The sequence below is a fragment of the Quercus suber genome, unplaced genomic scaffold, assembly GCF_002906115.3.
Source record: "Quercus suber isolate HL8 unplaced genomic scaffold, Cork oak 2.0 scaffold_605, whole genome shotgun sequence".
In the NCBI taxonomy this organism is placed as follows: domain Eukaryota; kingdom Viridiplantae; phylum Streptophyta; class Magnoliopsida; order Fagales; family Fagaceae; genus Quercus; species Quercus suber.
The window spans coordinates 318,402-381,990 of record NW_027070048.1 but is presented as its reverse complement, the minus strand read 5'-3'; the positions used below and the strand labels follow the sequence as shown (position 1 = coordinate 381,990).

At 38.5% G+C, this 63,589-nt stretch overlaps 3 protein-coding genes and 1 long non-coding RNA gene across 7 annotated transcripts; 3 read left to right on the top strand and 1 right to left on the bottom strand.

Annotated features, from left to right (window-relative positions):
- Nucleotides 1-6: 6 nt before the first annotated feature.
- Nucleotides 7-2,043, top strand: LOC112039015 (uncharacterized). Of its 2 annotated transcripts, none has more exons than XR_010625626.1 (2): nt 7-1,091; nt 1,324-2,043. It is a non-coding gene; the product is annotated as an uncharacterized LOC112039015 (long non-coding RNA). The 2 variants fall into 2 exon arrangements; XR_010625627.1 differs by having other exon boundaries at nt 1,314-2,043.
- Nucleotides 2,044-3,463: 1,420 nt separating this feature from the next.
- Nucleotides 3,464-17,043, top strand: LOC111993428 (disease resistance protein RUN1). The gene is made up of 7 exons (XM_065765062.1): nt 3,464-3,469; nt 4,880-5,214; nt 8,840-8,983; nt 9,082-9,258; nt 14,248-15,349; nt 15,464-15,655; nt 15,859-17,043. The coding sequence occupies exons 1-7, from the start codon at nt 3,464-3,466 to the stop codon at nt 17,041-17,043; spliced, it is 3,141 nt and encodes a 1,046-aa protein (XP_065621134.1).
- Nucleotides 17,044-17,053: 10 nt separating this feature from the next.
- On the top strand, nt 17,054-26,438 carry LOC112040876 (uncharacterized). 3 transcript variants are annotated; one of them, XM_065765065.1, is made up of 6 exons: nt 17,054-17,877; nt 18,024-18,156; nt 18,949-19,330; nt 22,636-22,829; nt 23,281-23,450; nt 25,527-26,438. In XM_065765065.1, exons 4-6 carry the CDS (start codon nt 22,652-22,654, stop codon nt 25,587-25,589), a joined length of 411 nt encoding a protein of 136 aa, XP_065621137.1. In that variant the 5' UTR covers nt 17,054-17,877; nt 18,024-18,156; nt 18,949-19,330; nt 22,636-22,651; the 3' UTR covers nt 25,590-26,438. The 3 variants fall into 3 exon arrangements, 1 of the variants encoding a protein (XP_065621137.1); XR_010625634.1 differs by having other exon boundaries at nt 17,072-17,877; nt 18,024-18,121; XR_010625633.1 differs by having other exon boundaries at nt 17,073-17,877; nt 22,641-22,829.
- Nucleotides 26,439-32,393: 5,955 nt separating this feature from the next.
- On the bottom strand, nt 32,394-34,286 carry LOC136063986 (uncharacterized). The gene is made up of 3 exons (XM_065765061.1): nt 34,281-34,286; nt 33,315-34,116; nt 32,394-32,818 (listed from the first exon to the last, which is right to left on the bottom strand). The coding sequence occupies exons 1-3, from the start codon at nt 34,284-34,286 to the stop codon at nt 32,394-32,396; spliced, it is 1,233 nt and encodes a 410-aa protein (XP_065621133.1).
- Between the last annotated feature and the right edge of the window lie 29,303 nt (nt 34,287-63,589).

Genomic DNA, 63,589 nt, shown 5'->3' with positions numbered 1-63,589 from the left:
TCATGCTACCATGCTACCAGAAAATTCTTGTGGCTCAATATACCCATAATGGAAGGACAACTGAGGTTCAAGTTGCTACCCCAAAGGAAATTTCTGTTCCTAGCTTAAAAGAATGCTTTTCTTCACATGGATTACTCTCTTTTTGGTACCTCCTGTAATGTGTTCCAAATCTTTGGTTTTACAGCTTTCTGTTCTCAAAGTCATGTGATTAAAATTTGAAGTTGCTTGCATTTCAGGATCCAGTGACAAAAGCACCACTGAATTGGATTTGTAATGTATGAAGTGCAGGAAGTGCAGCTTGGCTCTTAAAGCTTTTGTATTCTGGTTTTCTTCAAGGGAATTTTTAGAACATGTTATTTTAATCGAGAGATTTAAAACTACAAGTATAATGTTTGAGGTGTTGCTTGGAAGATTGACAATTGAAAAGCTTCATCCTTTGTCGTATACTATATTGTGTGTGTCTGCACACAAATTGGTCTTCTATTAACGTCAGTATTGCCTAGTCTGTTTTCAGATTCAGTAGACTGGCTTGTGTCTGGAACATATGAACTTAAGTGTTCTACAGTTGCTGCAGACTTAGCAACTCCAAAGAATGTATAGTTTAATTTAATTCTTGTATTGAAAATTGAATCAAGTCCCTGTTAAGGTAATCATAGACCTTTACCCCACAAAAAAAAAAAGGTGATGGTAGACCTGCATGTTCCACTTGCAATAATTTGTGTATGCATATATTGGCAGTAGCTGCTATATGTTGGTAGTGGTTGTTAGCATTTCCATGGCTTTAAGAAGTTATTTGGATGCAGAATTGCTAAAGTTTTAAATTTCAGAAGAAGCAGATTGTAATTGCCTTTTGCAGCCAAAATTTAACTATTTGTTCTATCAGGAGCGGGAATCTACTGCCACTGCTGCAATGGCCATAGCCCATGACTACAACAGAAGACTGATTTTACTATGAATACCATGACATCTGCTGCCAACCTGTTTTGTCCTGTTATGAACATTGGCTACCAACATGATACAGAATCAACAAGCAACAAGGCAGATCCTGAAAAATAGGACCTCGACATGGCAAGAGCCAAAGATCAAACAAGGTCAATGATTGCATTTTTATTCTTACAAAATTATCTGTAAATTAAAGGCACACACTTATGGCAAAGATGTAGAAATACTACATGAATCAATATAAAAAAAGAAAAAAAAATTGCGGCACTTCATATTTCATACTCAAAGAGTAGCCTATATCTCCCTTTGTTCCATTGAAAAAAAAGGGTCTTTCACAACTATTAAAACACGGCTTTGTTTGATCTCAAAAGTTAAATGCAGTTGGATGGAATTGTTTTGAATGGGCTATCACTCATCTCAAAGGCAATAGCTTTAAAGCTGCTATTTGAAAATTGGCTTGGTGGGCTGCTGTGTATTATCTATGTCAGAAGAGCTGTCATCCACTCAAGGAAGATAAACATAGGAGCAGATGGTTAAGGATATTTAGAGGGATGTCAAAGGCAGAGTGGAGAGCAAAAGTAGAGCAATCGACTCAGTGCCTATGTTGTAAATGGGGCATTAACCCTGCTTTTCTGTGTAAAAGGCCATGTTAGGCTGTCTGTGTTTGCTGCTGTGTATTAGTCTTGGTACCCTGTTGGCGTTAGGGTGCTGTGATGCTCCGTGTTTACCGTGTTGTGGCTTAGATTATCGTAGTACCTTGGGGCCTTGTGTAATCTTGAAGATTGTACTGCTGTGCTTCTTTCTGTATCTGGTGTTACAAAGGCTTGCTCATTCGCAAGCTGTTTAGTGCCCTTTGGGGCCTTGTGTAACACTGTTTGTTTTGAAATAATATCTTTTCTGATAAAAAAAAAAAAAAAAAAAAAAAAAAAAAAAAAAAAAAACCTATTAGGCATAGCTTGGGTATATGCTGCATTTCGAGTTATCAATGTCGGACAACATAAGTTGTCTCCATGCTTTGTGACTGGTTTCTGATACCACCCCTTTTCTTTTGTACAAAGTTGTCGTCATATTGGCTATCAAGAAAAAAAAAAGTTCTTGTCATATCATCTACTAACAGTGCTGCTGCCTCCATGATCATTGAGACCGACTCACATATTGGCATTGCATCTAGTCAATTGCCATTACCATGTCTTTATTAGTGGTCAGGTGAAAATAACCATTTTAAATAGGAAAACCACCAAGCTGGCGATCTGAAATGGTTTCAAAGAAGAAGGGAGAGAGTGGATAATGAATCCTACGTGTCACACAGCAGCAAGCAATCTTGGTCCGTTTGGATTGAAGGAGAGGGAGAGAGAGTAAAGTAGAGTAGATTTAGTACAAAATTAGTTTATCTTTAACCACCACTACCCTACTCTCCTCCACTCCCTCTCCTTTTTTTCTTCCATTCAAACAGGCCATTAATTACTATTCAAGGCCTCCAATTTTATATTTTTGTATATATTTTGAGATTAAGACTTTATTGTTGTTGTGGTATAGTAGTTGTATATATTTGAGTCTTCCTTACTCCAATCCCTCTTTAAGATAATTTCTAACAGTAGAATCAATCTTTTAAGAAATAGTAGCTGGTGGGGTAGGGTCACTTGCATACGTATAATCTATGCACATGCGAAGAATTCCATATGCTAGTTCCGATTAACAACTAATATTTAGTTTTATGTAGTTGTCAGACACTCAAACCGTGTAATAGTAGGGCCGCTACTTGCACACCAACTCTATTAAAAAAAAATTCTTAATTTGTGAAGGCCGGACCCTCTGTTTCATAGTGATAGTGCCTATTCGCAATACACCTGCAATTTACCAAGAGCATTCACATTATGTGAATGACATGCCAAGGAAAAATTTAGCATAAAAGCTCAAAACCCCTCACACCTCCGGAGTTGTAAAAATCAATTATTGCAAAAAAATTTGCAATAGTGTTATAGTGCAATTCACTGTAGCTCATTTTTTTAAAAAAAAAAAACTAATATTTTATTCACTTATTTTATCAATTCTTCTCTCTCTCACCGGGTTTTGGGTTTTTGTTTTTATTTGGGTTTTGAGATGTATTATTTTATTGTGTAAAAATATTATTTTAATGTGTTGTATTGTAAAATAAAGTTGGGATGCTGAGAATATTGTAAAATGGTATGGTATAATTGATAAAGTAATTTTTTGAAATGGTAAAATAAAATGAGATAGAATTTTGGGATGTGAAATGTTCCTATATTTCCAATTGCTTCCATACCACACAAACACAAACAGTCTCTTCTTTTTCTTGACCAATGCACATGCAAAGACTTTCATATGATGCTAGTTCCCATTAACATTTAACAACCAATATATATATATATATATATATATATATATTGTTTAATTTAGTAGTTGTTGGATAGGAAGATACCCGGAGGATGAGGCTACGTTAGTTAGGGGGGTGCATGGGCGGGTTGGGTCAGGTTGAGAGGATTTTTTGACCCAACCCACCATGGTGGTAAAAAAAAATTCGACCCAACCCAACCAATCACAAAATCCAACCCAATCCACATGGTCGGGTTGAACCCATGGGTTTGATTTTTATTTATTATTATTAAATTGTAGAAAAAATATAAATATTAATATATTAAAAAAACCAAAGATTAGTATCAATGTAACTCTTAAAGGCAAATAACACTAATACTAAACAACAATAGTAATTTACTAGAGTTTTGTGAACTAATTGACTTTTATATAGGATAGGAAAAACTGGTTATTTAAAAAATTTATTAATTATATAATATATATATATATATATATATATATATATATATATATATATAGTATTAGTAGATGAGAATTGAGAAAGTGCTGCTTTACAGCTGGTTTTTTTTTTTTTTTTTTTTAAATTATTAAATATATAATATATATTTAAATATATATATAATATATATAAGTGCCCACAGCTGGTTTAAAAAAAATTATTAAATATATAATATATTTAAATATATATTAAATATGGGTGGGTCGAGTTTAGCGGGTTTGTAATTTTATGATCCAAACCTAACCTGAGGCTATAAAAATTTTTTTGTAACCCAACCCACAAAACCGACCCAACTTGACAGGTCGAATTTGACGAATCGGTAGTTTTTCTGCAAACTCCTACATTAGTTTCTTACCTAACTTCAGTCTTCAGCAATGAGCCAACATTACTCCACGCGGAATTTATTCTAATAAATTTGTATGCAGGACTTCCTAGTCTTTTTCTTACTTCATTGCTACAATGTTTCCTTGTTGATGCATGCGTGGTGTGGACACGCACTATATTTACATATACGCTGCTTTGACTCACAAGGGAAATTTAATTTTAATAAAGTCCTTTTTAATCCGGAAGATGGTGCCTGAGGCCACTTGCAAATTGAATACTCTGCGTCTCTCTTTTCTGCTTTGCTTAATTCTTTTTTTCCTCTCTCTTCCTCTCTTCGCACTGAATTTTCTTCCTCTCTCTCTCTGTCTCTCTCTCTCTCCCTATCAACCCGGTTCTACTCCTTTACAGACAACCCAAATCAACTGTGCCAACGTACTCTACCGTGGTCAACGTCAAATAGAGAGAGCTCCGATCTGTGAGCTTTGATCTCCGACAGAAATTTTCTCCTATCTCTGAGCACGAAAATTGCAAGTAGACGGCACCAGTGCTCTGTCTGCCACTTACAAACACTCCATCCAGTGCTCTGATTTCTTCTTCCCCAATTTATTTTCCTTTCATGTGTTAATTCTTACTAGTTGAATAATTTTCTTAATACATATCTTTAGTATTTTTCCGATAGCGAATCGATGGGCACAGAAAACGCCTTCTCCTCATGTTTTCCTTCTTCTTCTACTTCTACGCCTAGATGGACATACGAATACAATGTCTTTCTCAGTTTAGAGGCTCGACACCCGCAAAAAATTTACAAGCCATCTGTACGAAGCATTGAAACGGAATGGCATAACCATTTTTAGGGACGATGAAAGTCTCGATCGAGGAGCATTCATTAAACCAGAACTCTTGAAAGCAATAGAAGAATCAAAGATTGCGGTCGTTATTTTTTCTAAAGACTATGCTTCATCAAGTTGGTGCTTGACTGAACTAGCAAAGATCGTTGAATGCATGGACAAGAAGAAGCTGACAGTTCTGCCTGTTTTCCATGATGTGGATCCTAGTGATGTGCGCAAACTGAGGGGGACTTTTGAGGATGCCTTTGCAAAACATCTCATTGATAAACACTGAGAATGTGCAAACTTGGAAAGATGCTGTGTCAGATGTTGCTGGTATCTCTGGTTGGGGATTTGCGGGATGAGTAAGAAATTTGTTTTTGTTTATTTGTTTTTACTATTTTTCCTGATACTATTTTTCGCTACTTTCTTTATTTGGCCACATGACAACCTTCGTTGTCTATTACAAACCTAGGAAAAAATTATAAGCTCGAATTGTACTTTGGTTGAAAAACATTGCATGCATAATTTGTGCACATATATGTTAATCCACTTTTAGAGTTACCCTTTTGCTACTTAACAAAGCTAAGATTTTACTTTTGCTGAATGTTTAATCCCTAAATTAATGTATCTAGCTATGCCTTATCAGATTCTCAAAAAAAAAAAAAAAAAAAAAAAAAAGCTCTGCCTTATCAAAAGTACTTTTTTGCTATATATTTTGTTGCAGTAAATGTGTGGTTTGTCAAGTCAGCAAAGCAGACTTCCTTTTTTTTTTTTTCGGTAAACCATGATATAAATCACAAGTTTATTACAACGCAAACTAGCCTTATCAAAGGCCAATAGAGCCTCCACCACAGGCGGTGGGTTACAAAAAGTAGCAAAACTATACAAAGACTGCGCTCTTAATTTAGCCAATACATCAGCATATTAGTTTGCTTCCCGAAAAGCATGGATCACGCGCTTGTTTGGGAATTCTTTGAGAAGGTTCCTGCAATCAGTTAAGAGAGGCTCCATTAAAAAGTTTTCCGATTCATTATTCATAAGCATAACTACGCTCAAAGCATCCAATTCAATTATTAATTGCTGAATTCCCATCTCCTTGGCTAGCATTAACCCATCTCTTAGCGCCCACAGCTCAGCCAAGGCACTATTAGTGAACCCGAGCCCTCTAGCAAAACCTTTCAGCCAAGTTCCATCGCCCTCTAGCAAAACCTTTCAGCCAAGTTCCATCATGGTCTCTGATCAACCCCCCTCCACCAGCTCTCTCAGGATGCCTCATAGCCGATCCATCAGAATTGAGTAAGCAGACTTCCTTTCCATTAAATTACCATTTACATCATTTAAAAAAAAAATATATATATATATATATATATATATATATCATTTACATACTTTTTTTCTTTTGTTAAAACCATTTACATACTTAAAGTTTAGTCACTTATTATTTATCCCTTAATTTTTAAATACTTAAATTGGACTCATAAGTCATAACATTATGTAGCGTTTTATTCATACTTTATTCCCATGAAGAAAAAAAAAATAGTCAACATTAGTATTATTATTGAGGCAAATAGTATTATTATTGAGGCAAATGATCGTTCTTTAGTTCTTTATTTATTGGAGGAACTCAAGAGACAACATTAATCCGCACTCACATGCACAATAGACTTAGACATAGTTAATCTTTCTCATATGGGATGCAACTACATATGTCCTTTAAAAGTTTAAGAAAAATTCCTTGAAAATCTTAACGCACATATACGGTGGCTCTTATAATAATTTGCCTAGTATTGATGGCCTTGTTTTATTGATGACTTTCTCATGAACAAGATTTGATTGTTTGATGTGGCATGTTAGAAGCAATTTTCCTAGACTAACTGAGCAATTTCTTGGAAGATAATGGTTAAAGGAGACTCTCTTGCGAACAATGTTTGATATGGCATGTCAAAAGCCATATTTATAGTCTAATTAAGTGATGACTCTCTTCTTTCTCAGTCACTTTCTCTTCTCTCTCTTCTCACTACTAAATTGTTTTTCTCCTCTTCCTTTCTCACAGTATGGAAAAGTGGTCCTGAAATGTAGGAAATTAGGAATTTGTCTACGTTTAGTTGCGGTGGATTTTGGGTTAGGAGAAGAAGAATTAGAAAGAAGTTAGAGCTATTTTAACGTACCTATTGCTCAAAACACTAAATTTTATTAATCAACTCATTCTATTCTTTGAATAAAACTGAGCACATATATATATATATATATATATAAAGACTCGTACTAGTACTAGTAGTAATAGGATTCCTACTAGATTAGAACTATAAATAAAACTTAATATATACTAACTTGGACCCAAAAGTAAATAAACCTAAGATGCTTAGAATATCTTTAGAAGATTCTAGACTCAAATAAATTACAAAATACCTTAATTTGCAAAAATTACAGATTTGCCCCTCCGTATAAAACTAGCCATAAACTAATAAAATAAATACCTAAATTAAAAACTGTTTTAACCCCAAAAACAACTCATACTTAGACCATTAAAAGGGCACGTCTTTCACTTCAATTGAACTTACACATGAGAACCCCATAAAATAATTCTTGAATAGATAAATTTGCAAAGTAATAGCATTTTAATCTTCCATGACTCCATCAGGTCCAAACAGTAACTTCCAAGCAAACAAATTTGAAAAAATTCTAGGACACACCTAATTGCACCCCCAATTTCATAATTTTTAACTCGTGCAATTATAAATGGACACCTTTACCACCACTTTTCATTGACCACTCATAATCACACAAGTCTACAAATTATGAAATTTAACGTGAGAATGTGTGTCCATTACTAGCTTCATCAAATTAGATGCAAAGAGCATACATGCTAAAGTGGAAACACAATAGCAAATGCACAAGATGCAACATTAATCTGCACTCAAATGCCAATTAAGCTAGTTAATCTTTCTCGCATAGGATGCAACTATGTTAATGCAAGAGCAAAACCAAAATTATTTTAGAATTTTACATTTTCAGATTTTTGTATTTATCTCACAGGAAATTGGATAATTGTAAAACTTTTATTCGGATAGGGATTAGATTTGAGATTAGATAGGGATTAGTATTTGAGTTCAATTAAGATTAGTTTTCATTAGATGTTATCTTTTACAATCTCTTTATTTCTTGAGAGCTCTAGCTCTATATATGAGCCTAGTTTATTTGTATTGGAAAGATAGACATGATTAATGAATTCAGATTGGATAATGCCTTAGGTGCTAATTCCAAGTGACCCTAAAGTGCCGATTCTTAGGTTTATCTTTACTTTCCTTGTTACTTTACTTTTGGCCTGCATCATATGTTCTTTGAAGTTTAGAATTCCTTGAAAAACTTAACTCGTATATAATACTCTCATAATAATTGCCTAGTGCTAATGGCCTCATTTAATGGTGACTTTCATGTGAACAAGGTTGATGTGTGGCAGGCATCAGAAGCTATATTCCTGGGTCTAAAGTGGGATACAAATTTCGAAATGGTGAATTAAAAAAAAAAAAAAAAAAAAAAAAAAAGAAGAAGGCACCAACTCCAACAATCTCTTTTGTTAATTTGTTTTCCTTCTCTCTCTCCAGCACTGCAAGTCTGCAATGTCATCATCCTCATGCTAACCTCACCTTTATCTTTATTCTTCTTTCCTTTCTTTGCAGCTCAACGCTAAGCTAACCCAATTCTCAATTTTCAATCTTCTAAGATTTTCCTGTCAACAGCTTTTCAGTTTACGCACCGAAATCTATTTCTTGTTTCTTTTTTTCAGTGACTGAAATTTTTGGTCCTTGATCCAATTTCTTCCATATCCTTCTATGTCCACTCAAACAGCTTCCTCCTCCTCTTCTTTTTCTTCCTCTTTGAAATACGATGTGTTCCTTAGTTTTTGCAGAGTTGACACCTGCAAGAATTTTACAGACCATCTCTATGTTGCTTTGAGACAAAAGGGTATTATCACCTTCAGGGATGATGATGAGATACTTGAGCAAGGAAAGTATATTTCTTCACAGCTCTTGAAAGCAATAGAAGAGTCCAAGTATGCAATCATCGTTCTCTCAACAAACTATGCTTTCTTCAAGGTGGTGCTTGATTCAACTAGCTAAAATCGTTGAATGCATAGAAGAGACCAAGTTGACAGTTTTGCCCATCTTTTACCATGTTGATCCCTCCGATGTACGGAACCAGACGGGTACTCTTGCTGAAGCCTTTGAGAAGCATGAAAAAGATCCCAAGATTAACAAAGAGGATGTGCAAGCATGGAGCTGCTTTGAAAGAAGTGGGCAATATCTCTGGATGGGATTTACATGATAGGTAACATTTGTCTTTTGCTAGAGTACTTTTGTTCACATTATCATCAATATGGTAATTTTTCTACACTAAAGCTTTGCTGACTTTCCCGTGGAATAACATGACAGATTTTATTTGCTTTTTCTAATCTGATTAACTAGAGAAATTTCTGTTTGTCCCTTGTGTGTATATTATGACTTAGGGAATTATAAGCTCAAGTTTGACTTTGGTTGAAGAGCCTTTGCATTGTATGAGGCATGGTAGTCTATTACTGAATTACTCAATATGGACAAAAAAAATGACTTGGCAATCCACATTATATAAATGATTTGTTGAGTCAATGAGGCTTTGCTTCTTAGAGTTGGCCTCAATTCAAATGCTTGCCTTCTTTTAGCTTAGAATGTCTAATACCTTAAAAAAAAAAAAAAAAAAATCACAAAATGGCTTATTCATGTGTAAACAAATCCCTAACTTTCTTTTTTCCCCTTCCCAACTAAGGAGGGTAGCCTAAGGTATTTTTCATAGTGCAAGATTTCTGGAACACCTAAGGCTACCTTGATTCCATGCTTCACCACCTCCGGAGTAGTCTTACTAAAGAACAAGGAAGTTTTGCTCCTATTCATTTTTTGACCTGAAGCTTCTTCATACTGTTTTAGTATCTCCAAGACATTATCACATTGCTCCATTGTGGCCCTGCAAAAAATAAGACTATTATCTGCAAAAAGTAGATGTGTTAGTTTTGGACCCCTCCTACAAAGAGAATAGCCATGGATATCACCTTGCAACTCCGACTTTTTAATAAGACCATTCAACCCTTCCGTACAAAGAAGGAATTGGAAGGGGGAGAGTGGGTCTCCCTGCCTAATCCCCCTTGTAGGAAAAATCATCCCACATGGTTCTCCATTTACCAAGACTGAATACGATACTGTTTTCACACAACCCATAACAAGATTTATCCACCTCTCCCTAAATCCCTTCTTCCTCATTACCCCCTCTAAATAATACCACTCCACCCGGTCATACGCCTTACTCATGTCCAATTTTAGTGCCATATAACCATAGTTACCCCCCTTATAGTTTTGTAAACTATGCAAAGTCTCAAAGGCCACTAAAATATTATCAGAAATTAATCTACCCTTTGTGAAGGCTGATTGATGTTCTGTGATAATGGAAGGGAGTAATTTTTTGAGGCGATTTGCAAGAACTTTGGAATAAATTTTGTAAAGGACATTACATAGGCTGATTGGGCGGAATTGGTGAGCATATTCAAGAGAGTTTATTTTTGGAACAAGAGTGATAAAAGTATGGTTTAGGGGATTATGTATAGTACCTGAGTTCAACCATGGCAAGATGGAAGAAGTGACATCATGATTTACCATGCCCCAAAAATGTTGATAAAAGAGTGCAGGCATGCTATCCGGACCAGGAGCCTTGAGGAGCGCCATTTCTTTGAGGGTAGTAGCTATTTCACTTGCTTCAAAATCTCTACATAAACTTTCATTCATCTCCTCATCAATCACTGTGGGCACACAATCTAAGATGCTTGTGGAGACCCTCCCATCTGTTGAAGTGAAAAGAGATTTGTAATAGTTCACCATAACTTCCCCAATATCCTCCTGACTAGTTCTCCACACACCCCCCAAATCCCTAATGCCTTCCATAGAATTGTTCCTGAATCTTTTTGTGGCACAACTATGACAATATTTGGATTTTTTATCCCCCTCATTTGCCCATAGAATTCGTGATCGTTGAGCCCACATTGTAGCTTCCCTATCTTGCAATACCTCATTCTCCTTTTTAATTTGTCTTACCCTACAATTGTTCCCACTAACCATGGCTATCCTCTCTTCTTTAGCTAGCTCCTTTTTCAAACGACTTAATTCCAATCTCACATTCCCAAAAACATTTTTTTCCCATTGCCCCAATTTTTTCCCACACTTCTCCACTTTTCTAAGTATGTCACCCTCTACACCAATTTCACTTCCACTACCCCAAGCCGAAACTACCACTTCCTCACAACTGGAATTTAAGAGCCACATTTGTTCGAATCGAATTTTTTTTTTTTTTTGGGTAGGTGTATTCACACCCGAAAGTGATACAAGAATTGGAACATGATCCAATGAATTACAAGACAAATGGAACACCCTTGAACCTCCAAACTTCATAAACCAACTATTATTGACTAAACATCTATCAAGCCTCTCCCAAATTGAAACTCCATTTTCAAAGTGTTTGCTCCAAGTATAATTGGAGCCCTCAAATCCCAAGCCCATGAACCCACATTCATCAATCACCTCTCTAAATTGCTGCATTTGATTATACGGCCTTCTAGCACCCCCAATTTTCTCCTCTTGTCTGATAATTTCATTAAAGTCCCCGTAGCAAAGCCATGGCTTTTCAGGTCTTGAGTTCAAATCCCTAAGCTTATTCCATGCTTCTTGACGTCTCGCTGTCTCCGGTTCACCATAAAAACCCGTTAATCTCCACTCATTCTCTTTATCTTTATCAATCACCGCATCAATGTAGTATCTGTTTGCACCTTCCACTTTTAAATTCATTGTAGCTTTCCAATAAAGAACTAATCCTCCACCTCTACCCACTCTTGGAACAACCCATCTATGATCAAACCCAATACTCCTTTGAACAAATTCTAGCCTTGCATCATCTGTAAGCGTCTCGGCTAAAAATACTACAGTGGGATCTTTTGCCCGTATGATTTCCACGAGCTCCCTCACTGTACGCAGGTTCCCAAGCCCACGGCAATTCCATGCTAAACAACTCACTGTTCTAGGCAGGGCTGAACATCGGCTCCCGCCTTTTCCAAGGTTTTGTGTTCTCCATTAAGGGCTGTTTGAAGCAGCTTTGATGAAACTTCACACTGATCCTCCTCTGTTTCAGCCACTCTCTTCTTCCCGTGTGACTGAAAGCCTGCTGCCATGTTACCTCTGGGATTCTTTCTTTCTCTGCGTTTTCAGGTTGCTGAAGCACGTGGAGCTGATGACCCCTGAACCTTATTTTCTTTGGCAGCACGTGACTTATTAAGTGTAGGAGGCTCACTTAAGTTATCACGTGCCTTAGGGTTTTTTGAAACATTACTACTCGTTTCCAACAGCTTAGCCGCCCCAAATTCTTGAGCCAAACTTAATTCCACGTTACTCATCTTCTCAGCAATTTCAGTTTCCTTAGGAGTCTCAATAATTATCTCATTAAACCTATTTTGATTGACCGAATCTTCCCTAATAATCCCATCCCCTTCATTACGCCTTAATGAGACATTTATTTCCTCACCTTCAATGCTGACATTATTGCTACCGTTACTCCTTGTGGTTGCTCCGGTGCTCTTTCTCTACCTGAATCGGAACTCCGGCCTGAATCAATGTCCCCCGGTGTACCTGAAAATTTCTTCTTCTTCTCGGCGTAAAATCCAGGTACTAGAATTGTGCTTCTTCTTGCAGCCACAAACGGAGGAGCTCTCATGTAAGGACCAAACTCACGCTGCTCTGGAGTGAGCGTACCTTCACTGTTGATCCATAACTCACAGTCTTTGTCATCGTGAGTGAGACGTCCACACCAGTAGCACATATTCGGTAACCCTTCGTACTTGAACGAAATCCACACTTGCTTACCTCCCTCACCCACTGAAATCAATCTACCACGACACAATGGTAGTGACAGATCAATGGAGGCCTGGATTTGAATAAAATGCCCACCATCAAATATTTTCGGATCCGTCAGCGTGAAAACCTCCCCCAATACACTACCAATTTTTTTTGCAGCCTCTACTGTCATAAAATTCATGGGAATTCCATGCAGTTGGACCCATAATTTAGTCTTCTCAAACCTTACATCCTGCAGTGAGGACTCGCTTTCATATCGGCTCATTACTACCAAGTGTTTATCGAAAGTCCATGGCTCTCCCTCTAAAATTCTGTCCACTTCCTCTCTACTATCGAATGAGAAAAGAAATGTATGATCTCCAAAGCTTTGGATTTTGAAGCCATTCTTCGTTCTCCATAGCGGGTTAAACGTCTTCACTATGACCTCCATGTTAATGGCTCGCTTAGTCAGAAATTTTGCAGCAATAGAAAACTTCTCATTGCTCTCATCATCAAGCAAACAGCACCCTGGACCCTCCCTATCTGACAGCGTAAGCCTGTTCCACGACTGAGCCAAATCGTCCATCCTTACACTCACAATTGTTTCCCACACCCCAAAAAAGAACCCAACAAGCCTAGAAGCAACAGTGTTACTCCCAGGATACTCAACACCTTCTTCGAAGGGACACCCGAATTCTACTGTGAAAGAGAAGTTAGAGAGAAGAGCCAATTTTAATTATGGTAATGATTTAGACCCCAAGTTGTAATTACGGCTAATTCCAATTTTAAGCTAATCTACCAATTTATAGCCCAATGGTATACATCATTAGCCAATTAACAATATAGCAATCACAAGCATAAATAATCAATTGAAAAACTTAATCACTACTAAATAAAGAGCACAATACCTCACGATAACACTGTATTTTCATCTAATTTTTATTTCTTGTAGAATTTCTTCTTTGAGCAGTTAAAATGTTCTGCACAAATAAATAGGCCAGAAGCATAAATATATAGTAAATAGTTAAGTACTTCAATTGGTCTATCTGTTGTATCTTTTTTCTTATTGTGAAGATAAAAGAAATAGAAAAAAGGAATATGGAAATTAAAATCTGAGAAACTTACAAACAATGACATTAAAATTTGTCACACTCTAACTATAGGCTTATCAAAAAAAAAAAATAGGCACACTCTTAACCCATTAATCTATTACAATTAGAAGGAAACACATGGTTCACACATAGACTATTCGACGTGACAAACAAATCAAACCTCAATTATGATGCTATATTATGCACTTTTTAGATTCCACTTTTCCTCAATGAATCTAAGATTGTATTTTGAATATTTTGTCTCCTGTATTTATGCTATATATTATATAGTCATCAAAATTATTTTTTTGCTATCTTCTTTGCAGGCATGAATCAATAATTATCCAAGAAATAATTGAAAGGATATCTAGTGAATTGAATCTTATATTTCAAAGTGCCATTTCCAAGGAACTTGTTGGAATAGAATCTCTTGTGATGGAAATGTTGGATTTATATTTAGTTGAAGGGTCGGGTGGTGTTCGTTTTGTTGGGATTTGCGGGATGGGTGGAATGGGCAAAACAACTCTTGCACTAGAAATTTATGAAAGAATTTCTTGTAGCTTTGAAGCTAGCAGCTTTATAGCTAATGTAAGAGAAAAAACTATAAATCATCATCTAGTTTCTTTACAAGAACAACTTCTTTCTAACATCCTTAACGGAAGTAGAAAAAATATATCGAATGTTTTTGAGAGGATCAGTGTTATAGGGAATAGACTACGTAACAAAAAGGTTCTTATTGTTCTTGATGATGTGGATGGAGATGAACAACTAGAAGCATTAGTTGGGAATCATGATTGGTTTGGTTCAGGGAGTAGAATCATTGTAACAAGTAGAGATAAGCACTTGTTGAGAAGACGTGGTATAAATGATATATACACAATGAAGGGATTGAATGACAACGATGCTTTGCAGCTTTTTAGTTGGAGAGCTTTCAAGAAACCCTATCCTGAAGAAAATTATGTGGATTTGTCTATGGACTTGGTGAATTATGCCAATGGCCTTCCTTTGGCTCTTAAAGTTTTAGGTTCCTTGTTGTTTGAAAAAAGAATAGATGAATGGAATAGTGCCTTATATAAACTAAAACAAGAACCTAATAGAAACATTCTAAATATACTTCAAATAAGTTTTGATGGTCTGATGTATATTCAAAAGGAATTGTTTTTGGATATTGCTTGTTTTTTCAAAGGAGAGAACAAAGATTGCATAAGAGATATACTAGAAAGTTTTGGTTACCATCCAAACTACAATATTGAAGTTCTTATAGACAAATCGCTCATAACCATTGATAGAGAGAGAAGTTTGTTGATGCATGATTTGCTACAAGAAATGGGCCAAGAAATTATTCGCCGTGAATCCCTTGAAGAGCCTGGTCGTCGAAGTAGGTTATGGCGTTATGAGGATGTCCTTCATATATTAAAGAATAGTACTGTAAGTTGTCCATTCTAGACCTAAACTTATAGAATTATATATATATATATATATTTTAACAATTTCTTCTAAATATTTGTCAATTACTCTAATTTCATCGTTCTTGGTTATTAGGGAATAGAGGTAGTTGAAGGCATAATGCTAAACATGCCTATTGAAGCAAAGGAACACTTGAGTGCTAAAGCCTTCTCAAAGATGAAAAATTTGAGATTTCTTAAAATTGGTTATGTGCATCCTCCACAAGAACTCATTGAAGGTCCTATCCAACTTCCACAAGGCCTCAGTTATCTTTCTAATGAGTTACATGTAATTGATTGGCATGGATATCCTTTAAAATCCATGCCGGCCAATTTCCAACCAAATAAACTTGTTGAACTAAGAATGCATTGCAGCAAAATCAAACAACTATGGAAAGGAATTATAGTAAGATTTTTCACTTATACTAATTTGTATTTCTTGCTTTTTCATTAATGCTTGAGTTAGTCTAATTATTTATTGGTTTATAACAGATTTTAAATGAGTTAAAACTCATCGATTTGAGTGACTCTCGAAACTTGATTGAGATCCCAGACCTAAGTGGAGCCCCAAATCTTAAGCAATTAATTCTTCAACGTTGTACAGGACTATATAAGATTCATGCATCTATTGGAGATCTCAAACGGCTTATTCGATTGGATTTGAATGGTTGCAAATGTCTCGAAAGCCTTCCTCACAAGATCAGCTTGGAAGCTCTTGAATTTTTAGATCTTGGTGGTTGTTCAAAATTGAAGAAGTTTCCAAAGATTGTGAAAAATATGTCATGTTTGTCAAAACTTTGTTTGAGTGAGACTGCTATAAAAGATCCATCATTATTAGTGGAACGCTCAATTGGCCTTATAGACTTGGATCTAAGAGATTGCAAAAACCTTTCAAGTCTTCCTATTTCAATTTGTAGTTTGACGTCTTTAAAAACTCTCAATATATCTGACTGCTCAAAACTTGACAAATTGCCAGAGAACTTGGGAAATATTGAAGGCCTAGAGGAGCTAGATGGGAGTAGAACTGCTATAAAAGAGTTACCTTCGTCCATGGTTCTCTTAAAAAATCTCAAAGTACTATCTCTCTTTGGATGCGTGGGGCTATCATCAAAATCATTTAATAAGCTCACGAGGTTTCCTTTAATGCAATCTAGAAGAAGTCTAGATCCCATGGGCATGCTAGAGCGTTCTTTAATAGGCTTATGCTCTTTGACCAAACTTGATCTAAGTTATTGCAATGTTCAGACAATTCCAAATGTTCTTGGGTGCTTGTCATCTTTAGAACATTTAAATCTAAAGGGAAATAATTTTGTTTCCCTTCCTGAAAGTATCATTCAACTATCTAATCTGAGAGATCTTTATATGGGTGGTTGCACTCATCTTCGAATGTTGCCCAAGCTTCCATTAAATATTGAGTATATTGATGCAACAAAGTGTACCTCATTGGAAACATTATCATTAAAACCAGAATACAATTTTCTGCCGAATTTTCGTCTTCTCAATTGCGACAAATTGATCAAGAATCAAGGCTATGGTGACCTAGTTTCAACAATGCTAAGACGTTATATCATTAATCACCAGGTCTCTCTCTCTCTCTCTCTCTCTCTCTCTCTCTCTCTCTCTCTCATGTATAGTTCTAAGCATCATGAATTGTATGTTTCAGGGTCAACAAGATGATACTAGTGACATGGATACTAGTTACCATGTCACGATTCCTGGGAGTGAAATTCCAAAATGGTTTATCCACCAAAATATGGGGGGTTCAGTGAATCTGCAAGTGCCCTCAGATTTAATAGGTAACAAATTGATGGGAATAGCTATGTGCGCTGTTTTTGTATTCCGCAAGCATCATCCACTTCACCAACTTCATATTCAAGATTATGGAGATTGGATAGGTACGCATGAGATTCGATGTTCCATTAGTGGATTTAAAGGAAGCATGTTCATTATTTTATCCGAGGAATTTGGTAAGATTGAATCGTACCAGCTGTGGTTGAGATATATTCCCTCTGCATTCTATGGAGAGGACTGGAAAGAAATATTGAATCAAGTCGATGCTAATGGATTCAGCCAGATTGAAGTTAAATTTGAACCCAAAGGTCCAGGATTGGAGGTTACGAAATGTGGGGCCCATCTGGTATCCGAGCGAGACATTGAAGACCTTATAAACCAAACTAAGGCTGGGCCTAGCAGCTGCATCATCACTCCTTATGATGAGGAAGGTTTTGACGATTCAGCAAAGGATACCAAAATTAAGCGAAGCCATGATGACTCTAATGGGGAAGGGGCTGGACCTAGTGGAGAAGCTACCTCTAATGATGTAGACAAACCACACCCAAAGAGGATAAGATTCCCTAATCTGATTGAAAGATTAATTCCACGTTTGGGAAATTGGCTTGGGAATTCAAGCACACAAGAACAAGGTGACTCTAATTGCAAGGAAGAGAAATCCCAGTGAAATTGGTAGCTTTGATGAAATTGGCTAATCAACTTTCTTGTCTTTGACTTTTTGTAAGTCTATATCTTTTCTCCCTCTTACGGAGCTTGTTGGTAGTTGTATATTTCTTTTTCTTTTTTAAAATTCGTTGAATTTCTTTTCTTTTTATTCTATGACAAGGTTCGTTTAGTTTGGTAATTTGTTTTCTCATTTCTGCCAGCTACCTCATACTGGATACGAAGAAGTATTTATTTGGACTTTGTTGAAAAGGAGAAACTGTCACGTTGCTGGCTGACGAAAAAGCATGTGGAACTGATTGTATGGTAGTCATTTTTGTTCAATTGTGTTGGATGGTATATTCAGAACTCTCTGTTATTGCTCTCTTTTTATGGTATTTACTACAACTTTCCATAGGAGAATGCAATAGATGCATGGTACTCCAGTGTTGTAAAATCAAATGGAATGAAGAAAATTTGGGCCTCTGTTTCCGAGTGAAGTTAAATTGTAGCAAAGTAGATAAAGTTATTTGCAAAGCTTTCTTGTCGCGTACAATAGAACTAATGCAACTATTTTATCATTTAGAAGTAGGACAACTATTTTAAAACTTCAAAGACCCTTCTTTTCTCCTTTTTATTTTGACTTCACACCACACCACCTATTGTTTGGTTGATTGGAAAGCTGTGGAAATTTTCCTTTTTGGTATTTGTATTTTGTGCTGAGTTTGTCCTTGAATTAGGCCTGAGACAGTTGAATTAGGTTCCTAAGTTCTGACTTGTTTTTCTGGGTCCCAATATAACAAACTTCCAAAATATCATTATTTTCTGTTTTTATTTTAATAATTTGATTTAAGGACAAAATTTTGTCTAGAACTCCTGTTGTGCATGTGTCTATGTGACAAGTTAGCTCTGTTGAGTTAATAGAGTAAAGCTATAATATTAATTTCTTTCTTTAGAATATTTGCAGTATATGGATACTATGCTATCAATTATATCATTTGTTTGGTTATTGCTGGTCAAAATCATATTTTTAATGCACTTCTTTATCAGACTACGATCATCCAACAACCATCCTTGTCACTTCTAAATAAGAAACTTCTCATCGTCTTATTTGTCATTTGGAAACTGATGTCAAGTGGTTCCATCTAGGTGCATTGATGTGGCAGTCCTATATATTGTGTGGATCAAGTCCAAATTGGTTGAATCAATACAATTGCATGGAAGCTTCTATTGCTAGCAACTGCCAAAGCTTGAATGTGCAGAAGTGTGGGCTTTGTCACTGCTACATGACTTCTTTATCTGATAATTGGGGTCTCATTTGTCAATTGATGGTTGATAATGGAGAAAGATATAAGCAAAATTGTTTGTGAAGCAAGACCCTGTAGATTTAGAAGCTATGTTGAAGAAGTTTAGCCTAAAAGACTCAGATTACACATTGATTCCATGCTTAAGGACGAGGGAAAACAAGATGTACAATATCCTCTTGCTTTGCTGCCTTCATTACTTTTGAGCTTTTCCTTCTAAGCTACTGGTATGCATCCACCCCTGACCCCCCAGTTTTCTGTCATAGATTTATTTCAAATACTCATTTATTTCCTCTTTTCTTTGTGATTTGATTAAATATTACTTCCCCATGGTGTAACTTCAACTCGCATGTCACATCAGTACTGCCTCATTTGGATTTTTTCAAAATTTCTGTGGATGAATACTTCAACAGTGAGCAGAAATTTATACCAAACTTGTGTATTTCCTATATTTAGCTTTCCTGTCGATCAAATTTTCCAAGGTTGCATACCTGCATGAACTTGGGCCTAGTTCTTTTTTTTTTTTTTTTTTTTTTTTTTTTTTTTTTTTTTTTTTTTTTTTTTTTTTTTTTGGATGAATGAAAAATATTATTAAGAAAACACTCAGTACAAAGCCATATGCAGCATAAGTGCATAACAATAGCAACAACAGAACAACTAGACATGATATAGACATATTTGAAGCAGAGCAAAACTCTCTTTAAAGAAACACTTTCTGGATATTCCGAATGCAATATTGACTCTTACTAGGACACCAAATACAATCACAACATCACCTAGCATAAAAATTATAAATGTAGCAGGAAACACAGCGGCAGGAAACAATTCAGCATGACTGCACAGGATTCCCTGGCTTCATTTTGAGAAATGATAGTGGAATATTTCAACTTTCACATAGAGATATATTCATGCTAGAGTCTATGAAATTCCCTCTAGCTGCCATCCTTACACCAATCTTGCATTTCTTCAACTGCTCCTTACTTTAAGTATTCCTTCCATGAATTCTGGCATTTCTATGACTCCATAAATGGTATGTTAAAAATCAAACACCACCTCTCTCTCTCTCTCTCTAGAAATTTCTCTCTTGCTCTCTCTCTGGAATTTTCTTTCTACAAGACTCTCTTGCACAATTAAAGTCCAGCCACAATTTTAGGATGTCTAGAAGCTTAGAGAAAGCAGTTTACTTTTACTGGGCTAGAAATATCAAAGTCGGTGACTTAACTGACTTGAACCAAGGATAAATAGGAAGTGATGATGCTTATTTGGTGTGTGAAGTGTAAGCACCAATTCCTAGTGTGAGTGTACATGTCCTTACAAGAGTGAGTGTGGTAAAGTAAATTGCATGTGTCCGTTGTGCAGAGCAAGTGCGAGTGAGTTGGTGTGCGTTATAAGAATTTATTTTTGGAAAAGTGTAAAAGGCAAAAGTTGATGTGTGTGTCTATTGTGTAAGCAAAGTGTGGTGCATGTCTATGCAGAAGTGTCTTGTCTTTAATTTGAAATCAAAATTTGTTTTGTTCTTCATTACGTCTTGTGGTCTTTTTCTTTCCTCAACATGGTAGATAACACCTGCAATGCTAACTTACATAAGGACTAACTTACACAAGGAAGCTTTAAGACTCTTACCTTTTAAACTTTCCAACCCCCATTCAGCAACCTTTTTTCAATTTGTTTCGGGAGAGTCTATGAAGAATCTGTTCATAACTTCACTCCACAATCTTTTTGACAAACTGCTTTCAAAATATAGTTGGTCTCAACTGTCTCTGCAACTTCTTCAAAATGCATACAGAACATCCCCTTGTACCCCCACTAGAAGTGTTTACCCTAAGAGGATAATATGTATCTCATAACAAGCCAAGTGATGAACGCATGTGCGGCATGTCTCTGAATGGCTGTAGAAAACCAGATTTGCACTTACGGTATTGTTAACATCTGGTACTAGGGAACTTACGGTATTGTTAACATCACATTTTTTACATAGTGAACTAGCTTTCTGAAGGGAGACACCCATCAATCTAGGTACAGCTACTGCTTCTGTGCAAGATGAATAATCACAAACCAGAATAAAATTTAGAAGTTAAGGAAAAATAATATAATCATTTCTCTGTCCACTAAAAACATTTTCCAAATAATAGGTGGTTTCAGAATTTTTCTTGCAGATGAATTCAAAGATTGTTGACTACAATGTATTGATTAGTTTCCACAGAAAGCAATGGATTCTTGGAGTTGAAAAGTTTATTTTATCTTACATTAAGCTGCAAAGGTTTAATTCACTGAATGATTAGTCTAAGGCCATTGTCTTGTGAGGTCAATGATAGGGAAGGAGGACCATGCCATGCCTTATTACCTTATTAAGGTGAGAAGGGAAGTCTAAAAATTAGTAGCTCTTGAGCATGTTTACTTGGGTGATAGATGAGTATAAGAAGCTTATTATCATTTTCTCATTTTTATTTTTAAGTTTCAAATGATAAAATGGGAAATACTACCTTCTGCTCAATTCTACATACAACATAAGTGTCCCATTACATAGTTCCGACATGTATGATATGTTGACAGGATATCATGGATGCATCAGGTGTGACACTGGTTATTATTGGACCTAACAGCATTGCATAAATGCCCCTTGGCCCTAATAGGTCTATCTATTTCTCCAATGTCCCCCAGAGGAGGTTTGCTGTGTGTAGAAACCAGAGAATTGGACCTAAGTGGATTCCAGACAAGTGTTTTCCTTCAATACACTTAAAATTTTTTATGAGTGATGCTATGATCATATATATAATATTAAGTAGATTTACTAATTTAATTAAAGCTCCGTTTGGATCACGTTTTGGCGTTCGCGTTTTTGCGTTTTGCCTTTTTTTTTTTTTACCAGCGCTTCTTGCACTGTTCATGGGACATGAATAGTGCATTAAGGCAAAACTACAGTGCTGAACAGTGTTTTCAGCAGTGAACAGTAACCCAGAAATTATTTTTTTTTATTGTTTTCAGCAATAAGTTTTTAGTTTTCAGTAAAATAAGCAGTATCCAAACACAACCTAAGATTTATTTGGTAGATGATTCTTGATGGTGTTCAAATATTCATGTGTTATTAGATGAAAATAATTATTTGATACAAATCTGTATAATATCTAAAAATTGAAGCGTATCATTAATTACTTCTACGCTCTTGTTGAACCACATCAGTGTAGCATTTTGGTCCAGTTCAGTTCAATTCGGTCCACATTGGTCCTGTTTGGTCCACTTTGGTCTATTCGGTCCATTTCGGTACACATACAAATCCATATGACTAAAGTAATGGTCGAATACCTAAGTTAAATATTGAATGAACTTATAGTTTATCCTTTATTCTTTAATTGTGTTATTACTAATCAAAATCATCTTTATCGATATACTCAGCTCAAACTTCTATTTTATTTATTTAGTTTTACTTGTTAACTATGCAACTTTTTTTAGTCTACTAGAGCATCTAGACATGATTTTTGACAATTTGGAATTAGGAACTTCTCATCGTCTAATTTGTCATTCATAAACGAAGATCAGATAAATGGGCCATGGGATGCTTGACAGCAGAAATGATCGTCCTACTGCCAGTAGTACGGGTTTTGGTGCTACTACCACCACTACACGGGGTGTCTCTGGGGTTGAGGTTGATGATAATGATGGAGTGGAACTGGTTTCAGAAACTCAAAAGATCAAAAAAGATCCCACAAAGAACACCTGAAAGCATGTGTATGTATACATATTCATCTAAACATATGTTTTTGTGTATGTGACTATTTCTTTGGTTGGCTGCAAGGAAACTTTGAGGAAAATTAATGTAGAAAGGTTAGAAAGCTTTGAATTTTATCTCGTTTTGATGTTTTAGTTTCGGGGAATCATAATGCTCAACTAATATGGGGCTGAAATAGTCATGCTGGGCTTAGTTCTTGAAACATAAAAATTTTGTTTTCTTATCCTGTATTTTTCATAGAAACTGGACAAGTGACAAAATTCTAGGGTTTATGCTTTCTTATGGTTTTATTTTCAGAACACATAAGCACAGCTCCAGCAAGCCAGTTGTGTTTGGCTTTGCTATAAATTTCTTTCCTTGACATAAAATGCAATTTTTTTTTTTTTACTAAGAAATTATAACTTATTGTAGGTTATGTTGTTTTGTATATATTTTTTCTGATGATACCAGTTGGAGCAATGCCAGAAACCTTTGGAGGAGAATATAATTGTTTATTTGGGGACAATTTGTGGGAAGACCCACATTGCTGTACTGCTTATACACAAGCTGAGTCACTTGACAAGGAAGCCCAGGAAGAAGATATGCATCTTTTTGCCCCTATGGTGGCTCTGGTTCAGCAGGTAAGCTACTATTTACCATGTTGATCTTGTAATTTGATGTTCCGTTTTGGGCTGTATTTAAGTTTGAGGCAATTTTTCTAGTTTATATGGCTGGTGCATTGCACAGTAATGAAGTTGTGTGCTCCTTGGCTTGGCTGAGGGGGAAGGTCTTCACTCTTCAGGCCGTGAGAAAGGGGTTGGGCTATTGGTTGTTAGTGCTTATGTATGCAATTTCTTATTGTGATTCTAGATTTTAATTAGGGGCTTTCTGATTCTAATTGGTTCAATTTCACCTTGGAAGGGAGTTTGGCATTTAATAAATTGAATCATGATTAGACTATGAGCTCATTTCTCCTTGAAGAATATTAACAAAATCAAAGAAAGGCTGGACTACCAGAAAATACATAAGCATCAATTTCTAGCATTGAGGATTCAATTGCTAGAAATTAGTCAACCTTGATTGTGCAGAAGCCTGGGCTTACTCTTCTAACAACATGGTGATATGTAGAGTTTAAGAAAATAATAAGGCATTGCATGGCCTCTTTATCTAATAATTGGGGTCTCATTCGTCAATTGATGATTGATAATAGCCAAGAAAATGTGCAAAACTGTAATTATGAGGCTAGACCTAGTAGAACTAAAAGCTCTAAAGAGGAATTTGACCTTGAGAGACTGAGACAACCCCTTGATCCCATTCTTAAAGATGAGGGAAAACAAGTTTTAGAATAACGTTTCTACTACTCACACTGCTGCCTTCATTACTTCTTTGCTCTTCCTTCTGTCATAAATTTATATAAAAGATCTCAATTATTTTTACTTTTCTTTGTGATTTGGTGAGAAATTACTTTTCCATCCCTTTTACCCACAATAACACTGCCTCATTTTTCAAAAATATAATTTTTTTTTTTATAAATTTCCTTGTAAATCAAAATTTCCAAACTTAGATCTGTACTACATGATTAGTCATTTATTTTTTGATTTGATTTTAGATTTGTGCACTTCTGTTAAGGACATCACAATTTGATTTAAGATCATATATAGTTTTTGGCCAGTCAAATTGATTTTGGCATTCTGGCTTACTGATTAATTATTGGTGGGATGTGGATGTTGATTATTGAAGATTTGAAGTTTAAGAAATTTATAAATGTGGGAAATTTTATTGCAAAATGGGCAACCTTACTTCAAAAATAGATAGATTAACATTGCCATATGTATATGCTTTTTATTCTTTTGGATAAACATCATAAACATTTAAAACTTATGAGGTTCGTGATGATTGTTGTTTGTAGGTTATAGTTTAATTAGATTGGCACAGATAGAAAAGAAAAATAAATTAGAATATGTGATTGCCAGCACTTCACATCATTTAAGTGGTCGTGGAAGTAACATATGAGAGAAGCATACTGCTTGTATATTTGATCTGTGTGGGATTGGGTACAATGCTGGTGTCCATAGAAATTTTTATGGGACAATGTCCCCATTTGGAATTGTGTTGATAGATCTCATGTGCATGATTTGTACTGTTCTCTATATCTCAACCTGCACTATAAAATATATTTTCAAAAGTTATATGAGCCCTTATGTATTATTTATTTTTCTTAAACTTAGACAATGGTTTTTTAATTAAGGAAAAATGATAGAATGAGAAGCTTTATACAAACCTCAATGCTAGCAATCCACAGTTTTTGACATTCTTTAATGTTCTGGCTCTCTGGTGAGTTTTGAAACATACCTCAGTAAATGAAACAGCCAAAGAAAATTTGTTCATAGATGCTATGACTTTCAATTAATTCCCAAGCATCTTTGTGTTTTCTAATTTGGTGCTCCATTTTACTAGCCATCAATTAATTCTTCTTACAGTCATTAAGGATGTCCTTGCTGTAAATTAGAGTTATGCTAATATATTGGCTCTTAAGCTGTCAATTTTTTGTTTGGGGGGCGAGGGGTGTGCAGATTGTTGTTGACGCTGCGTCTCCTGCAGATCATGCTCATGTGCAAATTCCAGTGAATTGAGTGTTATCTTTTTCCTTTTTCTTTTTTGCTGAATGAATTGAATGTTATCTTCTGGAGGTAAAGAGGACTTGCTGATGACTGCAGAAATGGTGGTTGGTTCGGCTTCTGCTGATGACTGTGCTGTCCTTTGATGAGTTCAGCTGCTAAGTGGGGAAAGAGGCCTTTCATACGATGTATTCCATTTGAAACTATTGATAATGTGCAATCACATTTTAGTCAGTTTGGCCATGCTTTGGACTTGTATCTTCCCATGGTCAAAGTAGTGGATTTGCATCCAGAGGACTTGCTGATGACTGCAGAAATGGTGGTTAGTTCTGCTTCTGCTGATGACTGTGCTGTCCTTTGATGAGTTCAGCTGCTAAGTGGGGAAAGAGGCCTTTCATACGATGTATTCCATTTGAAGCTACTATTGATAATTTGCAGTTGCATTTCAGTCAGTTTGGCCATGCTTTGGACTTGTATCTTCCCATGGTAAAAGTAGTGGGTTTGCATCTAGGTTAATTGAGAATGGTGTAGAGGGTTTGCTGATGAATATTACTTACTGCATCTTTTTTCTTGACAACTATTTCAAAATGCTTAAACCATGGCCATGCAGCATGTAATTGGATGTGTTGTTAAACCTTCTTGGGTTTGTTGAAGGTTTTAAATGGGCTTGCTTGCCGAGAGATACTTTTACCACCTTGTCTATATAGCAAAAATTCAAAATTGCACAAGACTAGTAATGGCTAAAATCAAGATGTTGAGATGTGACTACAAGGTGGAAAATGAACACATGATTGAACACTGAGGTAGCACTAAATGGAAAACAAATGAAAAATATTCTGCAAAATTCATCCTGGGATGCAAATTGAAATTTAGTAACTGTTCAGAGGCTTTTCCTGGTGCTAATTGATTGCATGGTTTTTTCACGTTGCTATTTGCACATCATGTAAACTGATTTTGTACTGTAATTGCATATGCTTAGTAGTATGTATCACATCCTTTTGGGTGTTGCCCACATGTTTTTGGCTTGACTAATATCATGATGCATTTTTCTTCAGGATGAAAGAATGACATGTCAAAGGGGGTTTTGATTTTGTGACATTTGCTGATGAAATGTCATAGGGGGGTTTTGCCTATATGTCAGGATGAAAGAATGACATGTCATAGGGGGTTTTGATTTGTAGTGGACTAGCTAAAGTCAGTGTTTCAAGTGTTTCTGTTTGTATTGGTGTGTTTCATATCAATAATAGTTTCTGAATTATCCAAAATGATAAAAACAAGAGTCGTTGACATTTCTTTTGTGTAGATGCAACAATTTTTGAATCTTGAGGAGTAAGGAGATGCGCCTAGACCAGGCGCTTAACACTTCATTTCTTAATATGCTTGATGGTTGCATTTGTCATTGGCTTCCCACTTTAGCACATTTGTATTTCATCCCTCTTTTGTCATTGTATTTCCCACTTTATACCAGGGATATAGCTTCTGATGTGCCACACATCAAACCTTGTTCACATGAAAGTCGCCATTAAAATGAGGCCATTAGCACTAGGCAATTATAATGAGAGTAGTATATAACGAGTTAAGTTTTTAAAGGAATTTTAAACTTCAACAAGGAATTCCACTTGGAATTAGCACCTAAGGTGTTAGGAATCAACAGGCAACTATTGGAATATATCTAATCTGAATTTCATTAATCACGTCTATTTTCCAATATAAATAAACTAGGCTCTTATATAGAGCTCGAGCTTATACTTTGCAAATTCATTTATTCAAGAATTATTTTACTAGGTCCTCGTGTGAAGTCGAATTGAAGTGAAAGACGTGCCCTATTAGTGGTCCAAGTATGAGTTTTTCAGGGTTAAAACAGTATTTAATTTGGGTTTTTATTTTATTACTTATGGTTAGTTCACAGCCCCTAAATAGCCCTAACTTCTCTCTAATTCTTCTTCTTTTCTAACTCTAAACCCATCACAACTAAATGTAGACAAATTCCTAATTTGTCCTACATAAGGACCACTTTTCCATAATGTGAGAAAGGAGAGAGGAGAAAAACAATTTGATAGTGAAAAGAGAGAGACAAGAGAAAGTGACGGAGATAAAGAAGAGAGTCATCACTCAATTAGACTATAATAGAGTTTTTTGACATGCCACATCAAACATTGTTCACAAGAGAGTCACATTTAACCGTTATCTTCTAAGCAATTGCTTAATTAGTCTAGGAAAATTGCTTCAAACATGCCACATCAAACATTGTTCACGAGAAAGTCATCAATAAAACAAGGCCATCAATGCTAGGCAATTATTATAAGAGCCACTGTATATGTGGGTTAAGATTTTCAAGGAGTTCTTAAACTTTTAAAGGACATATGTAGTTGCATACTATATGAAAAAGAATAACTACACCTAAATCTATTGTGCATGTAAGTGCGGATTGATGTTGCATCTAGAGTTCCTCCAATAAATAAAGAACTAAAGAACGATCATTTGCCTCAATAATAATACTAATTAATGTTGATTAAATTTTTCTTTTTCTTCATGGGAATAAAGTGCGAATAAAATGCTACATAATGTTATGAGTCCAATTTAAGTATTTAAAAATTAAGGGATAAATAATAAATGACTAAACTCTAAGTATGTAAATGGCTTCAACCAAAAAAAAAAAAGGTATGTAAATGATATATATATATATATATATTTAGAATAATGTAAATGGTAATTTAATGGAAAGGAAGACTGCTTTCACATTTTGTGAGGATGTCCCCTGAAGAGCCTGGTCGTCGAAGTAGGTTATGGCTTTGTGAGGATGTCCTTCATATATTGAAAAATAATATTGTAAGTTGTTTATTCTAGACCTAAACTTATAGAAGTTTATATTATATTCTTATGATTTCTTCTAAAGATTTGCCAATTATTCTAACTAGTCGCAAACTCACGCGATGCATGAGAATATACAACTATTTTGTAACGTTGTATAATGTATGATTTATTCTATAACACATACTAGAGATATTATTTCTAAAATTATTTTTCATCTCTTCATCTCTACAAATATAACATTCTATTTTTTTTTTTTTTAAATCTTAGGTGCATTTGGTTGATATTATTCCATTATTATTATTTTATTTTTTTTTGAGATAAAAGATAGAAAAACTATTCTTTTTTCAAGTGATCTATATTATTCAAACTTTTGTATAGTGATTAGTGTGTTATGGTTTTTTCTTCTAACAACTAAAATTTTTAAGTTCCAAAATAAATCATTTGAATTTCTCATTCTCTTAAGAACATTATCATGATAACCAAATCTCATCACAAATTTATAATTGATATTACTCAAATAATTTATAGAGACATTCAAATACATAATCATCTCACTTCTAAAATATCTAAAAATTAACTCAAACTAAAACTATAAGAGGGATAGAGAGTACATGTGATAAATAACTCAAAAACCACACCACCAAAGTGTATAATCCAAAAGTAGAGACACAAAAAAAATAAAAAAATTTCATCAATCTAAAGTAGAGTTGCAAGAAAGAATTAATAAGAGAGAGAGAGAGAGAGAGAGAGAGAGAGAGCCTGTGATATAGAGTAAAGCTATGTGTTATTGATTTATTTCCTTAAATTATTTGTAGTTGATGGATTCTCTGTTATCAATTGAATATGTTTGTTTTGTAGTTTTTCAAGATGTAACAAATAAAGCATTAAGCCTGTGATATATTTAATTTTTTTTTCCTTGCTTTTTGTATGGTTTTTTATTCTGATACATTCATTGATATGAAAGAAACGTATTTAATTCAAATTGTTAGTGAGGTGGGGCTTCTCTTGCCTTTTCTTTTTAAAAAGTAAAATTCCCCTTAACAGTTATTAATAGGCACAATTTGTTCTGAGGTGGTTATTATTCATTTTCATACAAAGGTAATCTGCATGAGAGGGCGAGTGGTAAGGTCTTATATGATATATTGATTCAAGCAGGGTGGTGGTAGACTTGTACATTCCCCGAGACAAGGAAACAGATAAACCTAAAGGTTTTGCGTTTGCAGAATACGAATCTGCGGAGGTTGCAAACTATGCCGTCCAGCTTTCTCTGGCCTCGTGTCCCTCTACAATCGAACACAGGACTATATTGCTCATCACAGTAATCCTTAGGTTACTATCTATCAAATGTGCCACACAACAAGCCATGCGAGGAAGCGGCTTTTACACAAGTTGATAGTATTGTTCGATGGGATTTACACCATAAAAGTAATATTTTCTTTTCTAATAATAATGTTACTTATTATTGTCACTTTAATTTTTTTCACAGTCCAAATTTGGTACTTTTTGTTCCACATATATTTAATGAATCAAAACTTGTTATAGATTTGTTGAGAGTACCTAGTCTAGATTTGTTGCTTAAGAATAATTTAATTCTTGGTTTCTATGTTCAGCATATGTCCTCTGTTCATGCAAGATAATTCTTTTGGTGGTTAATTATCTCTCTCTCTCTCTCTTTGTTAGCCTTAACTGTCTATATTATTTTACCCTCCTACCCAACTGGAACTTAAAATTACACAGTTTTGGTAAAATTTTTCCATACAATCGGGAACCTCTGGTTGCTGATTACCTAAGTTACTACTTCGCTCACTAAACAGGTGACTAATATTCTACATGCATTGGTTTATTGAGCAATCATTGACCTCACTTTTAGTGTTAATCCGATAATGCATTGGTTATTGAGCAATCATTGATGTGTTTGAATTTGAATTTGAATTTTCTTTTGGATTTGAATTTATGTATAATGTTTGGATTTGAATTTTCTTTTAATCACTTGACTTCATGTAACTTTTGTATTTAATTATTATTTTTGAATAGTGAGAATTAACACTTTACACCCCCATTTATCTATATTTATTTATATTTCTTTTATATTTTCTTTTATTTTTTGATACATCTTACTCATTAACTTTAAGAGCATTTAAGCATATGTTCCAAAAATATAAGTTTATCTCTTTAGTAAATATTCTTTATTTTTTTCCCTAAAACAAACTCCTTTTCATTTTGTAATTTGAGAGTTAGGGATACACATATGCATGAATTTTTATTTTTCTATTACAGGAAAAGATGCTATAAATTGCATGGTTACAAATTTGAGACATGTTCTACATTGCAACCCATAAACAAAAAAGAAAAGTTTTCATTTAATGTTATGATTATATTTCTACAATATTCCTTTGTAAATTAAGGTATATAAAAGTGATGTTTATTATTTAATTTACTTAAAATTAATTGATTTATATACATTTTATGTTACCTAAAATTCTTTTTATTATAAAGTTTCAATCTATGACATCTTACCAATTGACCTATGACATTTTATGTTACCAATTGACCTAACTGGAACTCACAAAAAATTAATATTCTCTACTACTGAAATCTTTAATTCATTTAACAAAATTATTGATTTGTATAAATTTCTACCTCCTCACTAAGCAGGAAACTAATATTTCACATGCATTGGTTTGATGCGCAATGATTGAGCTCAATTTTAGAGTTAAATATTAATCTTATCATGTCTTAGCTGCTATAAATTAATTGTGTTTCAGGATTAGATAGTGCTAGGATTGTAAACGAGTCGAGCTTTGCTGAGTAGTACATTTTCAAGCTTGGCTCATCAATAAAAGTCAAAAGCTCAAGCTTGGCTTAAGCTTGAGACAAGCCTAAAATAATTTTTGAGCTTGAGCTCGGGGGAAAGTCAAAAAGCTTAAGCTTGGCTTGGCTTGGCTTGATTCATTAGTCAAGCCAAGCTCGAGCTTAATATCAAGCTCAAATTCGAGCTCAGATCAAGTTTTTGAACTTGAGATCCAACAAAATTACATTATCAAATACTTAAATCTCCAAAATCAAGTAAACAAAAATAAGAAAACAACATACTCATTTTATCATGCTTTTAGTCCCACTTATGATTAGCCATTGTTCAAATTACAACTTTACAAAATTAAATCCATCCATTCATCTTTCGTTGTCTATAGCTTCATCAGTTGTTTAAATATAATTTTTATAACCACATTAGATGGTAAAGAACTAGAAAAAGACTTGTTTGTAACTATTGTGATTGGGAAAGGATTAATATGTTTCATAACTTTACATTAGATGATAGATAAGGAAGGACCATATGTGGCTCACTTATAAATTAAAAAAAAAAATGCAACTAAAGACTAAAGTGGTGCTTGATCAGCTTAGGGGGGGAAGTGAAAAATTAAGGTAAAGGGTATTAGTCCCATATGAGACATGATATTATTAAAATATGTCTAATGAATATATTTAGAAAGCGCATATTAAGCATATAAATGAGTCTATACTCAGCTTGTTTGTATCAAGCCTTGTAGCTTACGAGCTTGTTCATGAACAAATATTTTTGCTTGGGCTTAGCTTGTTTACTAAACAAGCCTAAAACTAAAATTTAAGCTTGGCTTATTTATAAACAAACAAACATGAACAAGCTTTTTATCGAGCTGAGTCCGAATTGTTTATAAACGACTTGGTCCATTTACAGCCCTAGATAGTGCGTTTTTTACTAAGAGCATAACGCATGTGCTATAAAGTTAGTATATTTTAATAGTTAATGCACAGTGTAAATGCTCTAACAAAATCCAATAGTCTATTTAGGAATAAAAGTTACAATTTTAAGATACCTCGTTTTTCCTACTTCATTACTATAATATAAATTACTTAATGGTTACTCGGACACCACTTCAACTCAGTGGCGGCTCCAGGAATTTTGTTTAGGGTGTTTCTCAACAAGCATAAATTATACAATCTAATAAAAAGAAAATTTTATATATTGACAACAACAACAATCAAAAAACACGCAAATACATAAAGTTTACAATTGCCTTCTACGAGTTTTCATATTTTGAAATCGTTGCATGATAGTCTCATTATCAATGCTACAAGCTACATCTTTTTCAATATACACAACCAAGCAATCATTCATCCACTGATCTCCCTTTGATTGCGCAGTTCATTCTTTATATATTTCATTGCTGAAAAACTTCTTTCCACTATTGCAGTAGCAACAGGAAGGGTTAAAGCTAACTTCACAAGCAAATAAACTAATGGATAAGTCTCATGCTTCCTTGTGTTAACTAACTTTTCAGCAAGTTCACTAACTCCTTGAAGTTCTAAAAGGAAGTCATTGTTGCGCATATCAAGAATGTAATTCTGAAGTTGAGAGTCAAGTGCCAAGATATTTGTCCTATGAAAATCAGATGGATAGAACTTAGCTAGACGTATTAACTTTTCCTTATCAAAAGCCGCAAATGAATTACTTGGATTCAAGCAAGCCATACAAAGTAGCAAATCGGTATTCGACTCTGAAAAACGGTTCTTAAGCTCTTGAAGTTCCATATCTATGACTGTGGAATAGCTCAACACGTTAATGATGCAAATTTGTATTTTGTTGAGTGTTGCATCGCAGCCTCCCACTAACTACAAATATTTCGTCCATATTTAAGATAGGAATATCATGTGTGGTACAAAATGAAGACACTTCAGTCAATAAAAATATCAATTCATCATCTCTCATCACTTGCAATCGTTGCTTAGACACTTTAACAAGATCCATAACATTTACTATATCTTCATTTTTTTTTTTTTTTTGCAATGCTATTGACAACTCATTGTGATCCCTAAAATGTTTTTCATCAAGTGTAGAGCAAAGACAAATTCAAAAGATAGAATTGACCTCATAATAGATCGAGCTTCAACTTTTTGGTCGGGGAGGCCATCTTTTTAATAATCTCAAGTACATCAACAACAGCAAGGAACATCAATATCAAGTTGAGAATAGTCCCATAATATGATCCCCAACGTGTATCACCAGGCGTTTAAAATTTGTCTCTTGATTCAAACCTTGCCCACTTCTACGTACACCATTCTCTAAATCTTCTTTAATTTTGGCAAATTGTACATCTCGAAAAGCATCTTGTCTCTTACAAGAGCCTCCAACAACAGTTACTAAATTACTAACCACATAAAAAAATTTAGCAATGTTAATGTGATTTTTAGCAACAGCAACAAGTGTCAATTGAAGTTGATAAGCAAAACAATGGACATAAAATGCTGACTTATTCTCTTTCAAAATTAAAGTTTTGAGACCATTGATATCACCTTGCATATTACTAGCCCTGTCATAACCTTGCCCACATAGGTTCGATAAACTCAAATTATGTTCACAAAGTAAACATTCAATAGCATATTTGAGTGATAAAGCGGTGGTACTTGCTACATGTACAATACCAAGGAACGGCTCTATAATAATTCCTTTTTTGTTCACATAATGAAGAACGAGGGCCATTTGATCTTTCATTGAGATATCACGTGACTCATCAACTAATATTGAAAAGAACCCATTGTTAAGATCCTTGATGATGACTTTAGATGTTTCACGTGCAATTGCATTCACAATGTCTTTTTGAATATCAGGGTGGGTAAGCTTGCAATTTTTCGGAACTTTTTGCAACACTTCATTGATAGATTCATTGTGATCCCCCAAAAATTGTAGAACCTCAAGGAAATTTCCTTTATCACTTGAACCTTGAGATTCATCGTGACCATAAAAAGCTAATCCCTGGCATAAAAGGAATCTTATGCAATCAACTATTACATTTAATTGAACCCGATATTCAATTTTATCTTGATTTGATTGCTTAACCTAAACACTTTGAATATGTTGCCTTTCCTTCAATAGATCTTTAATCTTCTTGATAGCTTGATTATGAACACTATTAACTCCTCCAACATGGGAATTTAACTTCTCTTTCTGATTCAAAAGTTTGAATCCATTTGTTACAAAAGTGTCACCTCCTCCTTGCTTACCAACATCTTGCCCAAATAGGTAGTAATAAAAAAAAAATACTGCATCCTTGTCTATACTATATTCCAACCAGTATCTATTTTTATACCAATCAGATATAAATCAATGGGGCTTTCTAGAAAAATATGATATAGGGTAATCATCACAGTGTAAAACAGGTTGACAAGGGCCTTTTTGTAAATAATATCTTCTTATTTCATCATGATTATTAGGATGATAAGATGATATCTTTTCTCGTAGCCCAGGATCTGAAGGAAGATTTTCTAAGTTAAAGTCAACACGAATTCGCTTAGAAGATGAAGATGAATCTTGCATAGGAGATCAATCTTAGGTACGTGGTTTTCTTATCAAATATTTGTCCATAATTCTAGCAAAAGAATAAACAATAAACTATAAGTTCATTTGAAATATAAATAAAATTATTAATTATTGTTGTTTAGTTGTTTCATTAATTTGTTTGTCTTTTATAAACTATAATTTGTTATATTGTTGTTTCATTAATTATAAAATTATTAATTGTTGTTTAGCTTAACATAATTTAATTTATTTGTCTTTTATAATATATTGATTAATTATACTGCTTTAATTATTGTTGTTTAGCATAACAATAAACTATACTGCTTTAATTTGTTTGTTATTAATTATATTGCTTTAATTTGTTTTATTGTTTAGCCCCATGTGCACATTACACTAAAAGAGCCAGCCATCAGCCATCTGCACATTACACATCCCATGTGCAACACAATAATTAAAGCAGTGTAATGTGTTGCTTGATGCCCGGCCCCATGTGCCCATCTACCCCCACCCCACTCAACAGACAAACACAAGCCTCATGCCTGATGCCCCCAATCACAATAGCCAGCTACCAATCAAAAACTTTCACAATCACAAATCACAATACACATTACACTAAAAGAAAATCAATATCTCACCAACACCAACACAACACACACTGACCAACACCAACAGATAAGATAAAGCCAAATTCAAAAAGTTAAAAAACAGGCAAAAAGGAAAATATTAATAATGCTAAAGAGTAAAGATTCGACTAGCCAATCACAGACTCACAGTTCAAAAGAGAGAGAACACGGCTAAAGCCTTAAGCTATTGCCGCGTTTTTCAAAAACACGGCTATAGCTAACCTATAGCTGCGTTTATAAACGCGGCTATAGGTCCAGATGAATAATTTTCTTTAATGGGGACCTATAGCTGCGTTTTCTAAAAAACATGGCTATAACTAATCTATAGCCGCGTTTTGAAACGCCGCTAAAGGTAAGCTATAGCCGCGTTTTTGAAAAACGCGGCTATAGGTCATGTCACTAAAGGGTGACCTATAGCCGCGTTTTTGAAAACGCGGTTAAAGGTCCAGCCGTATAACCTGAAGCTGCGTTTTTAAAACGCGGCTTAGGTCACCCTTTAGTGACATGACATATAGCCATGTTTTTAAAAATGCCGCTATATGTAACAAAAAAAAAAAAAATTTCTTCAGCTTCCCACGTGCCCCCCCATTTCCCACCTATATCCCCACCTACCCCCACTCTCTTCTTTTCTTATTTCTCCCTCTTTCTTTTTTGTCTCTTCATTCTTCACATCAGCTCCTCCGTAAGTTTCTTCTTTCTTTCCTTTTTTTTTTTTTTTCTTCCTTACATCTTTGTAACTCTTTTTTTTTTTTTTTTTTTCCTGTTTCTTTCTTCCTTCTTCACATTTGGGTAACACTTTTTTTTTTTCTTTCTTTCATTTTTTCTTCATCTCAAGCACACTGATTTGTCAATAGATCTAGTTTTTTTTTTTTTTGGTTATTTTATGTTTAGTTAGTAAGAAAATGGAGGAGATGCTGAAACTTTTGAATGAAGTGGATATTCTAGCAATATTTGATTTTGAATTTTTTGGATTTGTGCTTAAATTTGTGCTATTGTGTTGCTGATATTGTGATTATGTTTAAATGGGTTGTGTTCTTATATTTTGGAGCACGTTGTGTTTGATTTTGAATTTCTGGGTTTATGTTTGATTTTAAATATTTTGGGTTTGTTTTGATTGTGAATATGTTGTGTTTGATTTTGAATTTTCTGGGTTTGTGTTTGATTTTGAATTTTTGGGTGTGTGTTGTATTGTGAGTATGTTGGGTTTGATTTTGAATTGTCTGGTTTGTGTTTTATTTTGAATTTTTTGGATTTGTGATTAATTTTGAATTTTTTTATTTGAATTTTGAATTTCTGGGGAAAAAAAACCTAGAATTTTTTTTTTTTTTTTTTTTTTAGAAAAAACTTCAGCCTCGTTTTTCAAAAACGCAGCTATAGCCCCAATATATCCTACTGGGTTAAAAACGCAGCTTCAGGTCTGACCTTTAGCCGCATTTTTGAAAAACGCAGCCATAGACCTATTGCTGCGCTGTTTAGGTCGTGTTTGCAAACGCGGCTATAGGAAACGCGGCTCTATCCTATAGTCACGTTTTTGGGTCTATAGCTGCGTTTTTTAAACGCAGCTAAAGACCCTTTTTTTTGTAGTGCACACATGATATTCCTATCTTGAACATGGATGAAATATTTGTAGTTAGCGGGGGCCGCGACGCAACACTCAACAAAATACAAATTTACATCATTATCGTGTTGAGCTATTCTACACAGTCATAGATATGCAACTTCAAGAGCTTAACAACCGTTTTTCAGAGGCGAATACCGATTTGCTACTTTGTATGGCTTGCTTGAATCCAAGTAATTCATTTGCGGCTTTTGATAAGGAAAGTTGATATGTCTAGCTAAGTTCTATCCATCTGATTTTCTTGGACAGATATCTTGGCACTTGATTCTCAACTTCAGAATTACATTTTGATATGCGCAACAATGACTTCTTTTTAGAGCTTTAAGGAGTTAGTGAACTTGCTAAAAAAGTTAGTTAACACAAGGAAGCATGAGACTTATCCATTAGTCTATTTGCTTGTAAAGTTAGCTTTGACCCTTTTTGTTGCTACTGCAACAGTAGAAAGAAGTTTTTCAGCAATGAAATATATAAAGAATGAACTGCGCAATCGAATGGGAGATCAGTGGATGAATGATTGCTTGGTGTGTATATTGAAAAAGATGTAGCTTGTAGCATTGATAATGAGACTATCATGCAAAGCAATTGTAAACTTTATGTATTTGCGTGTTTTTTTATTGTTGTTGTTGTCAATATATAAAATTTTCTTTTTATTAGATTGTGTAATTTATGTTTGTTGAGGAACACCCTGAACAAAATTCCTGGAGCCGCCACTGCTCATTTCCTTTGCTATGCTCTGATGTATATATAGCATAATAGCAGATATTTATTTGTACTCTCTCCTTTTACTTACTTGATTCAATAAAGAAGAAACACATTCTATTTAGAGAGCCTTTGCTTTTTAACATCTCATCAGTCAAGTAACAAGCCTTTTTGGTCACATTTTCTTTGAAAGAAAGAGCTTCTAGTCATTTGGCATCATCATTAAATTCTAAATTCATTTGAGGTCATCTTATCTATATATATATATATATATATTTTTTTTTTTCAATTGTAAATAATCATTATTGTACTTAACGTACTCTTCGTATTTTCAAAAATGTCAATATAATTTCAAAATTTGTGTATATATTTTGGAACTACTTGTTTACTGCACGCCCTCTTAAGATAATTATAAATTTTAAGACTTTGTTGTTTTAGTATATGTTTAGTCTTCCTTACTCCAAGTTTTGGTTTACAAATATGTCCCAATAAATCCTAAAGCAGCTTTCTAACGGTAAAATCTATCACCACCAAAATTGATACATGAGCATTCACAGCAGTGGAGCTAAATAGCTATAATGCTATTTTAGCTCCACCATTATACCAAAAAAGGCCATGCAGCAGTGGAGGCATAGTATAATTTTTAGCTGAACTGCTACAGTGCACATCTATCTATAGATGTGCACGATAGCAGACATCTAAAAAAAAAAAATATTTTATTCACCCCCGGATTAAATACTACTGGTTGGTTTTTTTTTCATTTCTTTATTCTATCTTACCGCCCTCTCTCTCAGTCACTCTCAAGTTTCCCATTTGAAGCTCTCAAGCTCTCATCTCTCATCTCTCAGTTTACCGCCGCCTCAGCCCACGCCCCTCCAGCCACGATCGCCTCAGCCCACACCGTCCCAGTCGTCGATTGTCGCACCCCACGCCTCCCAGCTGCCGATTGCCTCAGCCCACGCCTTCCCAGCCGCCGATCGCCTCAGCCCACGCTGTCCCAGCCGCTGATCGCCTCAGCCCATGCCGTCCCAGCCGCCGATCAACTCAGCCCATGCCGTCCCAGCCGCTGATTGTCTCAGCCCACGCTTCCCAGCCGCCAATCGCCTCACCCCACACCATTCCAGTCGCCGTGGTTGTTAAAAAACTTCAGCCTCGTTTTTCAAAAACGCAGCTATAGGCCCCAATATATCCTACTGGGTTAAAAACGCAGCTTCAGGTCTGACCTTTAGCCGCATTTTTGAAAAACGCAGCCATAGACCTATTGCTGCGCTGTTTAGGTCGTGTTTGCAAACGCGGCTATAGGAAACGCGGCTCTATCCTATAGTCACGTTTTTGGGGTCTATAGCTGCGTTTTTTAAACGCAGCTAAAGACCCTTTTTTTTGTAGTGCACACATGATATTCCTATCTTGAACATGGATGAAATATTTGTAGTTAGCGGGAGGCCGCGACGCAACACTCAACAAAATACAAATTTACATCATTATCGTGTTGAGCTATTCTACACAGTCATAGATATGCAACTTCAAGAGCTTAACAACCGTTTTTCAGAGGCGAATACCGATTTGCTACTTTGTATGGCTTGCTTGAATCCAAGTAATTCATTTGCGGCTTTTGATAAGGAAAAGTTGATATGTCTAGCTAAGTTCTATCCATCTGATTTTCTTGGGACAGATATCTTGGCACTTGATTCTCAACTTCAGAATTACATTTTGATATGCGCAACAATGACTTCTTTTTAGAGCTTTAAGGAGTTAGTGAACTTGCTAAAAAGTTAGTTAACACAAGGAAGCATGAGACTTATCCATTAGTCTATTTGCTTGTAAAGTTAGCTTTGACCCTTTTTGTTGCTACTGCAACAGTAGAAAGAAGTTTTTCAGCAATGAAATATATAAAGAATGAACTGCGCAATCGAATGGGAGATCAGTGGATGAATGATTGCTTGGTTGTGTATATTGAAAAAGATGTAGCTTGTAGCATTGATAATGAGACTATCATGCAAAGCAATTGTAAACTTTATGTATTTGCGTGTTTTTTTATTGTTGTTGTTGTCAATATATAAAATTTTCTTTTTATTAGATTGTGTAATTTATGTTTGTTGAGGAACACCCTGAACAAAATTCCTGGAGCCGCCACTGCTCATTTCCTTTGCTATGCTCTGATGTATATATAGCATAATAGCAGATATTTATTTGTACTCTCTCCTTTTACTTACTTGATTCAATAAAGAAGAAACACATTCTATTTAGAGAGCCTTTGCTTTTTAACATCTCATCAGTCAAGTAACAAGCCTTTTTGGTCACATTTTCTTTGAAAGAAAGAGCTTCTAGTCATTTGGCATCATCATTAAATTCTAAATTCATTTGAGGTCATCTTATCTATATATATATATATATATATTTTTTTNATATATGCTTCAAAATTTATCTATTATTGCTCTTAAAATGGTATATATTTACCATTATATGAAAAAATATGCTTAGCAATATATCGAAAATAAAAAATATATATATATTTAATAATTTATTAATAAACGTATCTCGCTGCACCTGCACTCTACTTTTTTTAAAAATGTCCGAGTCACCGCACTACACCCACGTCTGCACCCAAACCTGAATCTGCACCTATGGTTCATAAATAATAATTGCCTAGCTCTAATAGCCTCGTTTGTTTTACTAGATTCTCTCATAAGATACTTCTAGTTTCCATATTGCGAATGGGCACTATTGGACAGAGGGTCCGGCCTTCACAAGTCAACAATTCATTTTTTAATAGAGTTGGCGTGCAAGTAGCGCTCCTCTTCTTCCAGGTACCTCCTTGATCCAACAACTACTTAAACAAAATTAGATATTGGTTATTGATGGGAACATGCATGTGGAAGTCTTCACATGTGCTAGATTATTAGTAAGCAAGTGGCCCTACCCCTCAAGTTGCTATTTGTTAAAAGATTAATTCTTAGAGCATTCGCAGCAGTGGAGCTAAAAATTTAGTTTTTTAGCTCCACCAAAAATTATTTTATCTATTTTACCTATACACATGCTACAGTAGTGAATCTATTTTAGCTTTCAACACAATAAAATAATATACCCTCTACAATAAAATAATATATTCTACAACCAACAAAAATCCACAGCACCAACCACAACCACCTCTACCATCAGCCACAGCCACAGCCACCACCACCACCACCACCACCATTACTGGCCACAACCACCACTCTACTTTGGCAACCACAACACAACATAGAAAAAAAAAAAAAAAAACCACAACCACGGCGACTGGAATGGTGTGGGGTGAGGCGATTGGCGGCTGGGAAGGCGTGGGCTGAGACAATCAGCGGCTGGGACGGCATGGGCTGAGTTGATCGGCGGCTGGGACGGCATGGGCTGAGGCGATCAGCGGCTGGGACAGCGTGGGCTGAGGCGATCGGCGGCTGGGAAGGCGTGGGCTGAGGCAATCGGCAGCTGGGAAGGCGTGGGGTGCGACAATCGACGACTGGGACGGTGTGGGCTGAGGCGATCGGTGGCTGGAGGGGCGTGGGCTGAGGCGGCGGTAAACTGAGAGATGAGAGATGAGAGCTTGAGAGCTTCAAATGGGAACTTGAGAGTGACTGAGAGAGAGGGCGGTAAGATAGAATAAAAGAAATGAAAAAAATAACCAAACCAGTAGTATTTTAATCCGGGGTGAATAAAATATTTTTTTTTTTTAGATGTCTGCTATCGTGCACATCTATAGATAGATGTGCACTGTAGCAGTTCAGCTAAAAATTATACCTATGCCTCCACTGCTGCATGGCCTTTTTTGGTATAATGGTGGAGCTAAAATAGCATTATAGCTATTTAGCTCCACGCTGTGAATGCTCATGTATCAATTTATAATAGATAAATTTTGAAGCATATATATATATATATATATTATTATTATTATAATGTTTACACAACCCTTATTTTAGCCCAATGACATATTTATAATATTAAATTATTTTCCTTCAAAAAAGAAAAAAAGAAAAAAAAGAGAAGAAGTAACGAGGTAGTGACGTGGGGCCTTGGGGAAGAAGTGGTTAGTAAAACAAAGTATTAAATTAAAGTATTAAAGAATAATAAAAAGTGATGGATAAAGGTGATAAAATCAAAGAATCATAACATGTATTTTTACTGTTTTCACAAGTTCCAACCCTTTTCTTTTAGTTTTTTTTTCCTCCTTTTACACGTTATCTTTCTGACTTTTGAAGTCCTTATCTTTTACACCAATACACATATTCAAAAATCTGTCTATAGTCCACAACTTTCCCCCTCGCTCTCTCTATCATAGTTTCAGGAGCTCAATTCATAGCCTCCATGAACTTCCAGTGTCGCCCTTCATTGCCAATCAACGCTGCCTTCACCAATAAGTGCATGAAGAGGAAAGATTTAGAGAGATCAGGTTCGGCTTTTGACCCGTTTCGGACTGAATCTGCCTGTATTGGTTAGTTTTTGGCGAATTTTGGCTAATTTCGGCCCGAATTGGCATGAATTGGAGGACAAAAAAAGAAAAGAAAAGAAAAAAAAAAGTGGTGAATCAGCGTGTTGAGCGTGAATCGGCGCGTTGACGTGAGTCAGGTGCAGATGCAGCGGCCTTAGAGTCGCACCTGTGCTTCCCAGATTCTTATGAGAGCCATATATGTGAGTTAAGGTTTTCAAGGAATTTTCTTAAATTTCAAAAGAACATATGTAGTTAGCATCCTATATGACAAAGATTAACTACACCTAAGCCTGTTGTGCATGTCAGCATGTGAGTACGAGTTGATATTGCATCTTGAGTCCCTTCAATGAATAAAGAAAGGTCATTTGCCTCAATATTCATATACTCATCTTGCAATTCCTCAATAATAATATTAATGAGATTTTTTTTTTTCATGTGTTCAAAACGACTAGTATGTTACTGTGCGCGCCAAAAATGAGGCTAATGGGCTAGGGCTCACTCGGACTCACAACTTATTTGTATGGTGGGTTTGGGTTTCCTACACTGGGTTGTCCTCGGCATAGAGACTCAATGAGATCACTTTTCTTTCCTCAGCTGCCTGAATCACCTTCTTCTCCCTTTGCTCTCTTCCTATATCTCCTTCCTTTTTAGTAAAATTTCCAACCCTTTCTTCTCCCCAAACTTCTCATATTTATAGTTCTAAGTTAGTGGAGAGGTTATGATCACTTTCTAGTTAGTGCAACGAGCGGTCCAGTATCATCGAACATAAGTGGGTGGTTAGGTGGGAGTGGGAAGCGGTGAGGATGGCTTTGGAACTTGGTTCCCACTTTCGTAGATACGCTTGGCAGCGGTGCACCCAAAGGTGCTGCTGGGCATCCATCGGACGGCACGTTCGGACACCGTCCATAACATTGATCGGTAAGGACCTGCCGAGCATAAACAAGGAGGCAAATTTTGGGCTAGCGACTTGTGTAGATTCGGTCTGGGCCTGTAGAGAGAGAGAGAGAGAGAATAGGAGTATAGGCCGCATCTTCGCATAAGAATTAATGACCTAAGTGGGCTCGGGTATGGGTGCTGTATAATAGCCCCCCCTTGATTTGTACCCGAGCCTCGGCAAGAATCAAGGAGTCCAAACGGTGTATGTTACATGGGGGGCTCAGAGAGGCAATGTCTGGGATACTCTAGAAATCCCATTAATGCGTTCCTAAAAAGGCACGCAGGATTTGGCCGTTTGGTTCGCCCTTCATAATTACCTGACGTTTCGTGAACCGAGGTGGCGCAGACGCCAGTCAGCGTTGGGACTAGCGAGGCCTGTTAATTAACCCTTATAATGGCTGATTAACTGTCGCTAACCTCCCTCAGGACTTCTATAAAAGGTCCGTTTCAAATCATTCTTCTACTTTTTCGCTCTCTACCCTACGAGACCCCCTTTCCGCTGTACATTCATCTGCGCACTCATTCTCCAGCCCAGAATCTCTTCTCATCTTAGAGCCCAAAGTAAGTTCTCTACATTTTCCTTTTTACTTCCGCATCTTCGTTCATTTTTCTTCTAGGGCTTAGGATGGGATATTCGTACCTTCTAGATACGGATGCGGCCTTAGCCACTTTCAGGCAGGCCTTTGACATCCCCAGCGATGTGGAGGTGGCGTATTGCCATGAGAGCGAGATCGCTCTTTACAAAGGGGGCAACACTGCCTTTTTTCCCTTGAAGGCGATTTTGGAGGGTAGGGTGAGGTTTCCCGCAGACCCTCTTCTAGTAGACACCCTTAGGTATTATGGGTTGTGCCCCGACCAACTTCCTCCCAACTTTTACCGGGTAATGAGTTGTGTGAGTCGATTGAACCAGATGTATGGTTTACAGTTAAACCAGCACGACATAAACCACATGTATAGTTTATGTGGGAGTAAGAAAACAAATTACTATTTGAAAGTTAGAGACACGAGGGTATGGCTAATCTCCTGCCTACCTGACTCAAATAGGAACTCTACCGGGGAGTTTGTTCGAGTGCACGACAATTGGTTTGCTGATGAATTCCCTTGCCCCCTCACCAGGCGCGAAGTGGGTTCGTCCCGATAATTGACCTGCTTTCATTTCTTACTTATTTTCATGCATGAACGTACGTATATCTCATATTGTAAAAATTTTACTCACTCTGACGCTTATCTGTGTGGGTTATCGCAGATGATAGAGTGTTCGTCCTGGACGTTAAAGTCGCGCATGTGCAGGATTTAAACTTCATGCTCAGGTCTGAGATTTTTGTTCACTCGGACGGATAGCTCCGAGCGTCCCACTTGATACTTGGGATTAATCCCGTGTATTCCACCTGGCAAGTTTTCAGCCAAGCCCTGCTAGTTGATAGCCCACTTTTGTCCTACATCGACGTTCGACATGCTAATTTTCTCCCCCCGAGGTTTACAGCAGGTGAGGCCCGTGACCAAGGTCCTCGGTATATCTGCTCTGACGAGAGGCAGCCTGTGCGGGATGAGTTAGCTGAGCGTGTGTCCCGAGCTCGCTGAGAACGAACTCATGAGCAAATTCAGCAAGAAGCCCTCGTCTAACCAGAAGGTCCCGTCGACCAAGGAGCCCCTACCCCGGACATCGAAGAAGCAGTTGCTAAATCTCTCGGCCGCCCTGAAACCAAACACGACCAAGGTGAAGAGATGGTGACTCGAAAGACGATGACGATCAGCCGTTTCATTCCCGGAGCCAGGAATATCGCGCAGTAGCAGCAGCCCCAAGGGCGTGGCCAAACCCCTCCTCCTCCGTCCACAGCCCCCGGTCGGCAAAGAAAAAGGCATCGTACAATCGAACAGACCCCCGTCGGCCCGGGTGATGCGCCTTTAATTACTCCTCCCCGGCCATCCAGTGGCATTGTGATCCATGAACCCACGGCTCAGACCGGGGCGCAAGTGGCATCCTCTTCCCATGCCATACCTGTGTGGCAGCCTTCATTCATGTTGGATGGCGAACTTCTTCCCTCGGACGCAAGTGTGCACGTTTGGGGAAAGAGGGCAGTTGGTCACGTCGCCCAGACCCTGGCGCGTGGCCTTCTACTGCCCAAAGACATGTGTGCTTTCAAAGAGGGCACAGATGAATCGATGGGAAGGAGGCTGCAGTGGCACACCATCGCAGTAAGTTTAAGTTTTTTTTTTAAAAAATTTTTTTTACTAATGTTTTGTCTTCCGGGGTTTGGTGCCCGTTCTTGTCACTTCATCAGGCCGCGCAACTGGCGTATATACTTGATAGGCGTGTTCAGGATCTAACCGAGGATGCTGGTCAAGAGAAAGCTCTTAAGGATGTGGCTGAGGTGAACATGAAGGAAAAGGCTGTGGCTGCTGCGACTGCAGAGAAAAAGGCTGCCGCGGCAGAGAAAGCGAGGGTGGCTGCGGAAAAGAAGAACTCAGAGCTGCAGGTCCGGGTGGAGGATACCGAGCTTAGGTTGGCGGAAGCCGTGAGCATAAACAGTGCGCGTTTCGAGGAGCTGGCTGACCTGAGAGCGGCCCTGGAGGCAAGCGAGAGCAAGTGGTACAATGAGGGATTTGCTAATGCAGAGAACTCAGTTGAACCAGTCATAAGGGATGCTCGGAAACTGGGTTTTGAGGAGGGGTGGCTGGCCGCTTTGTAGGCTTTGGGAGTCCCCGAGGATTCCCCTTTGAGAAATCTCGGCCAGATTCCATTCCCGGTCCCCGCACTTGGCTCGCAGAACCTTCAAAGGCCCGTTAATGAAGAAGAGACGACCAACCTGAGGGAATTGGTAGAGCAAATAGATTCTCACGTGGAGATGGAGGAAACAAAAGTGGCCAGCCACCCACACTCTGGAGATCAGCTCGGCCAGGACCCCCCTCAGACCTTGGCGCAGCAGCATTTTGCCGAGACTGACGCTCGAGAACGACCTGTAGATTTCGCTTCTTAATTGCCGAACCATGACTTCTTCCTTTAAGGAAGTTTCTCTTGTTCCCCCCCCTTTTATTTATTATTTTTCTTTTTTGATGCCTTTTAGTTGGCTCGCTTATGTCACCGAGTTGTGGTGACCGAACAATTGCTTTTTTGCCTGGCTTGATACTTAATTGGCCACTTGGTTTTGTGGTCGGGATACTATTTCAATTCCTAAAATGATGATTTAGTTTTGGAGTATTCATTGCGCTGTTTATTTGCTTCGCACTTATGTTGTAGTGGTCCGAGTAGTTGAATCCTGTTTCGTCATAAGACGGGGATTGAACCGGGCAGCAGGTATTTGTCCTTAGAATAATAATTTAAGGTTTCCACCCACTCGGTAATATAGATCGAACCGAGAAGCAGGTTTCTGTCCTTAGAGTAATTTTCAAAGTTTCCACCTGCTCGGTAATATAGATTGAACCGAGAGTCAGGCTTCTGTCCTTAGAGTAATTTTTAAGGTTTCCACCTGTTCGGCGATATGGATCGAACCGAGAATCAGGTTTCTATCCTTGGAGTAATTTTTAAGGTTTCCACCTGTTCGGCGATATGGATCGAACTGAGAAGCAGGTTTCTGTCCTTAGAGAAATAATTTAAGGTTTCCACCTATTCGGTAATATAGATCGAATCGAGAGTTAGGCTTCTGTTCTTAGAGTAATTTTCAAGGTTTCCACCTGTTTGGTGATATGGATCGAACCGAGAACCAGGTTTTTGTAAGAGTAATTTTCAAGGTTTCCACCTATTCGGCGATATGAATCGAACTGAGAATCAGGTTTCTGTCCTTGGAGTAATTTTTAAGGTTTCCACCTGTTCGGCGATATGGATCGAACCAAGAAGCAGGTTTCTGTCCTTAGAGTAATTTTCAAGGTTTCCACCTGCTCGGTAATATAGTTTGAACCGAGAGTTAGGCTTCTGTCCTTAGAGTAATTTTTAAGGTTTCCACCTGTTCGGCGATATGGATCGAACCGAGAAGCAGGTTTCTGTCCTTAGAGTAATGATTTAAGGTTTCCACTTGCTCGGTAATATAGATCGAACCGAGAGTCAGGCTTCTGTCCTTAGAGTAATTTTCAAGGTTTCCACCTGCTCGGTAATATAGATCAAACTGAGAGTTAGGCTTCTATCCTTAGAGTAATTTTTAAGATTTCCACCTGTTCGGCGATATGGATCGAACCGAGAATCAGGTTTTTGTCCTTGGAGTAATTTTTAAGGTTTCCACCTATTCGGCGATATGGATCAAACCGAGAAGCAGGTTTTTGTCCTTAGAGTAATGATTTAAGGTTTCCACCTGCTCGGTAATATAGATCGAACTGAGAGTTAGGCTTCTGTCCTTGGAGTAATATTTTAAGGTTTTCACCTGCTCGGTAATATAGATCGAACCGAGAGTCAGGCTTCTGTCCTTAGAGTAATTTTTAAGGTTTCCACCTGTTCGACGATATGAATCGAACCAAGAATCAGGTTTCTGTCATTGGAGTAATTTTTAAGGTTTCCACCTGTTCAGCGATATGGATCGAACCGAGAAGCAGGTTTCTATCCTTACAGTAATTTTCAAGGTTTCCACCTGCTCGGTAATATAGATCGAACCGAGAGTCAGGCTTTTGTCCTTAGAGTAATTTTTAAGGTTTCCACCTGTTCGGCGATATGGATCGAACCGAGAATCAGGTTTCTGTCCTTGGAGTAATTTTTAAAGTTTCCACCTAGTCTGCTGTACGGCCCCCGCGTCATATCCTACATTGGGCCTTGGGCCCTGGCCTGGGTATATGGCCCATGAGGCCAATCCCTTTATACCCGGCAGCCCACCCCCGGGCCACGCGTACTGCAAGCCCGAGCCTTGCTTCTTCATCGTTTCTCGGCTACACCTTTCCATGGAGTAGATATTTGACTCACGGGAAGACCTGCACTGTACCTACCCGGCCGCGCCTGACCGCCGGTCGCACTCGTTGGCAAGTAATTATGACCTCTCCACTAAACTATGGCCTATAAATGCAGGAAGTTTGGAGAAGAAGGGGGTTGGAAAAAAATGGTGCGCAGTATGGAGAGTATAAGAACAGAGTGAGTAAAAATAGAAGGGGACTCAGACCCACGAGGAAAGAAAAGAAAGGGCCTTAGGTCTCAGCGAGAAGAACGACCCAGTGTTGGAAATCCAAACCCACTATACAAGTAAGTTGTGAGCCCAACTTGAGGCCCAGTCAGACGGGTTTCGGTATCGGGTGCGTACATCTGCGATATGGATCGAACTGAGAACCAGGTTTCTGTCCTTAGAGTAATTATCAAGGTTTCCACCTGTTCGGCGATATGAATCGAACCGAGAATCAGGTTTCTGTCCTTGGAGTAATTTTTAAGGTTTCCACCTATTCGGCGATATGGATCGAACTGAGAACCAGGTTTCTGTCCTTATTTAAACTCGTAGCTTAGGGTTCTTTTATGCTCGAAAATTGAAGTTGAACAGAGAAGCAACAACGAAATTGAAAGAGTTTGCCTAGATGAACGCCATCATCTTTATTAGCGAAAACCGTGCAATATTACATTAACCTTACAATTTACAGCATTGCCCATTAGTGATAGAATCTCTTAAGATTATGGACATTCCACGGCCGAGGAAGTGGCCTCTCGTCTAGATCCTTCAAGTAATACGCTCCTACACCAGCGACGGTAGTGACCCTGTGAGGCCCTTCCCATGTCTGCGCTAGCTTCCCGGCATTCGTATCCCGCATATTCCCCATGGCTTTCCTAAGAACCAAATCTCCGACACCAAACTCCCTTGTTCTTACGTCTCGGCTATATCTCTAGACGAGCTTTTGTTGATACTCCGCGAGCCGTATGTCACCACTTCGCGGCATTCTTCCAACTTGTCCAAGCATCCCACCATCATCTCATTGTTTTGGCCGGGATCGAATCCCGCAACTCGTGCATTGCACAGACCCACCTCGGTTAGTATCACGGCTTCCGCTCCGTATGTGAGAGAGAACGAGATCTCCCCGGTGGACCTTCTGGGAGTTGTCCGGTATGCCCACAAGACTTTAGGCAGCTCCTCGGCCCAGTTTCCCTTCGCACTCACTAGACTTTTTTTCAGCCCATTCACAATTACTTTATTTACTGCCTCGGCTTGGCCATTACCCTGGGGATATACTAGAGTCGAGTACCTATTCTTGATGCCGAGATCACCGCAGAATTCACGAAATGCCCGGTTGTCGAATTGCAGCCCATTGTCTGATATAAGAGAGTTCGGCACCCCAAACCTTGTGATTATATTCTTCCACACGAATTTCTTTACATCCACGTCCTGGATATTGGCCAAAGCTTTCGCCTCTGCCCATTTGGTAAAATAGTCAACAGCCACTAGGACGAATCTTCGATTACCCGTTGCCCAGGAAAATGGGTCAATGATATCTAGCCCCCATTGTGCAAAAGGCCAGGGACTGCTGATTGAGTTCAAATGGCCTGTAGGCTGATGGATTAGGGGGGCATGTTTCTGACACTGTTCACACTTACGTACATACTCGGTGGCGTCCCTCTGCATTTGAGGCCACCAAAACCCTTGAGTCATTACTCGGTGCGCCAATGAACGTCCTCCCACATGACTGTCGGACACTCCTTTATGAAGCTCGGCCAAGAGCTTGCCCACCTTCTCCGGGCGCAAGCACAAAAGGTATGGCCCCCCAAAGGACCTCCGATACAACGTTCGGTCTTCTGATAGCCAATACCAAGGGGCCGCTCTACGGATCCTGTTGCCCTCCTTTTCGTTAGAAGGGAGTCGGTCCTCGGCCAGGAAGTCAATAATGGGGTCCATCCAGCACAGCCCAAGTGTTGCGATTACTGAGATATCGACCCCTGCAGTTCCCGGATCACTTACTACCCTGATGCTCGGCTTTGGAACAAGCTCGACCTTGATTAGTCTGGGTATCTCTTCGGCTACTGATGTTGCCAGCGTGATGAGGGAGTCGACGTGTCTATTTTGCATTCGAGCCACTTGAAAAACCTTGATCGTGCTGAAGCTCGTTATAGCTTACCTCACCTGTTCCAGGTATGCTTTCATCTGGAGATCTCAGGCTTCGAAACTGCCCTGCACCTGATTAACCACCAGATGCGAATCTGAATACACCTCTACTTCCCAGGCACCCAAACTTGAAACTATCCTTAGTCTGACCAGCAAGGCTTCGAATTCTGCCTCGTTGTTGGAGGCTCTGAAGCCCAACCTAAATGAGTGCTTTAGCCGTATTCCTTCTAGGGTGATTATGACAACCCCTGCGCCGGCCCCCGTGAAGCTTGACGCCTCGTCCACGAACACCTTCCATGGGCGAGACTCCACGTGGCAAATTATCTCCCCCTTCCCTTTCGGCGAGAACTCGGCGACAAAATCCGCAAGGACCTGGCCCTTCATCGAACATCGGGGTCTGTACTGTATGTCAAAAGAACCAAGCCGAGTTCCCCATTTTGCAATTCGGCCAGTGAAGTCTGACCTCCTCAACAGCGACTGTAAGGGATACTCGGTTAAGACGTAAACCGTATGAGCCTGAAAGTAGTGTGGCAGCTTTCTTGTGGCGTGTATTAGGGCCAACATAAGCTTCTCCAGAGGTAAGTATCTCGTCTCGGCATCAACTAGAGTCTTGCTGATGTAGTACACAGGTTGTTGGATTCCCTGGTCCCTCAGTAGCACGGCGCTCACAGCGTGCTCGGACACTGCCAGGTACATAAATAGATCCTTACCTGGTTCTGGTGCCGTTAGCATAGGTGCCCACGCCAAATAATCCTTCAGATCCATAAAACCTCTGTCACATTCTTCGTTCCAATGAAATCCAGTCCACTTCTTCAGAAGTTGGTAAAATGGTCGGCAACGATCTGCAAATTTGGAGATGAACTGATTAAGGGCGGCTAGCATCCCGGTCAACACTTGCACTTCTTTCGGACTGCTCGGTGGCTTCAGTCTTTTCACAGCCTCAATTTGGTCGAGGTTGACCTCTATTCCCCGCTTAGTGATCAGATACCCAAGGAATTCGGCCCCCACACCAAATGCGCACTTCTCGGCATTAAGGCATAACTTGTGCTGTTGAAGAACCTTGAAAACACCTTGAAGGTCGTTTGTGTGCCATACTACCTGCTTGCTCTTCACCACTATATCATCAATGTACACTTCAACCGTACGCCCTATCTTGTCTCGGAAGATTCTCGTCATCATCCGTTGGTACGTAGCCCTGGCGTTCTTTAGTCTGAAAGGCATTACCGTGTAATGATAATTGGCCTCCGGGGAGATAAATGCCGTCTTCTCTTGGCCCTCAGGCGCCAAGGCGATCTGGTGATACCCTTGAAAAGCATCTAGAAAGCTCATCCTCGGGTGCCCATACGTGGCATCCACCAATTGATCGATTTTTGGCACGGAGAAAGGGTCTTTTGGGCATGCTCGGTTCAGATCCGTGAAGTCCACGCAAACCCTCCACTTGCCATTCTTCTTCTTTACCACCATGGTATTTGCCAACCAATTCGGGAAGAAAATTTCCCTTATCGCCCAAGCATCCTTCAATTTTTGGACTTCCACTTTCACCGCCTCGGCGTGTTCCCAGGTTGCTTCTTAGGGGGGAACGAGGGGTCAACTCTAAGTCTATGGACAATGAATTCGGGGTCCACCCCGGGCACCTCATATGGACTCTATGCAAACACGTCTACGTTCTGTATGAGGAGCAACAACATTTCCACTTTCTCCTACTCGTCCATGCCTTTCCCTACATGAAAACACTTATCGGCATCTGGAAGTACCTTTACTTTTATCTTCTCTTCGGCATAACCAATCCCCACTTCTCCTCGGTCATCCTGTAATTGCTATAACGGGACCCCTTGCGGCGGCTCTTTCTGCTGGGCACACTCCCCCTGATCGGCTGTCTCCTTCCTCTAGTTAACCATGGCGATTAGGCATTGTCTCACTATCTGCTGGCTTCCCCTTACCACAGTAATACCATGCTCGGTAGGAAACTTCACTTTCCCATGCAGGGTGGATAGGACGGCCCCCATTGCATGGATCCATGGTCTGCCAAGTATCGCTGTGTACGGGGAGAAAAAAGTCACCACTATAAATGTCACTACCACCTCCTTGCCTTCCATATTCACGGGCATAGATATTTGCCCTTCGGGTATTACGATTTTCCCATCAAACCCGACCAAAGGCGTGCTGTACTTAGAGAGGTCCCCATTTTTCAACCCAAGCCCCCGGTACAAGTCTAGATACATCACATCGACCCCACTCCCTTAGTCTATCATCACCCTTTTCACCAAAAACCCGCCTATTTGGGCGGTAACTACCAACGCATCGTCGTGCGGCTGGACCATTCCCTCTAGATCATTGTCACCGAAAGCGATAGGCTCCCGGGTAAGCTTCATCTTCTTCCCCACTGGTGGTGTGCCCGAGTTGCCCTCCACTGGGACCACATTTAGCACCCCTTTTTTTCTTGTCAAGGCGAGACTTCTCGGTAGAGCGTGGATGACATCAATCTCGTTGGCGAAGCGAATGAGATCGTTCCCTTCGCCAACGAGATTCCCAGGAATAGGAGCGTTCTCGGTGGTTGTGGGACCTAGATTAATTGGACCCCGTTTGACGACGATCTTCCCCGGTATTGGCTCTTCTTTCTCGGTTGTCTCCATCCCTTCTATGATGCCTGTTCTCTGCCTCAAACTCCAGGTCTCTCACCAGTCTGCGCAACTTTGGAACTTAGTTCCCACTTCCGCAGATATGCTCGGCAGCGGTGCACCCAAAGGTGCTGCCGGGCATCCACCGGACGGCACGTTCGGACGCCGTCCACAACATTGATCGGTAAGGACCTGCCGAGCATAAATAAGGAGGCAAATTTTGGGCCAGCGACTTGTGTAGATCGGTCTGGGCCTGTAGAGAGAGAGAGAGAATAGGAGTATGGGCCGCATCTTCGCATAAGTATTAATGGCCCAAGTGGGCTCGGGTATGGGTGCCGTACAGTTACAATTACATCATTTTGAGTTTAATTGGCACTTTACAGATTATCAACATTGAACACGGGAAGAAACTTCAAATAAAATGCTACATAATCTTATTAGAAAAATATTTAAAAATTAGGGGATAAATAATAAATGACTAAACTAGTATGTAAATGGTTTTAGCCAAAAAATAAATAAAAATAGTAAATGGTTTTTTTTTTTTTTTTAGAGAATCATGTAAGTGGTAATTTAATGGAATGGAGTACTTGTTTGTTGACTTCTCAAAAGCCACGGTAACTTTTAAAGGAGTGTGGGGCAGGTTATACTATATACAACACTCTTTTAAGTAACGTGGGATAATTATTCATTCTTTTTTTTTTAGAAACAAACACACACACAAGAGAGAGGGAAAGAAATTTTAACATAAATGTAAACCAAAAACTTCACTCAAAAGTTATGATAACTTATGAGGGCATTTTTGTCCAGCAGGAAATTTTGTTACTCATCCATCCTAGATGATCCTCTCTTCGTCTGTCTAGCTAAACAACCTCAGGGACCAACGATCCTAACCATATGCTCATCATCACATAGTCCCTCAAGTTCGTCATAGCAGCATGGGAAAATGCACGACGAATGGAAACCGACGGTCGGGCAAATCCTCATCTCCTTATCTACACACCGATGGACGTTTAATCAAGCCAATGGACAGAGGTATGGGTCCCATAATTCTTTGCGTAATCTCCACGCATAAGTCCTCATAAGGAAATATCTTGCACATCACGTCCAAAGACCCTACTACACATCCATATCTTCCCCATATGGAAAAGACGCCCTAAAATCTTGGAAACCCTAGCTCCAGATCTTCTCTACATGGAAAGGTCCCTACATCTAAGGGATCTTGATTCACTATTTACCACTATATAAGCATCGAGTCTCCTCTTCTCCCAGGTACACAGAAAATCCCTTGCTCTCTCACTATAGAGTTCTTAGAGATTTCTCATTCATTGACTAGACCTTCGGAGAGTCTTTAGCTGGCACCGCACTAGTGCTCTCTATTAGGTTCTTGGTTTCTTGTTCTTCAGTTACCCATTAGAACGTTCAAGGGCCATCAACTCACTGAAAATTTTTGTGCATCATCCGTTGGCGCCATTTGCGGGTAGCTTTTCGAGTAATTGGCCATATCCTCACCTCCAAGACGAAAGACTTGTATAGTCCAAACACAATCAATGGCTACCATCAACTAGGAAACTAGTAATCCCACCAATGCACTGGAAAGACAGGTGCAAACCTTGGCAGCGGCAGTTGAATGACTCACCCAATGCAATTAGGAGTTAGAACAACAACTGAACCAAAGGAATGAATAACACCCCGAGGATCGGCGTGACGAATAGAACAACGAATAAAAAAATGGCAGCCATCTCCCGACAGGAGACCGCCAGGAAAGGGAAGACCAAGAAGAAAGCAATATCAATAGCAGGCGGGACGGGCCGAATGACATTGACTGTCCGTCAAAACTTGAAAGCAATGCAGTGCACATGGCATAGGATATGCAAACAATGAAAGAAAAAAATGAACATGATGATGAATGCCCTAAGAGGACAAGTATCCACCAACCTGGACGAACTAGTCTAATGGACTGACTCTCCCTTCACAGCATAGGTTACTTCTTTCCTCCTTCCCGCCAAGTTTCAAATGCCATAGGTGGAAGCATATGAAGGTTTAAGGGACCTGCTCTACCATTTAGAGTCTTTCAAATCTCTTATGAACCTGCAAAGAGTTCCGGATGAAATCATGTATAGGGCATACCCCACCACGCTTAAGGGACCAGCGAGGGTATGGTTCAACAAGCTAGCCCCCAATACTGTCTCCACTTTCAAGGAACTGAGTGGGCATTTCGTCACCCACTTTATCGGAGGCCAGAGGTACAAAAGGTCCTCGGTAAGCTTACTAAACATCAAGCAACGAGATGATGAGAGTTTCAGATCATACGTAACTCGCTTCAATATTGAAGCCCTGTTAATCGATGAAGCCGAGGACAAAGTCTTGGTTACCGCATTCACCAATGGACTCCAATCAGGAGAGTTCCTCTTCTCCATATACAAGAATGACCCGAAAACGATGGTCAACATGTTATACAAGGCCACCAAGTACATGAACGCCGAAGATGCCATGATTGCCCGAGGGGGCAAATCGAAGAAGAGGGAAAGACAAGAAGATCATCGTTAGGACAAAGGAAGGAAGTCGGTGCGAACAAATGATTGAAGGGATGATAGGAGGCCAAGACCCCCTTCTGGTAGGATGACCAACTTTACGCCTTTAAACACCCCACTAGACCAAGTCCTCATGCAAATAAGGGATGATGCGATGCTAATGTGGCTGGACAAGCTAAAGAGCGACCCAAACAAAAGGCCCAGGAATTAGTATTACCGCTTTCATCGGGACCATGGGCATGACACTTACGAGTGTTACGACTTGAAGCAACAGATTGAGGCCGTCATCAAGCAAGGAAAGCTACAGCGATTTGTTAGAGGCGGGGAAAACCCAGTGAGGGACCCCAAACCTAATCGACGAATCGAGGAAAGACCAAGGGCACCACTTGGAGAGATAAGGGTGATAGTAGGGGGAAGTACACTAGCTGGCTCTTCCAAGATACATTTGTTAATGGTACAAAGTGTCCATATTTCAGGTCGACCACCCAAAGCGACCAGGGTTGACAACCTAGCCATTAGCTTCACGGAGGAAGACACTCGACGACTCCACCATTCGCATGACGATGCGTTAGTCATCAGCTTATCGATAGCAGACTTTAACACCTGACGGGTATTAGTTGACAACGGAAGCTCAGCAGACATCCTCTATTACCCTGCATTCCAGCAGATGAAGATCGACAAAGAACATCTTCTACCCTTGGATACACCATTGGTCGGATTTGGTGGTACCAAGGTCTTCCCAGTTGGAACCATCACTTTGTCGGTAACCATTAAGACGTACCCTCAACAGCTCAATAAAAAGGTTGTTTCCTAGTTGTTGACTGTTCCTCTGCCTATAACGCCATCATCGGGCGACCTATGCTCAACGCATGAAGAGTAGCCACATCTACATACCACCTGCTAGTGAAATTCCCAACAAAGTATGGGATATGAGAAGTGCGTGGAGACCAGATGGCGGCTTGCGAATGCTACGTGGCGATGCTAGAAATGGATGATCACCTTCAGGCATTGAACATTAAGGAGCGACGGGTCACGGTGGAACCGACTGAAGACTTAGAAGAAATCTCCCTAGATGACAACTTTCCAAGCCGAATCACCTGTATCTGTATGCAAGCGGACCTAACAGTTCACAAGGAGCTTGCCCTATTTTTGAGAAATAATTGGGATGTCTTCGCTTGGAGTCATAAGGACATGCCAGGAATCAGCCCAGATGTCATGGTGCACAAGCTCAATGTTTACCCACCTTTCCCTCCCGTCCGACAGAAGAAGGGAGTTTTTGCTTAAGAAAGAGACAATGCCATAGTGAAAGAAGTTCGCAAGCTGCTAGAAGCTAACTTTATCAGAGAAGTATATTACCACGAGTGGCTGGCTGACGTGGCAATGGTGAAGAAGGAAAACGAAAAATGAGGGATGTGTGTAGACTTCATTGACCTAAACAAAGCCTGCCCAAAGGACAGTTACCCGCTTCCACGTATCGACCTCCCCATCGACTCAACGGCTAGGCACTAGCTATTAAGCTTCATGGATGCATTCTCCGGGTACAAACAGATCAAGTTGGACGAGGCTGACTAAGAAAAGACTTCATTCGTCATGAGTAAAGGGCTCTTCTGTTATAAGGTCATGCCGTTTGGGCTAAAGAATGCGGGAGTAACATATCAAAAGCTTATGAATAGGATGTTCATCCAAAAGATTGGGTGGGGTCAAGGTATATGTAGACGACATGCTTGTAAAGAGCGCGAAGGAAGATAGCCATCTAGATGATCTGCAGGAAACGTTTGATACCTTGCACCATTATGATATGAAACTTAACCCTAGCAAATTTGCATTCGGAGTATCGTCAGGAAAGTTCTTGGGTTTCATGGTATCGCAACGAGGCGTAAGGTCTAATCCTGACAAGATTCGAGCCATATTGAAAATGACACCACTGAAGAATGTCAAGGAGGTACAAAGCCTGAATGGCGAGGTCGCAACACTCAATAGGTTCGTCTCTAGGGCAACGGACAAATGCCTGCCATTTTTCAGGACACTAAAGAAAGCCTTCGAATAGACTGACGAGTGCCAAGAAGCCTTCGAAGAGCTAAAGACATACCTTGCATCTCCACCCTTGCTAAGTCCGTCTAAAACCGATGAGGAGCTCTCCCTCTACTTAGCCGTATCCCCAATGGCCATCAGTTCAGCCATCATTTGGGAAGAAAACTAAGTATAGCTGCCAGTGTGCTACACTAGCCAAGTGCTTTGGGGGGCAGAGGGAAGATACCCCCCAATGGAAAAACTAGCTTTCGCCCTAGTCACGGTCGCTTGGAAGCTTAGGCCATACTTTTAGGCACACACCATAATGGTGCAGACGAACAAACCATTACGGAGAGTGATAAACAATCTGGAGGCAGCCGGGCTATTGGTTTTATGGGCGATAAAGTTGGGCAAGTTCGACATTCTATACCAACCAAAAACTGTGATCAAGGCCCAGGCCTTGGCTAACTTCGCTGCTGAGTTCACAGCAAAGGAAGATGAGGACGTAGGACCAGCAACGTGGACGGTATGGACGGATGGCTCGTCCAATCAGCATGCCGGGGGAATCAGAGTTGTCCTGTGGTCGCCCGCCTTCAGTTCCCAATGAACAATAACGAAGTCGAATATGAGGCAGTCTTCATAGGCCTTGACCTGGCAAAAGCGGTAGGGGCTTCGTTGGTAGTCATATACAGCAACTCGCAAGTTATCGTCGGACACATCAGCAAAGATTACGAGGCCAAAGGGGAATGAATGAAGGAATACCTAGGCATGGTTAAAAAAAGAATAAGCCAAAAGTTCTCGGCTAAATTTGTGAAAATCCCAAGGGGAGAAAATGAGCAAGCTGACCGTCTAGCCAAAACAGCATCCGTGGAACACATGGTTATCACTAGTCGAGTACTATCCTTCGTCCAAAACTCACCAACCATTGACAAGATAGATGTACAGGTGATCCCTACGGAGGCTGACTGGACGACACCTATCGTCTCCTATATCAGGGATGGGGCCCTTTTGCAAAATCATGATGTTTCTCGAAGGCTGAAGGTGTGGTCATCTTGTTTCGTGCTGATAGGGGATGTCCTTTACAAAAGAGGCTTTAATCGACCATAATTGAGATGTTTAGTCCTTGATGAAGCAGACTATGTCATGAGGGAAATCCACAAAGGAGTGTGCAAAAATCATTTAGGGACGCGCTCGCTGGTTCACAAACTTATACGAGCAGGGTACTATTGGCTCACTATGCAAAAGGACACCCAGTCCTACGTAAAGGCGTGTGAAAGTTCAATATGGGTATGAAACACCCTTGAACGTTTAGACCCCAAATTACAAAAATACCAATTCAAGCTTTATATCAAACAACTAATGTGCGAAACATGATAACAAGCTTATAACAAAATTGATAAACAATCTAACCCAAATATAAACACATCCACAGCAGTAAATATAAGGCTAAGATAAAGGGAAGGAAGATACAAACACACGGACAACACACGATATGTTATCGAAGAGGAAACCGAAATCCTCGGTGTAAAACCTCTCCGCCGCCCTCCAAGCGGTGATAAAATCCACTAAAGAATATAGTTAGGATACATGAACAGCAGAAGACCCTCCAAGCCTAATCTACCCAAGTACCTAAGCCCTCCAAGCTTCTTGCTCCAATGAGGTTACGCCGAACCTATTTCTTTTTTAGCTTCTCGGATTCTGCTACTTGACCATACCATCAACCAATGTATATTGGTTCCTTCCAAACTGCTTCCCTCAGCACCAAATAAACCTTCTCACAGACGTGGGTGTGGTGAGATAAGGATTTGGTAAAAGACCTCTCAAGGGTATGACAATGGAGAGGAAGAGAGTAGAGGAATTTGTAGAGACTCTAAGGTAAAGATTGGAGATGAGGCAATCTTGTTTTTCTCTAGGGTTTCTCTCACAAAAATTCTCTCTGGAAGCTCTCTCAATTTAGTGGGTATAAGGGTCTATATATAGTGAGGTGAGATGAGAATACGAAGAGACAGTTTTTTGCCAAACAAGGTGAATTGGCAGCTTGGTCTCGCGGCTCGTCCAAGTCGCGAAATCAAGTCGTGACGTAATGGCCTGGCCAGCCTGGGACTTTTGTCCTGTAGTGCGACAGTTGGCGCGACCTTTCAGTTTCCCCGTGTGCATCTCACGTGCCTGCATTTGGCGGCTTGTAGCCGCGAGCCACCCGTGAGTCCTAGCCGCGAAGCTCTTCTTCTTTGCACATACTTGAGCTTTTCTTCACATCTTCTCACACACTACCCTTACAATAATTCCACCTAAATACAGGGTTACTAAGTGCTTAAATTACAAGCAAATTGGCATGGAATAAAGCCAACAAGATGGTTGATAAATTTCAACCTTATAGTCTCCCCCTTTGGTTATTCTGTGACAAAACCCTAAAATAAACTCTAGACTTAACGCGTGAGTTGGGACAGTTGGAAAACTCACTCACACCTAACTCTAGAATCTGTGAAGCTTTAGAACCATAAGAACAAGTAACTCCTGAAACACAACAACACAATAAGTTCATTGTATACAGAAACTTGTAATGCATATGGAGCAAGCACAATGCGATCATGCACAATGGAATAAAGCAATAAACCATGGCAAGACCAAAACATGTAATCACTATAGCCAAGTGATCACAATGCTCATTCACACTTGGAATGAACATCCGGACATTCAAGATAATAAACACAAGGTAAATCGCTTGAATGACCAACACTCAACCAATGCACAGTACACAGAGTATGTGCATTTAGGAAAAATCCTACAAGGGCACAAGAGTGACAGTACTTAGAAGAAAATGCAAGACATTTAGTTGGAAGTACTGATTTAACATAGCACAAAGGCTGCATAAAGCATGGCACAAACCACAAAGGCCTACAAACTGTGCAAAAGAACAAATCCTTAAAGCTTACATAAGCAACATGGGTACAAACCAACAAATAAAAATAAATGAAAGCTGAGTAACATCAAACTATATATGCTGAAATAAACAACTGTACCAGTGAACCACAAAGATTTCAAAAGTATAGAAACCAACTCTCATAGGTAAAAAGATATAATAAACACAACAAAGTTTGTAGAAACTATAAAAGCTTTAAAAGACTCCCCCTCTCAGTATGCACCCTCCTTTTCAGTCTTAAGCTTCGCTCCCCCTTGCTATGCTGCTCTCCCCCTTTTTGGCATGAATAGCTAAAAGCTGTCTTCCAACTTCTATTGTATGTTATCCAACTGTTACTCAATGGTTCCGAGACGCATTTGAGTTTGACTGTGAAAGGAGTTGAGAAGTCGTTCTAAGTCAGAAATCCGATGAAGCACATTTTCGATGATGTAACTTTGCTTTGGCGTTTGGAAACCAGGAGGAACAGACGGGGTGCCGGTTGATTGTGCAGGAGTAACTGTAGTAGGAGCAGATGGAGATGCTTGTGTGGATGGCTCAGTTTTAGATTTCTTGGAGGAGTGACTCTGGCTTGCTTGGAGAGAGTATTGTGATATTGGTCGAGAACAAGGCAGTAATCTCTCATCTGATGAAGGACTGACACCTTTACTAAGACAATCTTCATGACTAGACTGCAGAATGGAAGAATTGTTCGTGTTGCTGAACAGGCCGATGTTTTCCCAATAATTTGGAATATATGAGCACAGATGTCAATCGGGACACCAGCAATGAGATCACACAGAAATTTAGCCCTCCCAAGATTGATGAAGGTAGTATTTGATAGTGGGTAGAGATTGGAGAACATGATCAGCTTCAAGGTTGTCAGTTCAGGTGAAAACAATGCAGTGCTTATAGATGATCCTGTGCTTCCCACTTTATGTTCATTCCCTAGAACATGAAGGATGTCTTGTGCCTGAAGGTCCCGATCATCGTATGGAGTTCGATCCACATCTTTTGGTCTGGTGATGCGAAGAACCTTAGCAATAGAGTCTGCATTTATGGAAAATTCTGTTCCACGTACCCAGCATTTCAACTCGACTCCTGTGTATCTGGCATTTGAGAAGAATTCTTTGACCAAGTCTTCAGTTGGATCCTCAAAATTGCCAAATAAGTCAGCCCAATCTCTTTCTTCAAAAATCTTAGGGATAAATGTCGTCCCTAGAGTATCAAACTTGACCACTTTTTCCACAATGGGAGTAGACTCTTTGAAGATGTCTGTGTAGGTCTTTAAGTCAGTAGGAGTCCTAAATCTCTCAAATGTAGAGTCCTTGGATGACTTAGACGATAAACGTGTCCGTTTAGCAACCGGGGTTGACGGATCATCAGTTACAATGCCTTTGCCTCTGGATGAATAACGAGTTATCTGCAACAAAGTTGACAAACAGAAAAGGACCAAACGGCAATACCACAGGAAGCAAACATCAGATTAATTAGTTTCAGTTAAATAGTGTGACGAGATTTCACAGGATCACAACAAAATATTAACTAAACTAACATCAACTCGGAGTAACAGACAAAATGAGTAACAATAACCACTCAGAGTCAAAGAGACTCACAAGTTCACACATGACAAACTGCCAATAGCATGATATGAAAGATGCAGCACAATTTTGAACCACATCAAATAGCAGTCTCTCAATAAACAGACACATGAAAACACATATGAAGACAGAGAACCACAGCACAGGCAAGATAAAAACATCGAAACACAAAACATACAAACCCTCAAACAAAAGTTCAAACCCATTAAAACTCAACACAACAGAGATACTTCTCACAACAAAAAGATACTTGAACCAAGTGCAATGAAGTAAGATAGAAATAACCAATACCTTTCTCTTGCTGTTTGATGAAGACATGATGTAAAAATGGAAACTTTTTTAGAGGAGCACGGAGTGTTTGAAAGAGAAATAGGGAAGACAATGAACAGTCACAAAACTTCGAGGGAAAAAACTGAAAAACAGTTTTAAAATTTGTCTTTAAATCGCAAAACACGCGTTTTTCACGACTGGATCAAGTCGCCAGTAAGTTGCCAGGTTAAGCCGCGAAACACTGTGAAGAGAGGAAACTTGAGAAATTTCTCTAAGTGTTTTTTGCGACTGGAAGGTCTACCCGCGAGATAGTCACAATATGAGCCGCGAAATTCCCTGAGTACCTCTCGCGACTGGACCTACCACCCGCGAACAAGTCGCCACACTGACCCGTGAAAACTAGAAAACTCAAATTTTGGAAAAAATTTCTAAGTCTTTTTCGCGATTAGAGCATTTACTCGCCAATTAGCCGCGAAAAATCTTTGAGTGATCTCGCGACTGGGCCAACCCGCGACTTAGTTGCCAAAACAGGGCAACACTGTTTTTGAAATTTTTGACATTTTTGTAAAAATAAAATACTTTCCAAAAACAAAACAAAACACTCAAAAATCTTTTTGTGTTTGACCAATAAAGATTGAACATGTGAAAACATATTTAATTAAGTACAATCACACAAATGAATATGACATTCATTGAACATAGACTTGTGTGTTGTGTGTGGATATCAAAAATGAGATAGTCCTTAGTCCAATGTGAAGCTTCAATGATCAATTCAATCAAGGCATACACAACTAGCACTAGATAATGTGACCTATCTCAATTATAGAAACATGCATATATGACCTCCCATAAGTACTTGATAACAATACTTTGAAGCTTTTCATTTGGCTCCATATTCAACATATCATTTGCAACTTTTGAGAAAAGAAAATCTCATTGAGAGATAGATGCTTGAAATTTTTGATATTTCAATTGATGTGTTAGCTTTTGGCTTTTTGGGCATCATACATTTTATTTTGGTCGCTTTCCCTTTTTCCTAGTCGAATACTATTTTGTGCGACGAGCTTTTGCAGCTCTATATATCTTTTCATTTGGAGATTTACATTTAGAGAGCTCTTTTAAGCATAAAAAATAAAAAGTGGGAAGATATATAGGCATGAGTCTATGCATGTCTCAAGATCAACACAACCATTCACTACTCATTCATGACAAGGTTGAAGATCTATTTACAACAGTCACATAGATTTCAGAATTTCTTCCATACTGATATGAGTGCATGAGAGACAAGCTAAGCTCGTTAAATGCACAAAGCCATAAGTACAAAGGTACAAGGCAAAACATGCTTTGAGACAAAACTCAACAAAGTGATCAAACATTTTGGATTTTTTACTTTTTATGTGTTTTTGGATTTTTGACATAAAAGCAGTAAAAGATTGAAAAGGAAAAAATGAAAACATTTTAAACACCAACAAACACATTTTAAAAAAAAATCAACACTCAAAAACACAAAGCATATAACAAATCATATCCACAAAGTATAGGAAGAATTGATGCATGGACATGTTATAATGCTTATGCATGAGTACCCTTTGTCACCCACACGTCACGTGCGTTTGGGGTGATATCCTTGACAGATCGGGTACGAGAGTTAGGACTGTCAAACCTTCGTGTGAAGCTTTCTAGGCAGTTGGTGAAGGCACCGATCATCTTCATCACGTCCATAGTTCCTGGATCACGGTTTTGACTTCTTGGCTGCTCCCC

Bases quoted from the DNA above. Each gene is read 5' to 3' on its own strand.
- LOC111993428 (XM_065765062.1), top strand. The intron at 5,215-8,839 runs ACACTGAGAATG...TAGTTTTTGCAG, and splicing joins GCAAAACATCTCATTGATAA to AGTTGACACCTGCAAGAATT. The intron at 15,656-15,858 runs GTAATTGATTGG...GGTTTATAACAG, and splicing joins ATCTTTCTAATGAGTTACAT to ATTTTAAATGAGTTAAAACT.
- LOC112040876 (XM_065765065.1), top strand. From the start codon at position 22,652: ATGGGATGCTTGACAGCAGAAATGATCGTCCTACTGCCAGTAGTACGG. The intron at 22,830-23,280 runs GTATGTATACAT...TGATGATACCAG, and splicing joins AAGAACACCTGAAAGCATGT to TTGGAGCAATGCCAGAAACC. The intron at 23,451-25,526 runs GTAAGCTACTAT...TGATGACTGCAG, and splicing joins TGGTGGCTCTGGTTCAGCAG to AAATGGTGGTTGGTTCGGCT.
- LOC136063986 (XM_065765061.1), bottom strand. The intron at 32,819-33,314 runs GTTTGAATCAAG...GCTATTCCACAG, and splicing joins TGTACGTAGAAGTGGGCAAG to TCATAGATATGGAACTTCAA.